The 72089-nt window shown below is 41.5% G+C and overlaps 3 protein-coding genes across 4 annotated transcripts in view; 1 reads left to right on the top strand and 2 right to left on the bottom strand.

The window, feature by feature from the left end:
- Positions 1-57450: 57450 nt before the first annotated feature.
- gtf2e2 (general transcription factor IIE, polypeptide 2, beta) lies at positions 57451-69532 on the top strand. 2 transcript variants are annotated; one of them, XM_020645558.3, is made up of 8 exons: positions 57451-57667; positions 59230-59378; positions 66179-66261; positions 66872-66979; positions 67703-67885; positions 68129-68222; positions 68463-68578; positions 68804-69532. In XM_020645558.3, exons 2-8 carry the CDS (start codon positions 59231-59233, stop codon positions 68921-68923), a joined length of 852 nt encoding a protein of 283 aa, XP_020501214.1. In that variant the 5' UTR covers positions 57451-57667; position 59230; the 3' UTR covers positions 68924-69532. The 2 variants fall into 2 exon arrangements, with proteins under 2 accessions (XP_020501214.1, XP_020501215.1); XM_020645559.3 differs by having other exon boundaries at positions 59226-59378.
- smim18 (small integral membrane protein 18) lies at positions 61075-65174 on the bottom strand. Its single transcript, XM_020645564.3, has 2 exons — positions 64981-65174; positions 61075-62231 (listed from the first exon to the last, which is right to left on the bottom strand). Exon 2 carries the CDS (start codon positions 62210-62212, stop codon positions 61892-61894), a length of 321 nt encoding a protein of 106 aa, XP_020501220.1. The 5' UTR covers positions 62213-62231; positions 64981-65174; the 3' UTR covers positions 61075-61891.
- A 1378-nt stretch (positions 69533-70910) lies between the features above and the next one.
- The window catches only part of LOC109977771 (dynactin subunit 6), a 3098-nt gene continuing 1919 nt past the window's right edge, over positions 70911-72089 (bottom strand). The window contains exon 7 of the mRNA XM_020627447.3: positions 70911-71236. Coding sequence (XP_020483103.1) covers positions 71144-71236 — 93 coding nt within the window. The 3' untranslated portion in view covers positions 70911-71143. The remainder of the gene's footprint in view (positions 71237-72089) is intronic.

Below are 72089 nucleotides of genomic sequence, written 5' to 3'. Positions count from 1 at the left end.
CCTTTCATGTATGATTATGACATAAGGTCCTGTCTCTAGGTGAAGGCATAAGAAAGCCCAAAAAACAAACCTTTGAAAAAGGATTACGGCCTAGACTGTACCTACATGGGCGAGGCATACGCCAAGTTAATAAGGAAGGAGGGCGAATGGATGAGAGGGAGGGTGGGTCGAAGGACACACAGGAGTGGAGTGAGGTGAACAGTAGACTTGTCAGGTAATTGAAGCTGTAGTTTAGGCTTGGTCCTGCTCCCAAAACCTAACTTAATACATTTACTTCATTTCTGCGGTCACACATCAGTTCACATTGTGAGTGCGCCCACTGAATGCCACGACCCTACCGCAACAGCAGCTTCCATCATTACCAGCTCTGGAAGGCGAGTTTCTTACTCTGTACCAACTCCACAAAAGAATCGGCTCGAAAAGTTTTAAGAGGGGAAAGAAACAAGACGGCGGCTCTACCATCAGTGAAGCTGCCAAATCCACACGTGGCGTTACTTAACTACTACTTGGAGGAATGGATGGGCTGAGAAATGATCGCTTCTGGGATTTGTAGGCCAATTATCGTTTCCACCTTCTGTCTTGTCCATGTTAAGGTTTTTTCTCCCTCAATGTTTCTAGGAGGCTGGCAAGGGACGTCTGATTCTGCTCAGAATTTTATACTGTCAATGCTGCAAATAATTTAGGTTGTTCTGGCGTTGATGGCTTTTATCCATTTTTGAGGCACATCCACAAGCTGCTGCAAGAGTGATGTCAGTGTGTATTACCTGTAAATAAAAAACATATCAGTGATCGATTTTCTAATTGGAGCTCATCGATCTCTATCACTGTTTAAGTCCAGGTCTTCCCACTGGACTACAGATTCCTGGACTCACTACAACTGTGGCCTATATCTGCCTCATTGAAATATGCTCCTCTTCCACTTAGCCTGTCCGTTCTATATTTACAGAGTACTACCTGCTTAATGTATTGTAGTGACACAGACCTCCTTTGTAGAGAAAGTGCTTAGTGTTCCCCAGCTGTAAACCTTAATGATTCCCCGGGTGGACCGTGCTAAATCCCTAATGAGGGACGCCTTGTTAGCTTTCCCTGTCACTTTTTTCCCTATGGAGGGCAGGACTGATATGCTACTAGCATGGGGATGTAGAGTGTTGCAAGACTTTGGCAGGGTCTGAATAATTAACGGTGAAAGCAGGTCTTCGGTGTGGAAGTATTCACAGGTCTAAAAATGTGTATGATTTGATCCCTGGCATTGTGCAGAACCCATTAAACATAAGCTTGGCATCCCACAGGGTACCTGTCATCAAGGTAAGGGTTGTAACGTTGCTGCAGAGAAGACGTGTAACTACATTTCATGTAGCAACATTGAATTTTCACGCTCCTTGATGTGAATGTTTTTGGGTAACACATGCACCCATGGTTGTTCAACTTCAACTTTATTATCATCCCAAAGGAATCGAGGTCAGTAGCGGGCATAAAGACTCAACAGAGACATCAAAGACAACAAATGAATGACAAATACAGATGAATAAAATTCTTCAGCTTGAAAGGAGGCGTCTTATCTGTATTATAAAACATTCATGTTGGACATCCATCCTAACCCTGTGCAAAATTACTAATCTGAGGTACACTTACATTATGTTGGTGTATTTCTTCTGATTTGGGTTAGGGTTAGGGTTAGGGTCTTTCCTGAGCAGCTTGAGTTTTGGGAAGGTCCATCGAGACTGGTCGGAACGTGACGTCAGTCTTCTTACACTGGTACGTCTTCTTTGGAGCACAGGAGAACAGCCTCTCCTCTGTCCAAACTCAAGGACCCCGTCCCCCCCAGAAAGATTCAAAATGACTAGAAATTGGTCATTCAGGAAGTGGGGCCTTGAAGAGACAGCAGCTTGTCAATGGAAACAAGGATAGAGAAAAGCTCTTGAACGCCTTATTTTTCAGCAGCCAGAGGGAAGGCGACCAAACTACAAAACATTGGGATGTCAGGACATTCAAAGATTTGTTGAGCCTTATTGATTACATACATGATATAGGTATCCTGCAGCTAGACTTGCTGCACCCCCATCACCCTTACATGCCACTTTGACGACTACAATTGAACAGATGATTTCTTCCAGCTGAGGCCGCTCAGCGATCCACTCTATCAAAATGACTCCATGTTAGATACATTCTTGCACAGTTAAATCACAGGCGGTTTGTCATAGGCCACTTAAACCTTGGGGGTCAGTTCTTCATATGTATTGGACTGTAAATATTAATGGACAAAGCCTGAGTGACGTCACTCATCTGTTCCTGCAGAAGGCTCATCAGCTCTCCATCCAGATGTTGTTTTTTTCTGATTCTTTTCTGATTCTTTTCTTATTGTCCTGTTTTATTTTGTTACCTACCCTTGTCTTTGTCTCCTATATCCTGCTCCTCATGTTTCCCGCCTCGTGTGTCAGCCCTGCCCTGATTGACCTCACATGTGTCTTGTTATCCCCTGATTGTCTGTGTATTTAATCCCTGGCCCTTTCTGAGTAGCCACAGTTCAGTAGGCAGTACGTACTTTTCAGTAGGGAGTTTCAGTATACTAAACTTTCGTGGTCAGTCAGTATGCATTTTGTGGGTCCACCTCAGTATACTGAACATTTCAGCATGGATACTAACTTCCGGGTTTCATTCAGTATGGATCGGATGCATCCTTTCAGGAAACAAATTGTATTTTACCACCCACAATGCTGTGCGAAATTAAACGTAAATCGCCAAGTCACGTCCAAACAAACAAACAAACAAGCATGGATTAATTTAATCAATTTTTAATCTAGAGTTAAAGTCCCGACTGAAATCGCTATTTTTAATTAACAACAGAAAACAAAACAAATATTTGCATTATTATAAAACCTTTCTCCCTGTATTTAAATAATAATTAAACTATTTAAATGTGTCTTTATTGGTTTATTTTATATTCTGTATATTACTGTCTTTCATTTGTACTTTCCTTTATGTACTGTATGTTATTTAGTTATTTAATCTGTCTTTTACTTGATTTACATTGTGATATTGTTTTTTGTGTACCCGACTGTATATGCGCATTACTCCTCTTGAATAAAGCTAAAAAAAAAGGGTGAATTCGGCCAGTTCGGGTAGTAGTACTGTTAGTAGGTACTAACAGTAAACAGCACGGATAGTAGGTACTGCCTACTGCCTACTGACAGATTGAGTAGGTACTTGGCAATTCGGATACAGCCCCTGTGTGTCCTCTGTCATGTCTTTGTGTATTCCTTTGTGTCACCTCGTCCTAGATGTTTTTTTCCAAGTAAGTTTCTGACTTTTCTGTGTTAGATGTTTTACCCTTCCTTATATCTGCTCTGGATTTGTTTGTTTGTGTTTTTGGACTGCCTGTGTATCAAACCGGATTGTTAATATAGCAGACTTTTTGTACTTTTCCCTGTGGAGTCATTCTTTTCTGAGTGTGTCTTTGTGTTAGTATCAAAGTTAAAAATCTGGTATCATGACAACCCTAACCTGCAGTCAAACATTTATAATACCCTTGTACCTTTACTTGATTTAGATGTATTGTAGCTTGTAACGGTTTGGGTCAAGCCTCTTGGTTAATGGGGTTTTGAAGAACGTTGGAGACAGTAAAGATTGCTAAAAGTGCACAACCACACGTTGTCTATTACACACTACACATCAACCATACAAAACCAGGTTGAACCGCTACTATTTTATCATACATGAGCAACATAGCGTCCACACGAACGTCCACGTCGCTGTTGAGTTAAGAGACAGAAAGGAAGAAGGAGATCGGGTTCAGAAGGCCGCTCAAACTAACTTCAAGGATAAAACATGACGCTGTCTAGTGACGTCGCTTCCCATAGTAACTTAGCAAAACAGTATGTCTTACAGGTATTCCACAATTTCAACTGTTATAAGTTCTAGATTCGATGCATAACAATTAATGTTCATTATTTTTCTGCACATAACACAATATCTGAGGGCGGCTGTGGCTCAGAGTCACTGCCTCTCAACCGGAAGGTCAAGGGTTCGATCTCCAGCTGAGCAACAGGTACGATGTGTCCTTGGGCAAGACACCCAACCCTGCATTGCTCCCGCTGCTTCGTGGCGGTGTATGAATGGATTAGTGTTGTACTTACTCTCTGATGTACGACGCTTTGGATAAAAGCGTCTGCTAAGTGAATTGTAGAATATCTGGGATCGTCCTTCGACTAATCTTCAGTATTTTTGTGAAAACAGAATGAAAAAAAATTAGTCAAAGGACAAGTATCAAAAGCTCAAAACAAACACAGTTTTTTAGTACAATCTCATCACTGTATATCTACAACATCAGGACTTTAAAACACAAAGTATCTGCTTTGATTCAGAAGATTCAGTTTCTGAAAAGAAGGGAATGAGAAATCTCAGCGTACGGAGAGTTGTGAATTAATAACCAAGAGCGTAGAGAGCGAGGACAAGGATGGAGAACAAAAATATTTTAGTGTGAGGGATGGAAAAAGAAGAAACAGAGAGAGTGCATTTTTTTTAAACCAGCTTAAGCCACCTCCCCATGTCCTTCCCTCTCTCTCTCTCTCTCTCGCTCTCTCTCTCTCTCTCTCTCTCTCTCTCTTCCTGCCACGCTGCCAGTAGCAGGCTGATTAAACGAGCACTGGTCTATGTGGGTCATATCTCTGCTGGAGTGCTCTGATCGGTTAGTGCTGCCTGCCTGTGTTATCTTCCCACTCTCTCTGTTTCCCTCCTTCAAGGGGAGGCATTCAGTGTGTCTTACAAGGTGACACGTCTCTCAGACTCGGCTCGCAAAACCCAACGCACGAGATTGCAAGGATGAACAGGAGTGTAGATGAAAGGGAATCAATCTGTTTATTGTGTATGATTAATTAATGATGGTGGCAGGGAGAGGGGATCTGAACGTGTGGCCTGAAACGCAGGGACTAAACAGAACAAGGAGTTCACAATGACTTCCTGGAAAGCCACTTAGAGCCTAAAATAGTACGTCTGTGAATTAGTACATGGTCATAAATGTGCAATCAAGTCGTCGCGCTTTGCTGCTATAGCAACAACACAATTCAAGAACAAATATCCACATTCTGCTCCTTAAAGTTTGAGGATCAGACCATCTACTTTAGCTTTGGAGCATTTGAGGATTATATCGTTGTTTTTACTTTGCAGAGTTGTGGGACCGCTCTTCAGCCCTCCACTGGGAATTTCCAGAGTTTCTCTTTCACTTTATGTCCCTCGCAGTGTGGGGGGTCGAAGAGGGTCACAGAATTCACAGTCATCATGTTGACATGTTGTTTAAAAAAAAGTTCCACCACCTCCTTTGCAGAAGCGCTCATGGTCACCAGGTTTCGAGAGTTAACTTCTGTTTCCTTGGTGATGACGGTGGGTGTGTTTCAGATAGCTCTGCATGCTGGAAATCGTACCCTCAAGAAAACAAGTTGGACTAGTGTCTCCTCAGCCACTGTTGTTGACAATTCTGATATCAGAAGTCCCGCCCCTTCTTGATTTTTATTGGCCTCTGAGGTAGAATTGAAATTGACGAGTGTGGAACTGTTTTAAACGTTGAATTTATTTTAAGTAACAGCAACAGGAGCGCAGAGTTTCTCTTTCAAAAAAAGTCTAAATATTGTGTTAGTTTGATTAAAACTGGACTCCTGTTGATAAAGTCAGTCTGACTCTGATTTTCAGATTGTAGGCGGAGCAACAGTTTGATGCTATGATGACAGTTTGTGCCCTTATATCAATGCTACATGTAATTGCGTTCACGTTATCAACACAAAGTTGGTAAAGAATATGCCGGCTACAGCAGAACAAAAGTATGAAGCGGCTTCATTTTGGCATGAGGTTGAACATATGATATAAATGTCATCACAACTGCCCTCTCGCTTGTGGTGATTGTTCCTGAATATTACCTGCTGCGTTCACACATCCCCTCTCTCTGACTTCTGCAGACTTTTTACGTAATAGTGGGCTGGCAGGTGAAGTCCAGAAGACGTCGGGGGTTCAAGATTGAGCTGTTTGGAGTCACACATACAGCCCACCGTGAAAACTTTGTGAACATTTTCAGGAGTGTAGTGCATGTGTAAAAGTGGCTTTTAATACAAAATGACACACGGAAAAGATGATTCATTATATATATCCATGATCAAAAAATCCTGTGGGTCCTGTCCTTTTGAGCAAAGATAATTAAAATGTTTTCAGTACATTGTTTTGATTTTACTTGAAGGTAAAATTACAGTACTGGAGATTGGTTTAAGCCAGCTTTTCACAAAATCCACTTGTGTAAACGAAATGTCCTTCAGAGGCCTTCAGAGAAGCTGAATCACTACTTTTATTTAATTTTGCCATCTTTGTTAAAAACAGTCACAGTGTCCTCTTGCCGCTTTCCCCTCTGTCCTTTTAACCACATCGCAGTCGTCAACAGATTTGCGTATTTCACTCAGATGTTTAAAATATAATCTTTAAGAAGCTGATGGGTGAGCTCTGTCCTCCCATATATCCGGACCCTTAAACACTTTGTGATGGATGCGACCTGGTATGCAAGTGAAATTCAGCATCAGGGCTGAATGTGAATGACTGGCACGGCAGCGCGGCGCCCCCGTCGAGAAACTGATACAACAATGCAGCCTCCGTTAATTAAGGCAACAATGACATTTGAAGCAGAGCTCGGCTTTGATTAAATGAGGAAAATCAGCCCGTCCATATACAGTGTGACATTTCAAGATTTCTTCTGCACTGTTGAGCATTAGAAAGCACGATAGGCGCATTTTCACAGCCATTCTCTCCTGGTATCCGGTCTGGACTCTGATGGAATGGAATGGAACAGGACGGAATGCATGACCTCACATTCTGTAATTCTCGGGCTGGATTAAGGAAATGCATGGAATTAAATCACAAAATTGTAATTGTATTGTCCGCAAATTCTATTCATCACTATGCAGCCATTCCTCCGGGCCTGTGTCCACAAAGAGCACGTTTTGTGCCGGCAGCGCCCACCACCTCCTTTGCAGAGCGCTTCTCACCAGCGCTCATTGACGCTAGGTTTTTTTGAAGTTAACTTCTGCTTCCTCTGTCGTGTCTATCTGGGTAGAGCAGCAGCGTACAGATCAACAACTTTTTTTTTTTATGATGGCAAGTGTGTTTTAGTATTTGCTTTAATCCAAGAAAATATCGCAAAGAAAACGATGTAAAGATGTCCTGGCATCAGCAACATCTCTAGACCTGGAAATTGTACCCTCAAGAAGACAAGTTGGACTAGTGTCTCCGCCGCCACTGATGTCGACAAATTTGATATCAGAAGTCCCGCCCCTTCTTGATTTTGATTGGCCTCTGAGAGAGAATTGAAATTGACAAGTGTGGAACTGTTTTTAACGTTGAAATTCTTTTAAGTAAGAGAACTGGGAGCGCAGCGACAAAAAACAGCTTACGCCCCGGGGCGATTTAGCGCTCATAAGCTCTTAACCATCAGAAACGTGTGACTTTGCTTATGAATTCCAGAAAGGTGGAAATCGGGCCCGAAATTGGCCCCTGTTATCTTGTAGTGTGTACCCCGCTTTACTCTCCACTCTCCAGGCTTTGACGCTTGCTGTGAAAAAAAAACAACCTCATTAGGCTTTCTCCAAACCACAGTATATTAGTTTATGGATGGCTGGCCTTGCCCTGACCTATGGAAACACATCAAAATTCACACTGGTTTCTCTGTTAAGCCGTGTGTGTGTGTTTGTGAATGCATAGCCATGTCTGTGCTCGCTCATCTGTTTGCACTGCAAAGCCTGGGTTTGCTGCTGCATAGACACTCCTTCTCATCATCTCCTTGCCTCAATTTTCCATGAGTGTGCTTATTGGTCAAAAATAACCCTCACTTGATTCGAACACACAGGCAACCTTGAATAATTCACTCTAATTGGCTGAAAAAAGGCCTTAGCAGAAGAGTGTCACAGATGAGGGAAAGAGTGGCCATCCATCCATCACACTCACTTTCTTTTTTTCTTTTTTTTTTTTTAGGTCAAACACACCCCCATGCATGTTTAATTGGCTTTGGGATGGCTTGGTGTTTCTGCTACCTCTGCTGTGAGTCAGAGGCACTGTCTCTTTATGAAGCGTGCCTTCTCAGCACGGAGTTACTATTTTAGGAACACATTAAGGAGCCCAGAAAAACAGTGACATTTAGACGGTGGCTGTGACGGCTGGGAGAGGCAGAAGGCCAGCCACTACTGTATATGACATATAGACACTCAGTGCTGCGGCTGTGCTTCTGTGGGGAGACAGTACAGTAGGTCAAACTCATGCCGAAGTACTGTCAGAAATGGATTAATTCATTTTTTTCAGTGTTCATTTAATTTCTTCTGCTAGCAGAAGAACTCATTGGATGTGCAAACACACATGGATCTAACAGGTTGGAAACATTTAAAACACTTTAATTATTTACCACGGCTACAACAGAAGGCAAAACAATGCAAATTAATCATTAGTAATTAGTAATCTAAATACTAATTTTCTCACATTACCTTAATGAATGAGTACTTGAGAATTAATATATATTTGTTGCCGTCAAAGTTGGCTGATTAACCAAATTATAAACAATACAATTTGTAGTTATTGGTCTTTCGGAAATCAGTTGACTTTTAGAAACGATCCAGAAAACCAAAGTCAACACAAGCCTTCTTTTTGATACTGTCCTGGAGGCGACTGTTTCATATGCTAAATTTAAAGGCCACCTATTATGCAAAATACACTATATCATGTTCCTCTAACTCTAATATGTGTCTCTAGTCTTTCTAAAAAACCCCAATGATGAGAAAAGTCCATCCTCTCCATCTTCTGCCTGCTCCACTTTTCAGAAAATGTGTGCTCAAACAGGCTGTTTGGAGATTTTCCCTTCATGACATCACAAAGGGCAGTAACTCCTCCCCCAGGTGTGTGACACTCCCACAGCTAGGTGTTTGTTCTGCCCTCTGAGTCTGCCTTCTCACCGTAAACAATAGGGCATGGAGCGAGAATGCCCGCGCAACATCCCCTTCCAGAGAGGGGGCGTGGTCAGACACAGCTCATTTACATTTAAAGGTACATACACAGAAACAGTCTGTTCTGGCTGGGGGGAAGTTAAAGACACAGTAGCTGAAATGAACCGTTCAGGCAAAGGCTGGAATGAAGGATTTTATGGATGCCAGTATGAGATAAATAAGATGTTTTTGAGCTACACATCTTGCAACACTACTCCACAGGTGTCCCAGACTGACATAATAAAAGGTGAGAGTGAGAATAACAGATCTCCTTTAAAGTAAAAGAAAAAGGGAATGTTTACAGTATTTCCTTTTGTTCAATCATGCTTGAGTCTCATTCTCTCCAGGGGAGCTGAGATTGATTACACCTGAAGTCAATGAGGCGCTGATTACAGTGCTCCTCTCTGATTGGCCCAAGAGGACAGGTGACAGAGTATAAAATGTGTGTGAGCACAACAGAGCGCTTGATGTGTGTCGTGTTTGAGTAGAAGACTGTGAGAAGAGCCTTTTTGTTTGTTTGCTCAGTTTCTCCTGATCGTGTTTGTAGAAGATGTTTGATAATGACATGAATTAAGTTTTGTCCTTTTCTTCTTTGTGTAGCCGGTGTGAACAAACTTTCACTTTAACCTTTAGAAGTCTGCTCTGGCTGTCCATCCTTTCCCACTCACACTGCCACTCATACACAAGTACAACAGACACAGAAAAAAAAGGAAGTGGAGGAAGATTAGCTTTCACATTTTAACACTTCTGTATTAAATGAGTGTTTCCGGCTTTTCCACCTTTCTCTTGATCTCCAAAAACCAGTCTGAAATTAAATAACACATAATGAGTATAATTGAATCGGATGTGTTGACATAAGTGTGAGGTCCGGTCTAAAGTTAATTTAATGGACCCGTAGTGGACAGAGAAGTAGCTCTCATTTTAACATGACAGCTTAATGGAACATGCTGTTTCCTCAGACTTATAATTATGAAAAGCTGTTTGTCTTGTGATAGATGGTGAAATATTGTTCCGTCCCTCTATTCTCCTTTTTATAGTGCGGAGAAACAGCATGAACAATCACCACGCACTGTTTACAAGATAACCTCTAATGTTAGCCTTTATCTTTCAAACTCTTCATTCATGGACGTCTTCAAACTGCTCTAAAGACCAGGATTGTTACTAAGACATTTCAGACTGCCGTCCCCCTTTTTAACTTTCCTTCATCTTGTATTTGTTAATATTGTTGTTACTTACTGTTGCTCCTCAGCATTTATTTCTAAACCCATTCATCAGTCGAACAGAGAAATCTGTGTACTTATTTTTATTTAACATTTATTTAACCAGGAGGGAAACAAGTTGAGTTAAAAAAACTCAGAATTTTAAGATAGTCCTGGACAAAACAAGCAGCGGATATCAGAGTTGTTGACAGATAATGATCAGATATACATACATGCATACATAAATACATATATAAGGTACATGGATACAATAAACGACATGAAATTACTAACAAAGCAGCATATATCTGATATTAGTCAAATTGACTACAATCATTAATAGATCATGCAGAACATCTGGAGCCAGATGAGTCTACCTCAAAGTCATTTAACATCCTGTTACAGCGTCCAATGAGAGCAGCTGGTTTGGTTTCAGGTATTTTTATGTTGCTTTTTTGATTAGTAGGATAAGCCCCTTGAGATGCACCATCTCGTTTTCAAGGGGTTTCCAAGTCTTTTTGTAATTCGTTCCAAATAAAGAAAGCAAAAAAAAATAAACGCCTTTTTTCTTCAGTTCATTTCTGACCTTTGGAACAGACGATAAGAAACGATCCTGAGACCAAAGATTGTGATTTCCTGTACTAAAAAGTGTCCATCCAAGGTTTCTTAGCTACACTTCCATCTTCCAACCATCCATTATCTAGACCGCTCTTCCTCTTTGGGATCGAGGGGGACTGGAGCCTATCCCAGCTGCCATTGGGTGAGAGGCGGGGTTACATCCTGGACTGTTGACCAGCCAATCACAGGGCTGACATATAGGCTGTTCTCGAAACCACATACTAAACTACTAGTACATACTGATTTGGCCAAAATGCAGTATGCAAACAACTGTGAGATCCGCAGTAGCCTATGCCAAAAACCAGGATGTCATACTAATACTGTTAAAATGTACAGTATGCATCGGACCAGTCTACCTCGTGTGCTGTTTCCCAGAATGCAAAGTGCCTGGTCAGAGATCAAAATGCCGGAGCGCAGCTGTTTGAACTCGTTGGTGGCGGTGACTGAATATCTTACCACATTATGAACCAATAACAAATATTTATAAGTCTTACCACCTCGGATTTTCCTGCTTTGTAGACTGTACAGTGCATGTGCCACAGCTGGACAAGCAGCTTCAATTACAGGGTCCTTGGCTTGCTCTATTACTACATAATATTCAAAGCTGATTAAAAGTTAAACCTGAATGTCTGAAAAGTATACTACAACTTTAATAGCATGCCAATAATATTTCAACCCAGGGCATTGTGTATAAATGACAGAATATATGAGAGATTGTAGACTTGTTTTATTTGAATTATGTCAATCACCTCCAGATGGGCTTTTTTTTACTTCCGCATTCCAGGACCGGAAACCAGTTTAACCATGCCAAGCGTACTGCAAAATAACCGACGTCTGGCAGTCATACTTCATACTACTGTTGAACGCAGAATGCAGAATGCAGTATATACTGCATACTGATTTAGATAGTAGTATGTAGTACGCATTTTCGAAGCCACACTCACATTCACACCTACGGTCAATTCTGAGTCACCAATTAACCTAACGAGCATGTCTTTGGACGGTGGGAGGAAGCCAGAGTACCCACACATGCACAAGGAAAACATGCAAACTCCACACAGAGAGGCTCATGTCTGACAAGAATTCAAACCAGGAACATCCTCGCTGCGAGGCAACAGCACTGCACCACAGTTCAGCCCACACCTCCATCTTTTGTCTGATGTTTCTCAGCTAAAACAGCTGTTTTGTGTCTGCAAAATACTCACAGTATTTATTTTGTTTAAAGGAATGCAGGTCCTGATTCACAAAAGGATTATGCAGCTTTTGCGTCTGCTACACCTGTGCAAACAAGAAAGGGAAAAGTCTAATTATCAAATCAAATTCAATGGATTAAATGCATTCCCTAATGCGCTACAAAGCAAATTTCATCTCTGTGTACCGGTGCTGTTTTTTGTATTTAAATGATCCGTAATGCATTAATTTCAGTGTTCACTTTTGGCAGAAAATTTTAGATTTCGTCTCGGTCTTCATACAAAAATCCTTATTAGTAGTCACATTGAAATCATTATACCCTTTATGGCTTAAGTTTTAGTCAACAACCAATCAAAACGAAGCTTGATCCAAAGGCAATAAAAATTGATTTTATTTTAGTTGTTACTTTAAGTCAAAACATTTGATATCAGTATCAGAAAGTTGACACACTTCACAAATGACCGTGCACACAGTCACATGCAGTTCAAATGAAAATGTTCCTGTCTGCTTAGAGTTTATGGTAACTTGGCTGCAGTTATTTTTAAAGCAGAAAAACGTCATGGGCATGTTTGCGCTTGAACATCACTCGAACAATATGCTTTGTGAAATGGACCTGGAGACATAGAAGATCGCTAAAACGCAAACTACCTTCAGTGAGTTATTTAGTCTCTGTTTCCTAATCCTGCTACCTGTTAAACACTGCACATGAAGAGCAGGCAGTCGTCTTTATACAGTAATATATACTCTGAACTGCTTGGAACGCCGCAAATGCCACCAATAAATCACAATACTTCTGTTTCAAACAGTAAATAAAATTCAACAAACCCCACATTCATTACTGATCAGACCTTTGAGACTGAGAAGAAATGAAGATTAATAAATGGAAATGTTTCTTGTTGACGGAGAGCCTCCTACACTTTCTTTATAACTTTAATCTGACCGTACAGAAACAGCTCAATCTGTTGCCAAGGATTCATATCATTTGTGTTTGAAAAATGTGGCCCAGCTGTTGCTCAATCTGTAGGGACCTGGGTTGGGAACCGTCAAGTCCCAGTACGGACGGAATTATGGAAGTTAGTCTGGTTGCTGAAAAGGTGCCGGGTCACTTCCCGAGTGCTGCCGATGTGCCCTTGAGCAAGACATTAAACCCCCAGCTTTTTAATGTGCAGCCCTTATCCCTGACATCTCCTCAATAATGCATGTCCACAGGTCCTGTTTGTGCATGTGTGTGAGAAGCATAAAAAAAAAAAACAGAATTTCCCCTGGCATCAATAAAGTGTGTAAAGTAATATAAAAAATGTAGAAACAAAGAATGAGAAGACAGGAAGCTAGCCACAAACGGAGCAACAAATCAAGTGAGGTGTAAACGATGTGTAGAGAGAGAGAGAGAGAGAGAGAGAGAGAGAGAGAGAGAGGACGAAGCATCCTCTCGGCTAAATCTCCACACAGCACCACAGTCCTAGCCAGTGTCTCCCAGGGGCCCCGTCTCCTTTCTTCTGATTGGTAATGAGGCACAGCTGCCCGTTAGTGGGCCCAGCATGCAGGGCTCTGATTGCGGCTGCTTACTTTAACAGGCAAAATGTGTCTCAAAGCTGACGGATTGCGGTGGATGTGCGAGGGTGGGGGGTGCAGGGACTTCTTGAAAAGGCATTCTCTAACTCGACTACATTCAGTTAACACAAAACAAAAGATTAACATCCAAACAAAAATGTTCAAACAGTGGACTCAAGCAGCTTTGATTGCTTGATGCTTTTAGACGGGTTGATGGTTTGTTTATCTAAAAACACATAATCATCTCCTCTTATTGTGGTGTTTTCACACACTCCTTAAAATTTCCTGAAATTTCCGGGTCGATCTGCATGTATGAACACAAACTGCCTAATTTTTCACTCCACCATCACCACCAAATCTTTCCTGTCAGCCCCCCGAGTAAAATTTGCACTCAAACTCATCAGGGGTGAGCTGATTTGTGAGAACACAGCAGGAAATTCAACTCAAGGTTGCATAGCCATTGACTGTATGTGCCTAGCTGGTGCGATCTCCGTGCATGTAGTTAAGCTACTTCTTCATGTTTTCTAAATGCTAGTGTGTTCTTCTCCCTTCTTTTGTTGATACTGTTAATGTGTTGGACTACATGTAGCACTGATATTTTTGGATATAAAGGCAAAAATAGTGATCATAGTGTTGGACTATTGCTTCGTCCGCCCTTTTTGGCTTTGTTCTTTTTACGTCATGTCTTGCCACCTGAGGTCTGCCGCCACCCGTCAGGAAGATTTCAAAACCAGCCTGTTGGAACTTTTCATGGAAATTGTCAAGAAAACACAAGGAGTGCATGTGTGAAAACACCTTTGGTAAGAATCCACAGGGGCCGATTCACCTGCAAGCTGCCAGTCATATACTTAATTCCCTCCTCGGCATAAGTTATTACTTTCTAAACACCAGCATGCCTCTGTGTCAGTATGAGTCGACATGAACGAGATCACAAAAAGTGATGTAGTTTGGATGCAGCACAAAGGAGGATGAATGTCTTTGTTTTTGTTTATTTGTTTTCTGCTTGGCCCCTCCCCCTCACAGCTGTCAGCCTGACTGTCTGGGGGTGGCATTTTACCTCTGCATATTTGGATTCTCAGGCTGTTGTTGTTGTTGTTGTTTGGATATGAATCATGAAACCTTCTCGCATTCCCCTTCAGGAGATGCTGGGTGCCAGTTGCTATGGCTACAGTACATGGCGGCACAGAGAAACACCTTGTGAGATGAATTTGACCAGTGAGACTTTTATTCTTTTTGTCTGGCCTATTTTGCTGATGCCGGCCTATAGCCTCTTTCACTCCTCTGCACCTTGTACACAAACCTTGTGTTAAGTTGAGAGGATTGAAGATTCAAGTGCAAGTTTGAGTTCATATACTCAAGGTTTTCCCTTTTCACTTCCTTTTCATCTTCTCTTGGGCCTAAGCTTTAAGTTATAGCTCATCTATCCCTATAGAAGAGTCAGTTTTGATGTGATCTTGGGACTCATTGGGTATCGTCTTATAGCGATATATGCCTCTGGGAACAATGGCCAACCTCTCAGTTATTCCGCTGAAGCCAGTGGTTAGCAAACAAACAACTTTCAGTCCAGACTTCCTCATGTGTTGTTTACATCCATCAATTTCAGAGGGACTGAAATTTGCCCCTCCAGATGAGTCTGCAAAAATAAACACTTTTTTGGTTCACTATATCCTACCACTAGTTGGGGTTGTAGCTCAGTCAGTGGCTACTGCTATCCGGGCTAATGCTGCACTATGACCCAATAGTAAACAACAGGACAGTGGGAGAATGGCATCCTGTAGTGTGATGCAGTTCTTAAAATTTTCATTTATAAAATGTGTATCGGCTGTGTCCCGTTAAAAATGACATATCGACCGGGGTGATGTGTAACCACAGTCCAAGGAGGACTGAAGGCTGGTGTTGTTAGCAATGCTAATGTTAGCCATGCTCGGCAAACCATTTTGACAGAGTTTATAGACGGCCAAATTCAACCCACAATGCACTGCTTTTTGGTTTGGTCTGGAATGCCTTCTCACCCACGGGGAACCAAAATCCCAGTTTTTAAAAGGCTTTATGTGATTTTTTGATCCAGCAGATGTCGCCCCTTGAGCACCAGCATGAAACTAAAACAACTCGCGCTGCATTGTTGTGTTAGCATGCTAATGCTAGCGATCTTTATTATGCTCGTATCTTCACACTGCATGTAAATTTACCCGAAATGAGCGTGATCTAGAAACACAGTTAAGCAGTGAGTACAGTATGTTATTCTTCTTTTCTCTAGTCCCTCAATTAAACAACTTTTATACGCGGGAGAGGAGCCGGGTGTTACACTCATTGTAGACAGTCATGACTCACAGTTCTTTTCAGAGGATATACTTGATTTCTATTACATTTAAGTGTGAAGAATCACATATAAAGCCTTTAAGCTTTGGTCCGCACCAGAGTTTGTTTAAGCATTCACACCACCCTGAGCCAAAGGAACTATCCAACAAAGCGTGATAGAGTTCATTTTTAAAGGTCCAAACAGCTCAGTTGTGAATGTACCTTTACTTGCAGTAGCACTGTCTTAATGTATACATGATTTTAAATATGCATTTGCATGTGCATGATTGCTGCACTGCTTTCCCAGCGTCTGTTTGTAGTATTGTCAGTGCACATCCTTATTAACTTTATACAGTATGCTCATAAATGGAAGGGGCAGTGTAATGGGAGAGGGGATGTGACAGGGTCAACACAGCAGCAGTGACAACAATGTCAGTAAGTGTCGATTGTGAGTTCTGCCCAACAGTCATCAATCGCCTGAGCTGACTGGGAAAATTGCCAGACATGGATCTCGCAATCAACATTTTAGTAACCTCCTCGAGTGTCACTGTGCCTGTTATTTACATCAAGTAGTTGCAGCTGGCCTGCAAGCTCTCTGGTGTGCCCTCTAGAGGTATCCTCCAGAAAAATAGTGCATAGCTACAGTTAGTATGTGCACAATGAAGTTAAGATCACGCAGCTAATAGTGTGCACAAATGTTGAAAAGCAAGTTTGTCTTTAGCCTTATGTCTGCCGAATAACAACATCATGATGCAGATTGATAACAAGTTAAGAATGGAAGCTTTGTCAGGTCTGGATCGGACTGACTGGATCGTCTGGATCAGACTCTGGATTTTAAATCAAGACCAGTCAAGACCTCCACTGATAGGCTTCATTGCTGTGATAAAAAAGGTGAGCAGCACACCTCATTTTTGTTAAATTGTTTTTTATTCAACATTTTTATTGGTTTTTAAACATGGAATCACAAAAAAAAATCAAATTTTCCATATCGTACATAGAATCTTGTACTTAACATCCAACGTGAGAGAAACTGACATAGACAAACAAAGCAGGTTAAATACATCTGTCCAATATTAAAATTAATCAAATTACTAAATTGACCTCTTGGGTTACAGCCACTGAAAGCCGAGCAAGATGATGATTTTTAATTGATATTTTTGGTCCTGGTCTTCTTTTGGTCATGCAGTACTCTGGTCTCAGTTAGTGCGGTCTCTAATTTTATTTTTATTTCATTTTTGGGCATTTTTTGTGCCTTTTAATGGAGAGATAGGATAATGGATAGAGCTGGAAATCAGGGAGAGAGTAGGGAATAACATGCGGGAAAGGAGCAACAGGTCGGATTTGAACCTGGGCCGCCCGCTTGAAGGACCACAGCCTCAATACATGGGGACTATCCCCAGTTAGTGCTGTCTTTACTACAACTCTACTGGCAGCTATTTTATTTACTCATCGCAAACAATTCAGACCTTGTTTTTTGCTTGTAATTTCTTGAAAAGCTATGTTTTTTCTGGACATGTCAGGTGAATGTTGCTTATATTAAGTAAAAATAAGATATTTTTGACTAGACATTGGACAAATACAGTTGTAAAAAGTTGAGTTTTTGCAGAATTCTTCAGCAAAAAACCTAGACATTCTTGTGTAGAATCTGTCAATAGAGATAAGTTAAGATGCAGCATGTTGGGTTTTTTATTTACTAATGCAATGATGTCTCTCATTTCTTTTTAATATATGCAGCACCATGGCTCTAAATCTCAAACTCCAGTCACGTTTCAGGACATTTATTTGAGTTATAGCTCATATAAATCAGTGAATACAAGAACGCTGAGCACCTACACTGAACTCCTGTAACAAAGTGTTTGGCTTTTGACTCGGCTGCTTATGAGGTATACGACTGGAAGAAGTGGTGCAAACATTACCAGGCTCGTAACTTAGCCCTGCATGTACCTGCATTATTTGACGAGATCATAGATATTTGATCAGAGTCAGAGGATGAACCTGTTCGGTACTATAACCGATGGGTGTTTTTGTGCGAGGAGGGGGCTGTGCAAATGTTCGGGAGTTTACAGAAGAAATTGCAGGCGCATCCTCAAACATTCGATTTGATTAAAAATTTCTGCTAGCGTGATTACTTACTATAATGGATGTGCCTGATTGAAAGACTGGTAATTAATTTCCACAGCCCAAAAACTTTGCGCAACACAACAACACACACAAACACAGAAACCCTTGAAAATGGGGCGCCAGATCATCAAACCCTGACATGGGTGTGGTGTTGAGAGATGAAGCGTCATGCATTTTCATTGGTCCTCCCTGAGCTGCCTCTGTAAAATCTACCCCCCCCCCCCCCCTCCGACCGGGACAACACATTTGTCAGCTAAGTGAAACAGCTCATCTAAATTTAAAATGTAATTTAAGAACCATTCAAATGTATAAGCTGCAATGCACCTCACAATATTAACAATTTACCAACACGCTCCCAGCATGAGTGCTGCTCACCTGGGAAGCTGCGTCTGTGTGTCTGTGTGCGTGTGTTTGTGTATGTGGGTTATAGTGTACTTATCTCGATCTGTGTTTTGATGAACTGCAACCACCTTTTTTTTTCTCCACTTTGTTCAAACATCCTCCCTATAGGATTCTGGCCCACGTTCCCACCCTGACGCCTTTTTATTTGAAGCTGGATATTCAGCCTTCATAGACGGGGATCAGGATTAAGAAAACTGGCTGTGCTCTTCATTATGTATCTATCTGCTGCCTCTTTTTCAAATCACTGATGCAAGAAGTGTGCTCTTATAGTGACAGAGGAAACGAGAGGGAGAGAGAAAGAGAGAGAGCATACATGTGTGTTGTATGCAGGAATGAAGATCCTTGTACTGTTATGTTCAAACAAAGGTTTCCACAGCAACCACAAGCACCATTAGTCCCCTTATCAGAACTCAGGGATGAAGCTCCTCAATTACCCCTTACTCACATGCATGCATGCAGACACACACACAGACACACACACACAATCGTAACCCTCAGATCTGGAAGGATATCTCGACCTTTGATTGAGGATCGCTTTGTACAATTGGTACCTCTGTACGTCGAGGGACGATGTGAAGGGGCTTTTTGATGTTTTGCCCGTTTGACTGAACAAGAGGCTCTCAAGGACGAGCAGCCAGGAGGTGGATTTATTAGAAAACAAGGTTTCAAGAAAATAAAAAGAGACTTCTCATGTGAACGGACAAGCAGAGTGCATTTCCAAACAAGCTTCACCCTTACCTCATTGATATGATTAGAGTCTACTTTAGATGTATTATAGCAGTGGGGACCAAGGCTGGGGTTAAACTTTAAATAGTTGTGACTAACAAATCAGTGATGAAAAGTCAGGGTGTGCAGTGCCTTCCCAGGCTCCTTTTTTAAATCACTTTAACTAAAACTTCCTAAATAAACCAGCATTCATTATGTCACTGAAAATTCATCCGGAGGAGGAGGTGGTTTCACACTAGGGCCTCTGTGTGCTAAGATTAGCATGCTAACACAACAATGCAGGACACAGGTGATTACAGCTCGAGCAAAGGAAGAAAAAAAATTCCGTCCGCTTGCGCTTAATGGTGATTAATTACGGTGCGCTCTCATTGATAACTCCTTCGTGTGAACGAGAGTGGAGAGCGGTTGGAGGTGTGTCGCTGGAGGAGAGCGGAGGCTTCAGAATAGCGGCGGAGATGTCGCAACAACGTCGGTTTGTTTTGGTTTAACGCTGGTTGCGCAAGGGCGACATCTTCTGGATCAAAAAGTCACACATTGTGCCGTTCAATCTCTGTTGTGATTCAAAGTCAGCCTTTTCTATTTTATTCTTTTTTTTTTATTGATTTCATTTCCACCACATGTCGAGGCTTTCTCTGGAAAAATATGAGAATAAATGAAAACAGACAAAAAAAAAAGAGGAGAAGAAGAAACGACGTGGAAATACAGAGTCAAAGCTTTTATTCGCAGGTCATAAACATTGAAGCACACACACACACACACACACACACACACACACACACACACACACACACACACACACACACACACACACAGTCCCTCTTCCATGCCTGCTGTTCCAATCATAGGACCTGGCAGTGGATGACAAACTGGGGATCGCACTCTGTCATCAAAACAAATCTAACCAAAGGATCCGTGCTCTCATCCAGACAGACAGCCGCCTCCACTCATCAGGTCAGGGACCAGAGGGCCGAACGCTTGCGAAATAGAAATGCAAGATAATGAATAACATCTCCTCACATGGAAACATAAAATACATACAATGTGAAAAATATAAGACCAAATCAAATACGTGCCTTTAGGAGTGATGTTTCATATTCATGATTTGTGAAGTGTGCGGTCAGCAGGTGCAGGAGTTATCTGTGCTCGATCACCGCTCATGCACGCCAGTAAAGGACCACAGACTGGTTTTTATGTGTGCACGGGAAGGGACGTCGGTAATGAGGTCTGAGCACTTTTAATACACACTTGAAGCCGGGGTCGTCTACTGCTGCATATGAGCACATGGCTGATACTTAGAAAGTATCTCTTTGACCCGCTCTGCTCTCACATCCAGAGGCTTCTTAAAAACAGCGTGGATAAGTTGTTGGATACCTGTTTCCTTTTGCTTTTTTTGGGGGAGGGGGGTTGTTGCCCATGATCTTTAGATTACATGTATCTGTACAGCCCATCAAGTCCTTCTTTTGGATACATCTAGTATAGTTTATGTAGGTAACCTCTTATAATAAATGTAAATTTTTTTGTTATGTAAAGTTTGTTCAATCATTAAAAAACCATAACTTAAGTCTAGGTGTTGTTTCCATGTCCCTGTTATCTGTTTCATGGCCGTCACTTGCAAAATATTAAAAAGAGAAATATCAGCAGCTTTTATTACCGCCGGTGAATTGATGCCCAAATAATTTTCTACCTCTCGATGTGTATTTAACTCAAAAATGAACAGGACTTATCTTCAAGTGAAATAAGTATGAAAAGTTACTGTTGGCAATGAAAGTGAGACACCTGGCTTGAGTAGGTGTGTAAAGCCCTTTAAAGGTAATATAATGATAGGCTTAATTAATGAACCTGACTGTTTATGATTTTTTTTTGAGATGGGTTAAATATTATAGCAATAAAAAAACATGTAAAAAATATGTGTATAGTGCAGAAACCCACATTTCTTGCTCATGTCTGAGGCTCTTGTAAGTGGACAATAGCCTCAAGAGAGAAGCTCACAGAAAACAGCAAACACAGCACAGTTATCGAGCGGCGTGACCCGGTGGCCTATAATGACCTTGTTGACCTTCCTCTCAACATCTGCAATTCCATTAAAGTGGCCTTTTTCACATAAGGATCCATGAGATGGTATAACAACACAAAGGCTGTCAGACCTCGCTGTGCTGTTCCATTTCCAGCTTCAAGTGAGTAAAGGACACAACGACTGAACGATGAAAAATGTGGGTCGATTTGAAAGGCACACCATTAGTTTTCACGTTGTGTTTTCACAATTAAAACCCCTCAAAATATCCAAACATTTTGGGGTGAGCTCGGTATGGGCTGATGTATGAACGAAGCAGATAAAAGTCAGGAAAATTCAAGCGAGCACGCAGGAGAGGGTGACTATGTTTATATCACACGACTGGTGTGAACGTTGTGCACGGTTTAAAGCAGCTTCATACTTGTTTCTGCTCACCAGTGTGTTCTTCTGCAGTCTGTAGTTGAAATCTTGGCTTTGTTGCAGCACTGATACAAAAAGATGAAAGAATAATAATTTATCACGTTGGACTGTGCTTCTCCTGCCACCTTGGATATTTTGTGAACATCATGACATTCTTTTCAGGAGGGAAAAGTTACAGATAACCTTCAAAAACACACACGCACGCACACACGCACACAAACACACACACACTGGTATCAACATGGAAGCTACAGATTGATTGATGGCTTACAGCTTTGCTGTGCTAAGCTTCAAATATTTATTATATACCCTTGTGGTCTCTCATCTGCTGCCACATGTTCATCGACCCAGTGCCCCTACTGTCATTCGTGTGTGTGTGTGTGTGTGTGTGTGTGTGTGTGTGTGTGTGTCAGCTTTTGTTATAAAAATCAGAGTTGCTGCCTTGCTGCCTAATGTTCCATTGAAATGCTGTTGTTAAGAATCACTTAGCATTGTGGTTTTTTTGTGAAAATGTGAGTCACTGATTCAGATGCAAGACACAAATAAAAGTACCCATCACGATCGAGATGAAAACCAAACAGCAACTTCAACACTAGCTTCATTTCTTAACATTGACTACTCAACTACACAAATTGCAGTTCCTCGAGTGTCCACTTGAGGCTGGCTGCAAAAGCCAAAGAATTCCAATAAGGTGGCATGTTGAAATGCCTGTTTTTACAGCAGAAATAAATATGTTAACACCGTTGTTATAAAAAAGGAATATGGTTAATATAGCTCTTTTCTTTATTACACAGTACAAGCTGCTTTTTTTTTTCATGTGATCTAATAAGTCCGTTAATAAGTTTGTTACAGAGTTGACAGACGTGTTGTCACTGATTGGATTAGAACCTCGACTTTGCCTGTTTCTAGATCGATCAAAAGTTATGTTGAGACAGCATTTCCAATATGGTGTCCGCCATTGTTAGGCCTCTTCTAAAACCAATGGGTGATGTCACTGAGACTACATCCTTGTTTTATACAGTCTATGATGAAATCCTGATTATGCCCTTTTGGATTGTCTGAAAAAAAATGTCCAGATTTTTTTTTGTTTTAATCATTTGATTGCTGGAGGACAGGGGAGGCCTATAGCGGAGTTTGTTTTGGTTTCATGCTGGTGCTCAGGAAGGGAAATCTACTGGATCAAAAATGTGCAGATTCTTCTTTTAAAAATAGGCGGACAAATTAATAAACGTACCTCTGACCTGTCACAACCTGTCTCTTAATGAAATGGGTCGGGAGTTTTTGACACTGCTGCTATCGCTTCCCCCGAAGCCATGACCTTGTTATTCTTTACAGTTGGATAAAAATGGCTCATTGCTCTGGTGTGTATGTCCATGCGTGTGTAAGTGTGTGTGACTGTACTGTATTCATGTATTTGGATGCATCATGCTGACAGAGGCCTGTGGGGCCAACATCTGCTCACTGCTGGTAGGAGGTACCCAAAAAAACAAAAACCTTCAATCTCCAGCCCACGTCTCTCATCTGTCATCCACTCTTCTTCTATTTTCATCCCAAAATCTTCTCTTCCTCGCCTTATCATACACTTTCCCCTTCCCTTCTTCATCCCTTCTCTGGCTTCCCGAACTGCACCGAGACATATTATTTCTAATGACTCCCTGGAGGAAAAGAGATTGGAACGTGGCATGAAAAGGTTTTAAAGAATTACGGAGAGCAGGTGACCTAACAAATTGACGTAATAAGAAGCCCTGGATTGGCTTTAATGGCTCTAAATTCTCTATGAATATTAAAAGGGGGTTCAAAGTGTGCATTTAAAGAGGTGTTTCATTGTAAATGCTTCCAAAGTAGTTTCTAGCACTGTTCTGGATATTCAGTGGATGCTCATCTTACATGAAAAACCTGATTATTATTGACAAAGATGCAACACTGAGATCAGTAAATACTGCAAGTGCATCTTCTCTTTGAGAATAATGTGAAAAATGAAAGTTTAGACTTTAACCTTCCTTACATCAATGTTCATTTCTACCTTTTTTACGTTTCCTGCCTGAGCACTTAGAAAAGACATTTAAACGTTTTCTGTTTGTTCTGAATGCACTTCGTAATGTTTAAAGTCAGCACAGCAAAGTATGAAAGCAAAAGGGAACAGCTGATATGAAAAAGCACTGAGTGAAGAAATGAGGTTTGAGATCCTCTTCATATATCCCCCTGTTTTAAATGACACACATCATCTTTGGAAAGCCATTTGAAAATCTATTAGCTGGTTGGAAACGTCAATGAATTTGGGCTCTAGCTCTTAGCCAATCACAGCGGTTACTGATACGTGGACTCTGGTCAGTCAGCTCAGTCTTTCGGTCGTTATATATTTGAAGTAAAAACTTGACACATCACATCGTCTATGTTTTCTTATTTTACCTGTAATGGTTTTTCTGTTTTTACCGAGCGGCAACATCCGCTGTTTAAAAATGAAGCCGATGTGCAAATGCAAAAGACTGCAGTTCCTCGAGTGTCCACTTGAGGCTGATTGCCAAAGTCCAGGAATCCCAAAATTAAGACCCATGATAAAATGCCCTTACAGCAGAAATGAACATGTTTACAGCCCTGTACCAAAAAAAACGATTTTGGACTAAATTTCTTAACTAATTAACTGTGTATGGGGTTTTATTTTTTAAAGTTATTTTTAAAATACTTTTGAATATATATCGATCGTGATTAGAGTTATGCCTAAATTTGCATAATTTGCAGTGTGGTAGACCTGACTGACAGGAAGCTGAAGGCCTAAGGCTTTTTCTCAAACTGCTCCCTCGACACTCGCAGAGCAAACTTTGTCTCAAATGAACTCCCATCAGTCCTACAGAAACAGAACTTTATATAACCATGATTTTTATGTCACTGAAATAATTGGTCCACATAAATGCTGTTAGGCAGACTCATTAAAAGCACTCCACAATATGAGAAAAATAACTCTATATTTGGTGAAGTCGAAGCTTGATCCAAAGGCAATGGGACCGGTTGAAGATCTTAAAGACGTTTCACCTCTCCTCCGAAAAGCTTCTTCAGTTCCAAACTTTCTCCTGGATGGAGATAGAAATTTCCTCTCTTGCTTTCTACACATCCAATAGATAAATGCTGGGTTTTAGAAAGGTGACTGTCCTACACTTTGGAAAACTAGATCCAATCAAATGTGGGACATCGTCTCAATTTTTAGGACATTTGATAAAAATGCTGTGAAGTCCTACACAAAGCAGGGATACACCTCGAGGAGGCTTTGGACAGCACTCAATGTGCACCCTGTATCACCGATGGGTGACATCATTCAGACTACATCCTTTTTTTTTTTTTAATCTTCTCTACCATGGCTGCAATGACCTCCTCCTACTCCATATTTTGGCACTTCCTCTTAAATGATACGACCTTGAATGGCAGAGCCTTCCTACCGAAGAAACATGCCAAGCTAAATTTGGCCAGCTTGATTTGTCGCTGGCACTTCATGCCTGAAGTGATATTTTTCTAAAATAACCGCTGTGATCTGACCACTTAGTCAGACTTGCTGTCTTGTGCCATGAACATTTCTATCAGTGACCTCCAGAAGGGATCATGGAAATATTGGAGAAATGTGTATTTGTAGATCCTGCTTAAAACTTATAATTTAATTTAGTCTTTGCACACCTTTGATGAACTCAAACTTTCTATCTTTTCTTGTAGATATTATAGTGGATGATAAAGCAGACTACATTTAGGTGGGATCGCCCTTGATTAGCGTGCATAAAGCTTATATCTGTGTTTTTACCAAATAAAACACAAGTATGCTAACAGTCCAGGTGGCAGTAAAATGTACAAGGCGTTTGAATTCAGAGGTTTTTTTGGCCACTTCCAGACACTTTTTTTTTTTCTGCCCACATATTCATTGTATGTCGCACTTTAAGTTGGACAGTACACCAACACAAATAAAACAACACATAAGGCCTGAGAGAGTCACGCCTACAGACACCACGGATCACAGCAGGCAAAAATAAAAGTCAAGTCTTACTTCTATACATAGAGAAAGGATTAATGTGAGATCCTCCACATGCAGCCACCTGCTGCTCCCCGCAGAAACAGAAGAGATATGTTTGTTAAAATGGAAAAATGGTGAGTTGAACCTACTTCACAGAAGATTGTGATCTGAAGCCAAGGAGGCAGTGTTTACACCAAAGGCGGCTACACACTAGACAGTTTTCAAATCGTAACCGATTTTTTTAAATGTCGGTGACCGCAGATGAGGATAGTTTCAACCGATTTATTTTTTAAGTTGTTATAATCCTTCGCACGCACACGAGGCGGTTTGGCCCGACCGGGCGATCAAATGAAAGAAGAGTGAAGATAACACGCACCACTGCTGCCTCCACTCGTCTGTATTGAGTAAGGAAGCAGAGAGCGATCTCCAACTACTGGAGCCCCAAGGCATTACCAACAGATCGCAGAGGCAATCAACTCACTCTTACGAGCATCTAAATCAACTGTTTTCCTTTCTTATTTAGCTGATCGAGTGACCTTAATAACAAATACTTGTGCACATTAACATCTCAGAATGAAGCAACTTCTGATAAAAAGGTAAAACTATATTTACTGCAACCAGGGAGAATGAAATGAAATGATTAGTCATGTCTGACACATACAACCTGTCACATAGCAATGATTTCACAGACAAATGATCTCAGAAATTTGGGCGATCTGACTTAAGAAGAAAAACAAATATGGAGGAGGAAAATAATTCACACACACACTCTCACACACACAAATGTAACCTGCATATCTGTGCACACCACTCTCTCTCTCTCTCTCTCTCTCTCTCTCTCTGTACCTCTCATTTGCTCTAGCTCCATCTTTTCTATCCATCCCTCCAAAAACACCCACGTAGTATCACACTCTGCAAAACCCGGAGTTATCTGTACTACACCAAATAAATGTACTGCACAAAGAGAGAAGGACGGAGGATTGAACATGCAGAGAGAGAAAGGGAGAGAGAGGGAGGGAGGGAGAGAGAGAGAGTGATTGCAGGTATAAAGAAATGAACGCCCACATCACATGTAAACATAAAGGCACCAGCACAGGCTGAGATATTGACACCCACATCCCATCTGTCATATGAGAACCTTGCACCGATAATGACATTTTCCTTTGGATATGACACTTTTCAAAATCCTTTGTGAGGAAAGTTTTTTGTTACACAGAACCAGTGAAACACAAACACACACACACACACATATAGACACAAATAACACGCTCAATAATGAAAGCCTCCACAGTCACTTCTATTGTCAGCACGGTAAATCAAAAATCTATCACTCTGTCTGTCTGCCTGTCTGTTAGATAGTGATAAAGTGTTTAAAGTCAAATATTTGTATTTCTCTAACTTTAAATCAACATGGGTTACATCAAAGTCAGGCTCATCCTTACATTTTTAAATCCAGTGACTTGAATCTTCTCTTCTGACAAACACAAGAGAAGTTAGCCGACGTGGTCTGAATCTGAACGGCGACTTTATCACCTAAAAAAAACACACTGAAACAGACAGAAGATGTAACAACACATGCAACTCACGATCCGTGTCGTGACACTTTCATGAGTTCATGCTCAAGATTTCTGCCTCTTGAAGGAAGTTTTTTCTTTCCTCTCTGACTCTGCTAAACGCAGTGCTCATGATGGATTAAAGGTGGGTCTGTGCAATAAAACAATGAGTGAGGTCTTTTTCCTGCTCTTTTGTAAAGTGTCTTGAGTTAACATTCATTGTGAATTGGCTCTATACAAATAAAGATTAATGTTTTGATTTTTTTTTTTTTTTTTACAATTTTCTAATTCAACAATTACAAGGTAAGTAAATTTTTTTGAAGTTTTAAGGCTACTAATGAAACACTACATATTTTTTTTCTTTATATAAAGTGATCCTGATAATGTCTTGTGTTAGCATGCTAATGCTAGCGATCTTTATTATGCTCGTATCTTCACACTGCATGTAAATTTACCTGAAATGAGCGTGATCTAGAAACACAGTTAAGCAGTGAGTACAGTATGTTATTCTTCTTTTCTCTAGTCCCTCAATTAAACAACTTTTATACACGAGGGGAGGAGTCAGCCGGCCGTCCTGACGATGTAAACAAAGTGAAGATAGGACTCTGAAAACTCTGAAAACATCACAGACAGTGGGACTCGGGTGTTACACCCATTGTAGACAGTCATGACTCACAGAGTTATTTTCAGAGGATATACTTGCTTTATATTATATTTAAGTGTGAAAAATCACATATAAAGCCTTTAAAGGAACAATAAGTAAATTATCTACTGAATGAAATCCTAAAATGACCTCACTGTATGATCAGACATTAAGGAAACATGTTATGTTGAAGTGCTGGCTTCTCTGACAACAAAGCAGCAGCCAGTATGTCCTCCTTCTAACTTCAGATTCTGGTCCTGAATGCTCTGGATTTGTTTGGACCAGAGAAGAAACACCACTTGATATGTTTAAAGGTGCCATAAATAAAAATTCCTTTAGGTGGACTCTTCGTCTCACTGCCCTTCATTGCCTTCCCTCATGTTAATTATTGATGCCAATGAGCTCCAGCCCTCCTCACTTAGAAGCACTGATAAAGACTTGAACTATTCAGGCAGAAATCATTTTTTGTTTCAGTCTATAAACACCTTTACTTCTGCAGTCAAAATGGACATTATTAGCATGGGTGTGTATGTGATTTCTGGAGCTTTTAGCGTTCAGCCTCAAGTGGACACTTGAGGAACTGCAGATTTTTGATGGCTTCAGTGCTGCTTGTTTACTCAGCAGTCCAAATCCTTAAAACTACCAATACACGTATATGTTCTGTGGCTCTTTCACTCATTAAGGCAAGAAGCGGTTCAAATCTGTTCACCAGCATTTCTTATTCATATGTTTTGGGTTTCTCATGATTCTAAAAACATGGCGCCGCTTTACGTGCTGCATCATGCTGGATGTGCTGTTTGTTTGGTATTACAAAAGCTTTGTGTTCTCACTCATTTTCTCTGCAAGGATGTAAAACTGTGTTGTGCAATTTTGTGACCATACAGTTGATTTCTGCATTACCCAAAAAGCCTCTTCTGTCTCTCTCTGGTTTTGTGTGTTCATCATCGCTGGATATATTCTCGTGGCGAGGTACAAACGCCTCCAGAATCACAGAAGAGCACGGTGAACATGGACTGAATCCCAGCGAGTGTTAAAAGCAGGAAGCAGACGGGGTGAAGTGACTAATAAAAAGAAAACACAGGTAGCTGACAGAGAATGTGCTAATCTGCCTTTTTTGGAGCAACCAATTAACACTGAAATAGCACTCTCCTAAATATGTTCAGGACAAAGATATTGCAAAAACTACAAATAGCCACCTTAGAGCTGCCTACATTAGAAAGTGCATACTGTAAGCTTACATTTTTTTTTTCGATTACTTTGACAATTGTTTCAATTCTTTTAACAATTTTCCGAGACTCTTAACACACCAACACACACAACTGGCAAAACAATTAATTTCATGCTCAAAACCACCCATTGTAAACTGAACTCTAACACTCATTTTCAAAATAGAATATTACACAAACACATAACACCATGTCCACCAAAACACTGTAATGTGTCAGGTCTGCCTTTATACAATAGACAGTATATCTTATTGATCACAGATTGTGTTTAGCGTTGCATTTTCCTTTGAAGCCTCTCTACATTTCTGTCATCTTGGGTGTAGTAAATGCATGCATTTTGTTTCATATGCTGCAGAAATTCAAAACAAAAATGACCCATCTCAGAGTAGCTTTTTAGAATGTACGGTTTATGAAAAAAAGAACTGCTGCAGTAAAGGTTTTATTTAATTGGCATGTTGATAATGGCAAGTTCCTGTTCTTCATGCAGGTGCTTTCCTCTGCGACCTGAGGGAGGTAGACATTGAATCAAAATACAGTTACATATTAGAAACCAGAGGCATACAGTAACTAACACAAGGTAACAATTATTTACACTATGCAGTAGGATAAGCCATTATACAATATCCTATCTATTGAAAAATCCGGACAATGGATGCCACTGTGTCCCGTCTAAGATTTGGCTGTACTCGTTCACCAGCCATTCTATATGATAACCTGTGGTGTATGACAGGGTCTATGATAGTAGCTCATCAGTTACCTTAGCTCTGGTCCTTCTTTGAGCGCAACCACACATTCTACTCCTCTCCCTCTACCTTATCCTCGTCCAGGTATTCCTCTCCCTTGCCGTTGTCCCCCTCCTCTCCCATGTCCCTGGACACTTTACACGCTGACACTTTAGTCATTACACTGTTTGCATTGTCTACATTTTGAATATTTACACTTTTCTTTTTATATTATCTTATCCTACAGTATATTTCTACATTTACCGTATGTGTATTACTGTAGTAATTTTTGAGTGTTTATTGTATGGCATTGCGTAACAGTCTAACTGCACATCTGTTGAGCATGTGACAAATCTTGAATCTTCCTCTCCCTCGTGCAGGTATTGTATTTACTTTCTTTGTGTTGCTCTATATTGTTCCTTTTGCACACAAAATCAGCCCTTTTACTATATAACATATGGTCATGCAATTGAAAGAACCTCAACACCTGAGTGTGTTCCGGTGGGAATCAGCTGGGATTTCTCTTTTTGCATAACTTCAATCAGCTGTTTCTCAATAGCAGTGGAAAAAAATACAGGGGATATATTTGTGTTTCAATCTACAATATGAACAGCTATTAACTTAGACTATAGCCTATGAGTTAGGGTTAGAACATGATGTTATCTGTTCTGGCGTACAGTGTGAAATGATTGGTAAATTTGGCAGTAAAAGTCCATTGTTCAAGTCTTGGTTGAGCTTGTGTGTAAAAGAAGTTCAAGCAATTTAAATTTGTGTTAAACGTATGCAGTTTGTGTCAAAGCAACAAGAAATGTGTTAATTACATAGCCTTCAGAGACAGATGGAGTTTAGGAAAATTTGTTAAAAGTATTGAAAAAATTGTCATAGCAATCATAAAAAACTGTAATAAACATCCACATTTAATACAAAATGTTTTCTGAAAGTCCTGGACATTTTGAGGCAGTTTATTACAACTCAATAATAAACTGGCCACATTTTCGGGGGAAACACGCTTTGTGAATACCCCCTGTGGAAAGTGGATACAGTTGTTTGCAACGGGGTGTTTTCAGGAGGAAAAACAAAACCCGGTGGGAGTAGAGAAAGAGAGGAGAGGAGAGAAAATGAGACGCTGCACCCACGCTGTACCTCATTAAAGTTCAAAAAAAGAGAAGACTCAAAAAGAAAACCAAAATCTTCTTCTTCTTTTTTTTTTGCAACAAACTGTCGATGTGCACAAGAGCAAATGTGTTATATTCTACATGGTACCGTTATTGTTCTGAGTCGCTGGAGCTCATTCTGGCTGCTTTCTGGAGCTCCGGTCCTTCCATGACAGCGCTGCTGAATAATATAGTTGACTCACTTGTGCTCAGGTTATTGCATTTGAATAGGATTTGCATAATGTAACACACACACACACATTGTTCCCTGTTCATCAAACTCAACACTGAGCCGTCATAATGTTATACAATTCGTCTCCTTGTGTACAGAGTGAACAGAAGTTGTCGTCCAAGGGAACAACAGCGACCGTTCACAAAAAGGCCGACGCTCAAAAACGCTTCAGAAATCTGTTTGTTTGTCTGGAGAGCCCCCTCCCCAACCTCAAACCAAAAGACAATTTGGAGTATGTTTGCAGCTGAGTGCATACTTGAATTAACAAAAAATCAACATAATCCAGTGTGTGTGTGTGTGTGTGTGTGTGTGTGTGTGTCTGTGTGTCTGTGTGTGTATTCACTTGCACATTAAGTGGGAATCACGTTGTGTTGTTTCCGCTGACAAATCCCCCAGGTTGACAGTTTTATTACCCTCCCCCTCCTTGGACTTGACACAGAAACACACACACACACACACACACACACACACACACACACACACACACACACACACACACACACACACACACACACACACACACACAGAGACACACGCGCACGAACACACACATATGCTCGTGCACTAAAAAAACACACTGCATGGCGATAGTTGACTCACTGATCTTCCCTGCTCTTTTGTTCCTGATACACCTGCTCAATTTACCACCTCCTACACAGACACACACACACACACACACACACACACACACACACACACACACCGACAGACAGCCACGTACAACAAACTGGTAAACACTCCCAGCACCTCCAAACAGCTCAGGCAACTTCAAACTTAGTTCCCATGAGAGCAGCTGTGGGGAGAGAAATAGAGAGAGAGAGAGAGATTGAATGAAAGTGAGGAAAAACAAGGAAAAAAAAAACTATATGACATGCTTCTGCCGCACTGCTTCTCTCTTTTTGTTTTTCCCCCCCTTTCTTCGTTCCTCTTCTCTGTATTTCCTTCCTCGTCTCTTCTCCTTTCCTCCTCCCTATTTCCGTCGATACCTGCTGCTCTCATACCTCGTCTTCTGTACACCTGAACATCCTATTTTCAGCTCCTCCTCATTGTCCCCTCCCCCCCCCCTCCCCCTCCATCTACATTTTTCTTGCTCATCTTCCACACATTGCGTCTGCAGGTAACTCATTCTTCCATGGCAGGAGATATTGTTTGCCAGCGGAATCTTGAGAAGTCATGCTATATTCAGCCACTTCTCCCCTCCGTTTCTAAAGCCAAACATGTGGAGAAGCTCACTGCAGGACGATGTTTTATATCCGACACTGTGGTCTGATACTTCATTATTCATACAAGCTAAGCGAATCCACATCATATGCTAGCCAGCACGTTCTCTTCACTGCCTGCCAAATACTTAGAATTTCTCCCTGAGCACCGACATTTCCCCCCCCCGTCAGAACTGTTTGTCCCAGTTTCCCACTCAGGTGCTCTTTTTGTTTGGGAGATGTGCGTTGGCATGCACAGGCATTTTGATGTCTATATATCTGTGGATGGATATACACTGAGATATATACCTGTGTTTTTCTCCCCCTGTGTGTATGATGTCAGGTCTTAAGTCCCGGGAGGATGAGGCTGCTTCACTTTTTCTTTAGGTAAAATGAGCCAGACTCTCAGAAGCGCACACGACATTAGCGCCGCTCGCTGTGTTTAGTTCGAGGGCTGTCTGCAAGGCGTGTAATTATGATAGGCTTCAGCCCATATGAAATCCTCGTTCCCACATCTACCCTAACGCCTCTCTCCGCCTCACATTATCTCGCAGATATGATCCCCAACACACCGTCCCAAACTCGCCCCGAGCTTAACTCATTACAGGCCTGATTCAGTGTTTCGTCAGGCAGACAGGAAGGGAAATGGCAACACCTCCAAACCAGTGATGGATGTAAATGTTAACGTGTAACTTTTTTTCTCCTCAGTAGCACAGCAGTTTTTCAACTTGCGGTTTCCCCAGGATCTCTGTGCACGGCGTTCCATCCGCCGTGCGCAAACCTACCCCACCGAGTCCACTTCTAAAGTGTGAGCGCAGACACACTTTAGGCGGGAATGAGGAGGTTGTGTTGATTAAGTGATGGGATATATACGATCCAGAGTCGTTTTATTTTGAAATTGACCAGACGCTCTGAGCGTTCCCTTGACTGACTTCCTGTCCTGGTTGATCTACTCTGTTCAGCTGGTTTCCTACTTGCATGCGGCTCTGTTGAATAAAGACAGGAGGTATTTGGAGCAAGGTGGAGTGGCATTCTTGGCCGCCGAGGCTGCGCAGTGGAAACACGAGCATTGACCCTTAGGACCTCCTCAGGAGTGTTGACTAAAGAGTGCAGCGTAGACAGATCATGTGGAAACTGCAAGTTAAGGCATGGCAGATATAGCTCATGTAAATGAGCTTAAATTGAAATTAGGTCAATAAAGAAGTTTCAATTTGTGGTAAAAAGACTGTTTTGGCAATGTTCACTTAATCGGCTCTTCTGACTCTGATCGGGTAGCAGCATTAAAGTAACTTTATAGATAAACTTAGTCTTCTTGCTGACATTCTTGTTGGCTTTTGTTGACATATGGAGACATCAGTATTGATTTCAGTCTGATTAATAACCAGTTAAAACACCTCTCAGGAGCTTGAGATATGAACATTACTATTTAATGTAAGCTGAATCTGGTGAAGAGCTGTCTGGTGGGTCCAGTCTTTAAAATGCTCATCGTTAAATTGCAACATCCCCCCCCCCTCTCTATCTCTCTTTTCCCCTGACTTTCTATCTCCTCTCTTCTTTCAGGATCAAAAATAAATGCCAGTCCTCCTGTTAAGAATCGTCTTTCCAGTGAAGCAAAACTCAGCCAGCAAGCTGCTGAAGCACCTCATCAGAAAACAGGTCCATGCCAAAGAGCCTGGCCCTGTAAGGGATAACAGTGATGCTTCCTCCGCTCCTACCAAACAGCCTGAGATCAGTTTTTGACAGGCAGAGAAGCACTAACACAGAGAGAAAATGATGCCTGGTGTCAGGCTGGGCTGGAGGGAAATGCTGACCACGTCTACATCTTCTGTCAGATCCTGAACAAGATGCCAATGACTGGTGATTGGTACGACTATTAGACGTGAGATACTACCATATGAAGAACAGAGTGAGATACTACCATATGAAGAACAGAGTGAGATACTACCATATGAAGAACAGAGTGAGATACTACCATACGAAGAACAGAGTGAGATACTACCATACGAAGAACAGAGTGAGATACTACCATACGAAGAACAGAGTGAGATACTACCATATGAAGAACAGAGTGAGATACTACCATATGAAGAACAGAGTGAGATACTACCATACGAAGAACAGAGTGAGATACTACCATACGAAGAACAGAGTGAGATACTACCATACGAAGAACAGAGTGAGATACTACCATACGAAGAACAGAGTGAGATACTACCATACGAAGAACAGAGTGAGATACTACCATATGAAGAACAGAGTATTGAGCTTATTAAAATGTTGGAAATAAAAACTTTTTGTAGAATTAACTCCAACAACAGAGCTCGTGAAGTCCGGACAAATGTTAATGGACCAATATGAACCAGAGATGCACCAATTGCCATTATTATATTATATCTGATATTGTCAAGGTTTGACCTGCCGACACTAATTTTCTTTCTTTTGAGAACAATTTTTTTTGGCAACCACAAATTAATTATTTACTTGAAATCGCAATTTTTCGGGGCACTGGTGGCACAGTGGTTAGTGTGCTCGCCCCATGTATGGAGGCTATGGTCCTCCAAGAGGGCGGCCCAGGTTCAAATCCCACTTGTGGCTCCTTTCCCACATGTCATTCCCTTCTCTCTCTCTCGCCCTCATTTCCAACTCTATCCACTGTCCTGTCTCTACATTAAAGGTACAAAAAAGCCCAAAAAATAAATCTTTAAAAAAGCAATTTTTCGAAATTGCGGCAGGTTTTGTATGGCATGCAGTTTCTTACCCGACTGTCTACCTACCTCAGTGAACGGTGTTTGCAGCAGAGTTTTTATCATGTCAAATAATTTTCAATTTTTCAGCTTTTGATGTGTGAAGCACTTTGAATTGCCTTGTTGTTGAAATGTGCTACATAAATAAGATTGCCCTGCCTTGCTTTAACGCTCAACAACTGTCCCACAGTAACCAATTATGTCACAGGAATATTTCTCAACTCAAAGTGTGACATGTTAAAAAGGAATGCACTTACAGTTAAGAATAAAACACAGAGTTCATGATCTGTTCCAGGGTTAAGTAATTGATTGTGGATAAAAACATTGCATAGTCACAAGAAGTTATATAGAGAGTGATTAAAAAGTATAAATAAGTTAAAGATGCTGAAATATTTAAAAGACATGATTTAGTTCATTCTTTATTGTTAAAAGTAAGATTTGTTGATGTGTATCTGTGATCTACTGACTTGTCTGAGTTAGATTATCTGGGAGCGATTGCTTTTGTCTCCGCCCACATACCAGGAGAAATCGCGGTGTTTTCCTCATTACACTAAACGCTCTTGATGAGGAAACACAACTGAATCACTCTGGTGATTATTTCTCTCCTTATTCAGAGGTGTAACAAAAGCACTTTTACACCTCGTGTCACACCTACCCATTCACACCAATTCATATTCACACCCATTGACGCCAGAGGTTGCTATGGAGACCATCAGAAGTAACTAACCCCATTCATATGCATTTACACACCACACCAACGAAGCAGCAGGAGCAATGTGGGGTTTAGTGTCTTGCCCAAGTACACATGTAGCTGCAGGAGCTGGGGATCGAACCCCCGACCTTCTGGTTGAGAGACAGCCGACTCTACTAACTGAAACACATCCGCCCCACCATCTCACAGGGTAGAGATTTACTTTCAGACAAGAGGAGCGAGTGCGAGGAAACACTCTCAGTTTATCCTTCAATTTGTCAAAGGTTGCCATTTTGTGGACACTGAAGCTTCAGTGTTTATCCAGATGTAGCTTCAGTGTTTATCCAGCTCTGAATCGCTCTTGAAACCTTTCTGTGTTCTAACCTCTCTCCACCTTTAAAAGCATCGCCGATATTTAACCTAGTTCTACCACGTTTCTGGGCATGGAGCTTATTAGAAGAATGCCGAGGCTTTGCAGGTCAGGGAGAAATCAATTATCTGAACCAGACGGCTTGCCCGTATCCATGGCTGCAACACCTGTTGGTTTGCTGTGATAATTGGTCTCATATCTGGTAAACCCACAGGGGCTTCAAATCATGCCTTAAAACCGTCTGCCTTCTGTAGTCAAAACAAAAACAGACTGCACCAGAATCTAAAGTTAGATTGAGGACATACTGGCTGCTGCGTTGTTGTCAGAGAAGCCAGCACTTCAACACAGCATGTCTCCTTTATGCATTATATAAAATTCAGTAGATATCTTTCATGTTGCCGCTCTAACAAAAGTTACAACAACAACAAAAAAAAAAAATCTCAAGACTCCATCGTTTGTCCTTCAGAGAGAAAAGAAAAAAGTAGTTCTGATTTACAGATGCAGGTACCACCGAAAAAAAAGATTCATTAAAGCTCATCCCACACAAGGACATCAATAAGACAAAGAGTTTCCTCTCCTTTAGTTTTGTGATATAACACTGAAGCTGTGTGTTTGAAATGGTTGGAAAATGAGACGATGAAAATGTCACGGACACACAAAATACACACTATTGTACACACACACACACACACACACACACACACACACACACACACACACACACACACACACACACACACACATGATAAAAGTCAATACACTGATCCTGTTATTAGGCCGGCTTTTTGTGCGTCTCTCAGTCATATATATCTACCTTTCGGATCCATCCTCACTTAAAGGAAACCGAACCACCTTGTGAGTGTCTGAGTATGTCGCCATGGAGATGAACTTGACTGACCTCATCAAAAGAAGCCTTAACTTTAGTCAGCTAAAGCCAGCCGACGAGAGAATAACAATAACAGCAGCAGCTCGAATACCCATCCTCAACCTGAGTGACCCATACACTCAAACACTGATGCCCTCTAAATTACATACTGATAAATAAGGGGGAGAGAAAGTGCTGTGTGTTTATTCATCCCCCATACTGCTGCATAAAGAATTCACTCCCCCCCCCCCCCCCCCCCCCCCCCCCGCACCTGACCTTCAGTGTTATTAAGGAGCCTGCTTTATTCCTGACACTCTCACAGCCCCCCCCCCCCCCCCCCCGAAGAAAGAAATTCATCCATTTTCCAATAACTTACCACCCAAGGCAATTACGTCTGTTTTTCTGCCACCTTCTCTGCTTCTCAATAAAGTGCTCATAAATGGGGAGGGCAGAGATGTGAATCAAGGAAGTGATTTTGAAAAGATTTGCCGGGTGAGGAAATGAGACGCTGAGAGAGAGAGAGAGAGAGAGAGTGTGAGTGTGTGTGAGCGACCGAGTGAGAGAGATGGTTGTGTTAAAGAGATCCGCGCAGATAGCGAGAAAAGTGAAAGTGATATTAAAAAGCAGGAGTTAAAAGGAGAGTGGGAGTGGAGGTTGGGTGGCAGATGTTGTGAATTTGACATGTCTGAAGCACAGAGGCTGTATTCAGCTCAGCTGGGTGCAGACTTTGCTTTAGCAGTGCATGCAGTCACCGGAAAATTAAAGCCAAAGCTTCATAACAACTCCCACATGGATCCGGCTTAACATGATGACAGATCACATATTTCTTTAGTTTTGGTGCAAGAAGTATTTAGAACTGAAGTTACGTTAACTTGTAACTTTTTAAAAAAAAGTATATTTCGGAGCTTTTTTTAAATACTTTTATTTAGAGACAGGACAGTGGATAGAGCCACAAACTGGGTAGAGAGAGAGAGTGGAGAACGACATGCAGGAAAGGAGCTACAGGTTGGTTTTGGAACCCAGGTTGCCCGTTTAGAGGACTAGAGCCTCTGTACATGCGGCACACACACTAACCACTAGGCTACTGCCGCCGTGACTTTTATAACATTTTCATAAATACAATGTTACTGTTTTAAAGTAACTGGGCAAATCGGGCGCCAGTAGCCTTGCTGTTAGGGCGGCTGTGGCACAGTTGGTAGATAGATAGATACTTTATTCATCCCCTGGGGGAAATTCAGGAGTGTCCCATAGCTCATAAGTTAGAAAAATAGAGTTGGTTGTCTCTCAAGCGGAGGTTTGAGGGTTCAATCCCAGCAGCATGTCCCGTTTACATCCTGCAACTGGTGCACGACCACAGACTGCGTGAGCCCATCCGGTGCATGTAATGAAACATCATGTTTTCTGATCGCCAGGGTGTTCTCCTACGCTGTCAATTCACTTTATCTGCTAACTTTGTGCACACATAAAACATAGACTAAGCAGGAATATACAGCAATAACCTAAATGCTGGTTTATTGTGGTGAAAAGTAAAAGAGCTAAAGTCTTAGAATATGTGATGTAGAGGGGACTGCCTACCCTGACAGCTTGTCACTGTGTTTCTACCCACAGACTGTGGTTCTTCCTCCTTCTCTGACATTGGGTTGACTTGTTTTCAGGTGGCGCTCCCAACAGAGACTAATGATTCCTGCAACTGAAGTATTCCTGCTACCCACCATGCACCACACATCAGGGTTCACACAAGGAGAGCGAGATGGGGAAAGCAAGACAGAGGGAGGGATGATTGGATTTGTGGTGTCAACTTGGCAACGGGAGAGGAGGAAGTAGGAGAGTGAGACTGACACCATGAATGGTGTTAGTTGACATCACTCACTTTAATTTGAGATCTATAGTATGTGACAAAATTATTGAAGGGGTGCGGTCTTAATGAAAAGATATAAAGCAAAACACATGGTTTACCAAAACAATGATTACTAACTTAATGTTTCCCATGTGTAACCTAGTACATGTGTGTGTGTTTGTGTCTGTCTGTGTGTGCATCTGTTTCCACAGTGAAGTGTTTGTGTGTGGATTCTCGCTCGCACGCTTACACACACACACCGAGCAAATATACACAGCGGTGAATGAGCTCCGTCGCAGACTCTTCTGAAGGATCTGCGGCTTGCATGTGCTCGACGTGCTGCGGAAGCTCCAGTGAAGAGGGATGAAGAGGAGTGTGGGAAGAGGGAGGAACGCTGGACCGAGGAAATCAGCTCCTCGTTATGAATATATTACATCTTAACCAAAATGGAAAAAGAGCTTCATCCACCACATTTAGCCTCAGGGGCCAGAGTGTCAGCTTCTGATGACTGTCTTCATTATGCAACAACATGCACATCCTTTTCCTCTGACCGGTCTATGAACAGGGATTTTGCAATTGGTTTGTAAGGATCGGTCCGTCCACTGCTTTGATTCAGACTAACATCATTGTGATGTTGTTGTTATTTTCGCAAAAATTAAGACGATTCAATCACAAAAAAATCGCTTTCGTTTTCAGGCTCATGTAGATGAAGAGAAGCCAGAGTGAAGCCCATATGTGATTATTAACTACTGCTCAACTGAGACTCATGAGCAAACAGAAAAACAGGCTCTAGTCTGGGGCATGTGATGAACCAAGTTATTACGCTGCAGATCTAAACGCTGCACAGAAGAGAAAGTCTCGGCTGGAGGCCGTTAAAGACTTTATGTGATTTTTTGATCCAGCAGATGTCGCCCTTGAGCACCAGCATGAAACAAAAACAACTCGCGCTGCATTGTTGTGTTAGCATGCTAATGCTAGCGATCTTTATTATGCTCGTATCTTCACACTGCATGTAAATTTACCTGAAATGAGCGTGATCTAGAAACACAGTTAAGCAGTGAGTACAGTATGTTATTCTTCTTTTCTCTAGTCCCTCAATTAAACAACTTTTATATGTGAGGGGAGGAGTCAGCCGCCGTCCGGGCGATGTAAACAAACTGAAGATAGGACTCTGAAAACTCTGAAAACATCACAGACAGTGGGACTGTCACCCATTGTAGACAGTCATGACTCACAGAGTTATTTTCAGAGGATATACTTGATTTCTATTATCTATTATCGCATATAAAGCCTTTTAAATGCTAACTGCTGGCTTCACTGATATTACAGACAAATTGGCATCCCTATTGCCGAAGTATTCAGAGGTTGGGGAACTGGTATAACATTGGCTAGCATTGCTTGTGGCTGTTTTAAAAAGATTGAGCTGCCATAAGGCCTCTAAACGATGGCTCAGATGCCGAATTGGCTAATATTAAAGACTAAAGTTCGAGTGAAAAATGTGCAGATAATTATCTCCTAAATTTGTATTTTTCTTTAAAAAATAGGGAGTTTTTATGTGTTCTCATTTGAGCTGTTTTTCAATGTGCTCTTGAAAGTTTCCAGCAGCTGAAGGCTTTTATAACAGCTCTGCATACGACCTGCTGCACCAAATCAAACCAACCAAAGGCAATCTGAATCTGTTGATTGTAGGAGCAGATCCAAACCAAGCTGACAAAATATTTTTTCTCTTAGTTGTTGGAGAGAACTACTCAAAGCAGGGTAAATATTGAACTTTTAATCAGGCGGGAAGAGGAACGGCCCCAATTGATTGAATGAATGAATAAAGCATGATTCCGGCTGAATGCTAATGTTGCTAGCATGCCATCAACGAGTAATTTGTTTACTAAACTAAAATTTGTATAACTAAAGGATATGACAACAAGCAAGGTGACAGTGGGTAACACAAGCAGAGGCCTAACAAGAGCCTGAAAACTCCTCTACTCAATGTCGTTCCACTCATTATTCTGCTTCTGCCACCTCCTCTCACTCACCTATGTACACAGCCGCTCCTGATCAGTAATCAAGCCAGTATATAAGCCTCTCCTGCTCACTCACTCATTGCCAGGTTGTTCTTTGTCGTCGTATGCAAGACGCTCCAGCACTGTCACTTGGACTGATTTCATGTTGCAGATCTTGTTTGCCTGCGACAAGCCAGCCTTGTTGTAGTCTCAGAAATTGCCCTAGCCTTCTGTGTTCTGTCTGAGCGTCCCTCATTCCTGTCGGCCTCTCCCCCCGGTGGTGTTGCCTTACTACAGCGTTTCAGAGTGAGTGTCCCTGTTTGTGATCTGTGGACTCTCACAGTGTTGCTACAGCCTTTTTTTTTTTTTTTAACACTTATCTGCTGGCTCCTGAAAACCTCCACATTGCCCATCTTGTTTCCTGATATACCCTTTCCAAAGTGGTGTGCTGCACTTGAGTTTGTACCTCATCCGTTACAGGGCCCGTCTAAATGTTACCATGAATTTGATTGTTACTTAAAAAAAAAAAGATACTGGAAGCAACACGTCATTATTTTTACCAGGTCAGGTCCGAATCCTTTTAATGGGACAGAGAAAAATGAGAGAGTCTGGGAAAGTCCTGCAAAAAAAACAAAAAAACACAAACATACAAACACCCACACAAAGATAGAAAGATTGACCCTTACAGTTCTCATGACATCTGTTACCACTGTGTCCATTTGGTTGCGTAGGAAAGCCACAAAGATCCAGAGAACTGAAAAAAAAACCCATAGCTGTATGAGAACAGAAATAGATGTATCAGAGTCTCCTTTTTTTTCTTTGACCAGAAAGAAACACAACAAACGATGTGTTAAGACTGTCTCTGTATCTGCCACCCGCTCTGTTTGTGACACTTAACTCAAAGCGCACTCAATACTGCTACCGACCCTGATGTGTGTTGAAAGCACTGGACTCTGAAACTAGTGACCAGAGTTCCTTAGTAAAGGCTAGAAAAAACATTGTAGCTCCAGTTAAATGTTCATAGACAACATTATGTCTTATTTCCACGACATGGTGGATCTTTGAGTGATGAAATGAGGCTGTCTCTGGGAGTCGGTAAATACCCATTAGGCCCCATATTGAAATATATTTCCAGCAGAATCAAAACTGTTTACAGCCTGGCACTCAAAACAACTTATTTAAATTCCTCAATGTTCTCCCAACAGAGAAAAAAGGCTGGCCAGCGACAAGTATCCACTAGCTCTACTAGCTTCTTGGAGTCTTGCTGGGGAAGAAGGATAGTTAACTTAGCTTATTTGCCGGCTAATGAATTAGCCACGGGCACAAGGAATGGGTGGTGTTAACCAACTCTTAACGCCAATCTCTTGTCCAAAAATATTGCATTCTGGTTCCAGAAAAAAAATATAGACTGAAGATGTACTTGCTTTTAATAACATGTACATGTGGGCATGATGGCTGCCTCGTGTCCCTTGTGGCTGTTTGGAGCGTTGGCTGTGCTTTCTCCCAAAATGAAGCGATGCACTGCCACAATATGCAGGAAGCAGTGTGGAGGCAGAGCAGGAGGTGAAACGTTGATGGGTTCTTGTGTGGTTTGGGTTCTAATGATTGACTTCCTGGGTTTTTACCCTGTTTGGGTTGTTCATGTTGGTTGTGTAAGTTAGCATGGGTTCTTTTACTGCATGTTTTATATTTGAGATTGAGTTTTGTACCCCAGCAGACAGGGAGCAAAGACTATGTGGGTACAGGACACGATCCGTAGGCGGCAAAAAATTACGAGGGAATATCACACATTTGGAAAAAGAGCTCCGGTGACGTCAACAGCCCCTTTTCTGAAAAGTTGAAAGATTTTCAATGAGAGCTGTCGGAGCGGCCGCACCAAAAAGGCAGAGAGACGCTGGGCGCTGCGCTTTTTCTCCAGGCGGCCGCTTTCTGCTGCAAAAGCTCTCTGCTCATTGAAAACAACTGAAAAAAGATGCTGGCTGGCGCTCAGAAAAAAGGTGAGCTCTATTCTCCATGACTGTTTCAGCTTCTCTGCTCCGGCTGTTGGGTTGTTGCTCCTAAAGGGAGAACAAAACACTACAGAAGCACTCTTGTACCTGTAGCGTTAGCACTACTTGTGCTAGTACAATATGATGCATGCCAGGATATGTCAAACTTTTGGGTGGGTGTCTGCATAAGGACTTATGCCATGACCTGATGTGATGTTTGTATTCAGTTTGGTCTTGAATTTGTGTTGTATGCATCTTCGGAACACTGAGACTCCTGTCTGCACAACAAATTCAACTTTCTAGATCTCAATAAAGAAACCTGAACCTTGAAAACAAATTACTTTTCAAAAAGTGAACATGTTGCTGATATGGGTACCATCAATAGTCACAGAAAGCTCCTTTTGAGGAGTTTTGAGCTGGTTATGAAACAAATTAAAATGATTATTGACGCCTCTTTTATGACCTACAAAAGCAAAGCAGCCCATCAATGTCAACTTGATCAATCTGACTATTGTAAATGCTTATAAGCGATGAATAGAGGTACAGCGCGCTGCGGAAGTAGCCTGTTGGCATTTTCCATCCAGCCATTATCTATACCTCTTTATCCGTTCGGGGTCGTCGTGGGGGCTGGAGCTGATCCCAGCTGTCAGTGGACCGGTTGCCTGTCACTCACAGGGCTGACATATAGAGACAAGACAACCAGCCACACTCACATTCACACCTACAATGTAGAGTCACCAATTAACCTAACGAGCATGTCTTTGGACTGAGGGAGGAAGCCGGAGATTCACGAGGAGGACTTGCAAACTCCACACAGACAGGGACTCGAACCAGCAACCTTCTCGCTGTGCGGCACCACCGTCCAGCCCTCTGTTTGCAAAGACACGATAGCAGGATGAGATTTTTCATCATCAAAAAAACACCAAGTACAGGACAAAATCAGCAAAAAGTAAAAACATATCGCTCTGTCCAACAAAAGTGATCTTAACCCAAATCCCCCTCACAGCAACATTTTATAATGTGCTTTTTAATATTTTTTGCAACACGCCAGGCCCCCTTTTTGACAGCAGCTATTTTGATTTGTGGTGTAGGAAATGCACAGGTGTTTCTAATAACAATAATGGCCTTTTTTGTATTCATTTGTCTCACTGAGCCGTGACAGGGTGACAGCAGGCCGGCGTGCACAATACCAGGAGCCTGGAACAGAAGCAGCTAAATTGAATTCAGCCATCATTCATTTTTATTATTTATACCAGTGCCTTTCCAATGTGACATGTCAGAAAGTCCGCAGTGGAAAAAAAACCCATGGAGGTCTATGGCACAAAGGAATAAAATGCATCTTATTAAGCTTTGTTTACATATGATACTTTTTAGAGGAAGATGTTGCTTTCCAGTTTTTATGTTGATTTGTTGCCATTGACAACCGACGTTTTACCGTCCTTAAACGTTAAGCAAAACAAGTTAGAGAGATGAAACGGTTTTTTTTGTTTGTGTTTTCACTTTGAACAGTGACATGAAACCTGCCTCCGTCCTCTGATCATGTACGATCACTAAAGTATTTTCTTGGTAAACCTCAAAGTTGTGGTGCCTTTATTAGCGCCGGCGGTTGCACTGTGTGGGGAGTTTTTGTTGCATTAATGATGACAGTGTCTTGCTGTTTGTGAGAAATTCAGACGGCAATCATTACGGGGTTCTGCCTATGAGTCAACAAACCCGTCGTGTTATGGTTTCCATAGAAACCGTTGGCTTTATTTTGTGATACCTCCTTGCCATCAGTACCACCACCGTCTCCAGCCACCTGCTGAGTTAGACTTAAAACACTTTTTTTTATCAGGATCGACTAATGTTGTATAGAAGCTCTGGGCTCGTTTAAATAGGTGCTCATGCTGTTTTTAAAAATAAAAACAGATAAACAACAGCTCAGGTGCTACTAAATACGAAGCATGTGGTTTGATCTGCTGTCGACTAAAATGCGTCCATTATCCTGGCTGAAGTCGGTTCTTTATTGTGCCAGGTAGAATGAAAAATCAATGCTGTACTATCACTGTAATTCTGGACAGCTCAATCAGCGTTTCAAACACAAACAAAGCTCTTTCAAAAGTGTAATCCAAAAAAAAAAAAAAGCAAGAGAAGAAAGAGAAAACGAGGTACAAGCGGTGAACGAGCAGAAGAGGAACACATCAAACACTGGCTGTTTGCAGTTACTCATTGTCTCTTGTTTTGCACACTCCCAGCTGGCAACATAAAAATGATGTGCCGCTGAACAGTCTCCATGAAAAAAACAAACAAACATTAGCATCATAAAGCAATGGTTGTCACATACATTTCCTGTCTCTCTTTGGCACTGGCGGTCAACAATTCTCTGACAAACACAGTGGCTCTGCTAATTGTTTTTTTTTTTTTTTTTCCTAATGCCGTAAGGAATTGAGGAAGGACCGGCTGTTGACAGACTGTAGGCGGACACTGCTAGCTGGGCTCCAGCACCGTGGAGCTCTCGTGTTTTGTCTTCACCCACATTAGTCACATTGGTGAGGAATAAATGTGTGTGAAACACAAATGGGGATTGTGCTTGTGGGATTGTTCATGTTGGATTTTTTGCTATGTTTTACACTCAATATTTCCCAGTAGCGCTCCATGTACGTAGGCTTTGAGCGGATGACCCAGGTTCAAGTCTGCCATTCCCCACTATCTCACTGATTTCCCACTCTGCATAACCCCCCCCCCCCCCCCATGGTTCCACCTTTACAACAATCCTGACACAAGTCCAGATTCATTGAAGTTTATTTTGGGGATTTTATACCTTTTTTATTTAGAGATTAAAAAAAAAAAAAAAAAGTGGATAGAGTCAGACATCAGGAAAAGAGAGCCGCAGGTCGGATTCAAACCCGAAACGTCCGCTTGCTTGGATGACAGCCTCTGTACATGGGTGGCGCAGACTTACCACTAGCCTACCAGTGCCCCCAAATCCAGATTTATTTTTTAAGATTGTCTTGCCAGATAGTGTCCTGTGGTGTGAGGTGTGTTAGAGTGATCTGATCTTCTGAGACGATCGTCAAGGCTGCCCCTTTTTCAAATTGTAGATAAGATTAAGATTTACTTTTATTGATCCCCGCAAGGGCAAATTTCTGTTTTTACACTCTGTAGGTCGTGCAACACACACATAGATATATATATATATGTACGTGTACACACATGCACACAAACAGGATCCTATGGACATGCAATGATGGAGAGACGTCAGAGTGACGGAGCTGCCCACAGCGGGCGCTCCTGAGCTGGTGGTGGGGAGGGGGTTTGGTGCCTTGCTCAAGGGCACCTCGACAGTGCTCAGGAAGTGATCTGGCACCTCTCCAGCTACCAGACCAACTTCCATATTTGGTCCGCACCAGGACTTGAACCGGCGACCCCCCGGTTCCCAACCCAAGTCCCTACAGACTGAGCTACTACTATTAAACTTGTTTGAAACTGATCACATTAGCAAGAAATTTTTTAATAGTTTTCGAGAGTAACCTGAAACCTGATAAACACATTAGCTCAGTCATCAAAGCTGTTTATTTCAGCTCAGGATCACATCTAAGGTCATCTTTATAACATAAAGTCATCCATGGCTTGATATTCTCCAGACTCGACTACAGAGATTCACTTTATTCTGGCATTATGCAGGCCTCTATACACCCTTTACTACTTGTTTAAAATGCCACAGCCAGACTTCTTTGCAGAGGCAGAAAAAGCAATCACATCACACCTCTACAAGCATCCTTGCACTGGCTGCCTCTTCAATACAGAATACCGAACAAAATGCTCTTGATTTTGTTCAAAGCCCTTCATGGCCTTTCTCCAATATATATATCACTGAACTATTATCACCATACAGTACAGCCGCTCAGATCACCAGATCAAGGACTTCTTACCGTCCCACCTTCTAATGGAAACGTTTTTTAAGAGACAGGGCCGTCTCTGTAGCCACACCAAAGACTGTGGAACAAACTGCTGTTACAGATCAACAGATTCTCTGGGCTGCTTTAAAAAACACCTGAAGGCTCATTTTTATTCCCTTAGCTTCTCTTAGAGTTGATTCCTTATCTGGTTAGCATCCTACCCTGTTTTTTGAAAGTGTTTGTGTGTGTGTGTGTGTGTGTTTTCATTGCTGTCGCTGCATGCTTTCTTACTGAGATAGTTGAGGTTCACTTCTCAGCTATGGCTGTGCGGTCTGTGTGCAAGTGATTGTGCCTGACACTTAATATTCTTGCCATGTGATGATCTTTCAACTGGTGTTGTATTTTGATGTTCTTAATTTCTGTATAGCACTTTGGTACAAACCCTATGTTTTTTTTTAAGCACTATATATATAATGTTGACCTTGATCTTGACCTTGACCTTGACCTTGACCTCCTGTTGAAACAAAACGAAAGCCAATTGGAAAGCTGTTGAAAGCTAACTGAAATAGTGTGACAACTGCAGCAAATCACATTTTTCTCACCTCCGTACACCTTGCGTATTGTAACCAAGCAGCAACCTCGGGTGTTGAAAATTGAAGCCAGTAGGGAAATGCAAAATCCTGCAGTTCATCAAGTGTCCACTAGAGGCTGGCTCCAAGAACACCGGAAGTCACACACACACACACACACAACAGGCAAAAAAGCAGTTTTGACAGCATAAATAAACATGTTTACAGCCTGGTACAACAAACAAAATAGGTCTTGTTAGTTATTGTCGTTCACTGGCACACACTGTACGGGGGTTGGATTTAGTTAAACGGCTCCTTTTTCATTTTATGAACGATACGTGTTATCCATATTTAGGCGCGTAGCTGACATGATTGACAGGTGGGCGTGATGTAATGATTCATCAAACCCGCCTCAGCTCCAGCTCTCAGCCTGTCGTTGAGTTGTCTGAAAGTTAGGGTGAGACAGGATTTCCAACATGGCAGCTGCTGCCGATGAGCCTCTGGCGCCCCCTGCAGGAACAGATGGGTGACGTCACTCAGGCTTCATCCATTAATGTTTACATTCAGTGGTTGTAACATGTACGGTACAGCCAATATTCACACCTTATCCACGGTGTCTCCTTGTAAAATTAACCCACAGTTAAACTTGTTGCTCCGTGAATTTAACTAAGTCCAAAAACTAATCAATTCTTCCAGACTTTGTCCACCATGTTTTTTAACTCAAAAGTCTCGTTTGGCCGAGAGGGATTCTGCAAAATGTTCCAGTTTTGAGAGTCGGGACTCTGGTTGTTGTTGAGTGGATTCTGTGGTGCTGTTTTGATCATCTTGTTGTTCTCCACTCACCACAGGAACAAAGCTGTTAAATATTTCAGTATTTTCCCATCATGTGTCTTTTATTCTCAGAAACTGTGAGGTTCTTAAAACTCTTTTAGACTAGGTTTAAGTGGGGGAAAAAACGGTCTTCAATTCACCTTTGACAGGACAGATTGGTGCCTTCATTTTATTATTTCTAACTTTAAGAGAGATGTTCGAGAACACAAATCGAGACCCACTTGGAGAAAATATATGAAAATTGATTTTTTTTAGACATTTTTCAGTAAGCAGATGTTGTTTTGAAGACTTTGTTTGTGAGCTGTACAGTTCTGTGGACGCCGATTATTAAAGATGCAATAAGAGAATGGAGAATGGGACAGAGAAGAAAGAGTCACAAAAACAGAGTGTGCACACACTCAACCCACACACACACACAGACACACAAAAACATCAGTCGAAATGATACGTTTGAAGGGCTTAATGGCGGCGATTATCGCAACAAGCGTGAAAAACAAAACGCACACACATCAGCGTTACGGGCCAGATCCTCAGGAGTTGGCCCTTTGGTGACATTTGGAAAGGGCAAGAGGAGCATCACTCACACACACACACACACAGACACACACACACACACACACACACACACACACACACACACACACACACACACACACACACACACACACACACACAAGCTTTGACCTCTGCACCATCAGGTGTCAGCATGCCCCCCCCCACCCCCCCTACAGAAGCTCAATACTCAGATTAACATCAGGAACCCGGATTAGTTTGCCCCTGCAGGGTTTGGACAGCACTCACTCGTTTCACCTGGAGGTCCTGTGGCGGGTGGGTGCCACCCCCACACCCAAACTCCACACCAGCACATACACACATCCGGCAGCAGCACACAAAGATGTATGCGCACACATAGGGATTCTTTGCATTAGTGAATAAACAGAATTAGCATATAATCATTAAAGATATTTAAAAAATAAAGATGTTGTGTGTTTCTGGAGGAAGAGCCCTTTAACCCCTTTGCTGTAAATTCATGAAAAATCCTGTTTCTCCAGTTACATAAAGAGCCGTAATAATGCATTCGCTCTCTTCATCATCTCACATTCATAAGGCTACAACACTCATTCTGGGGAATTATTTCTGCTTCAAAGTACAGAATAGTTGAAAAACTGCCTCTGCAACAAAACTCTCTCCCCATCCTTGAGTGTCTGCGATGCCTTACATAACGATGCCTCACCAGCCACCTCACAGCGAGAGATCTTGTTCAAAAAATCCTTAAGAGGCGCCTCGTCCTCCTTTTAAATTGTCAGATTTAGAAAAAGGATTGCCCGGCTTGACCAGAGCACTTTACAAACCAGTGAGTCAAAATCGGATCATCGATTTCTTTCGGTGCAAGGTTTGAGGAAAGGGCACGCTAGAAAAAAGGGGTCTGAACAAAGCCACAGACTGGTGGGCTGGTTTAGAGCATGACAGCCTGTCAGACTTCAATATGTGGAGGTGCTACGTCCCATGATCTTCTCTGTTTATACCTTAACCAGGAAATCTTGACGCTTGTGCAGCCACAGTGTGTTTTTTCTCTTTCTAGAAAGGTTAGCGGCTGAGCTGCAGCCCAGAGACTCGGGGTCAATACAGCAGGTTTTGGTTGTTTTTATCTTCTCAGTCTGTCTGAGAGGATGCAGCTCCAACGGGTTGGATGAGTCACGCAGCAGGCTGCAGCACAAAATACCCGCTGTGCTACTGCCACCTCGTGGCTACTGTGATAAAAGAGTTGAATTTCTAAATCCTGCCTCCTCTCCAACCTCATTACAGAACACAAGCATTTGGCACTTGAACTCTTTTCAAATCGATTGCAATGTAAAATAAGCTGTTGAATATTATGCATAAATATATGAATATTAAAGCTCCTGTTAGGAGTTTTTTAGCTAATCGTGAAACAAACAAGAAGTCTCTTTATGACCTACAAAAGCAAAGGAGACAGTTACAGATGAAATGATATTTCTATTTTGTTCGAATTCATGCCTGAATCTGCTGCCTCAAGGTAGGCAACGCATTAATGCAAGTTTATTTATAGAGCGCCGTTCATAGAGCAAGTCAAAGTGCTTTATACAGTTAATAACAACAAAGCGTTAATTCCATCATCATGCAAAATTTGAAATACATGTTGAACATTTTATAATTTCATCACCTTTAAATCATTGAATTCAAATCATCACTCCTGCTTAGGCCGGAGTCCTTTCCTCCTAAGGTCCCTTTCTTACACACAAAATATAAGAAACACCTTTTTAAATCAAACCCTTTATGCTGTATGTAGAAAGACCTTTTATCAAGTCGATTAACACAACACACAAGTCAGTAGGTGCAAACAAACAGCTTGTCCGATTGGAAACACAGTTTCTGACAGGCCGTGCACAGAGGCAGAGAACTTTTTTATTTTTCATAATTAAAGTTAATAAATCATCAATATCATTAAAGTGTGTATAGGGTCTTTAGCTTTTTTACTTAAAGGTGCAAAGAGACTCTGCAGATCGATTTGTGTTTGGTACTTCATTCCATCACCGAGGAGATAGTTAAAGACTTGTGGCCCCATGTTGTGAAGCTCAGATCAGACGTAGTGGATGGGAGGGAGTGTGGACCTGGATGAGAGAGTTTAGGTAAGGAGGAATCGTTTTTATCGCTGCTTTTTTAAGCTGGAGCAGGATTTTAAATTTGATCAGAGCAGTGACTGGGAGCCAGTGGACGGAGGTGAACAGCGGAGTGACATGTGCTCTCTCAGGTGGGTTGAAGACCAGTCACGCTGCTGCGTTTTGACTCTGTTGTTTGTTTGTTTTCAAGGAGTGAAAGCACCACAAAACTTCACTGCTTGATAAGTACTGCAAATTTTAACATTCAATAGAAAAATAAACGGCTCCGACTCAGTGTGTAAGGTGTCTGTGCGTAATGTTTTTTTCTTGGATTAATGATCCAAAAAACACGGTTTGCAAAGGCCTTCAAGCTGGTTCGGCAGCATGCATTTAATCACTTTGTCCGGCACCTACCATAAGGTATCAGTATCAGACATAAAAAGTCCTTATGGGAGCTTTAAACTGATCTGCCTATTGAAAAGAAACACACTGGGACATACACTCGACCTTTTTCCTCTTTTGGTCTGGGGCTGAGCAAAAGTTTCAGTGAAGGAGCTACTTAATACTACAGCCCAGGAGGATATTTTTCAACTGCTCATACACATTTGTGAGAACAGTTTGAGTGAAGGTCCATTTTTTTTGTTTCAACACATCAATGCCCCTCCAGCACACAGCTATACAACCATGAAGGGTTTGATTTCCAGAAAGAACTTTACAGCCCTTGCAAAGCCCTGACCGCCTTGACCCCCACGCACCACCGTTGTGGGGAAGTAGAACGCCTACTGTGAGCCAGGCTTTATAACCCACCATACCAGCCTGACCTCAGTACTGTCATGGCTGAACGGGAGCAAAATCTCTGCAGCCAGGTCCTTAGCCGTGTGCAAAGCTGTTAAAAGTTAAGTCACTTTTGTTCACTCGTAGGCTTCGTTTTCCCTTAAGCATAGGCTGAAAAAACAAAAAAAACCAATCTATATCCATGACATACCCTCAAAACACTCATGGGCACGGAGCACATACACCTACACACCGTGCACAGCAGTACACTGAGTTCCAGTGTGCTGCCGTGTCTGCCTCCTCTGCCTTTGGTTTTAGGTCCAACAGCAGAAACCAGACACCTGAGAATACAGCACGGACAAATGTGAGACACAGGAAGAAGAAGAAAACAAGAGAGAAACTGTGTGTGTGTGTGTGTGTGTGTGTGAGAGAGAGAGAGAGGTTTCACTTGTGTGTACATGAGCTACTTTCAATTCAGAAGCTGTGACATCGAACTGTCAGTGAAGCCCCGAAGTGCTGACAGGTAGTATCCACACACACACAGGATGTAGACACTCACACTCACACACACACACGCCTCCTCACACTGTTGTAATTGAAAGCTGTCACTTTGATCTGCACAGGTTGGCTGCAGCTCCAGGACTTCACTCGCCTCTTCTCTCTGATATTACTCCTCACCTTTTGGATTAGAGTGCTGTCTTCTTCTTCTTCTCTCTGTCTTTCTGTTACTGCACTAACTCCGTCTCATCTTTCTCCTGTAGGCCTGCAAAAACACAAAAAAACGAAAAACTACCTCAGAATTTTGGCCTGGCGTTGTTTTTTTCCGGATATTTCTGAGGTGTTGTGGCTTGAAAATGACTGAGTGGTGTCCCTTTATCACTTCATAAGTCTCAAATCTTCTCCACTTTTGGTCCATTTCCTCCATCAACAGTGTACTTCATTCATAATGGATTAGGGCCCTAAATTAGGTTAGCACATATTGAATCATTCATGTGTGCTCACTTCTTTGACTGGCCTCCTGAATATTTAATTCTAAGTTTGGAGATGCTAATTTGTCCTATGATCTGCATCAGCATCTTCAGAGTTGGGGAGGTAAAGGGGATGCCTGTTTTTTTAAGTTCTTGCACCTGCTAAAGGTTGACACACTTTTGCTATTTTCCAATGCTAAGTGTTTTACAAGGACAAAAACTCTCTTTATTTTCACGATCAATAGTTATTAAGAACACCAGCTTAAAAAAAAAAAAAAACAGACTTCAGATCTTCAGTCACATTTTTAACCTGCCAGGAGCAGAGGAGAGAAAACATGTCTCTTTGTGAGAAATCAACAGTCTGCAGGAGTTTGCCTTCAATTCAAAAAGCAAGAACTTGTTTTGTTGTATTGTTGTTGCCATGGTAACAGCAATCAATACTGTTTAATTTTCCCCAGAATCGTATCAAAATTTTAAAATCCTGGTATCGTGATAACCCTTGTACCTGCACATCAGAGGCTGATGCATATTTCTTGAAGAAAGAGCTTTTGAGTTTTTATTTTTAAATATAGCAAAACCAAGGACTAACTCACCCACACACACAAATGAACCGAGGGCCATTCTGTACTTTTATTTTTACATCAACATCTCAGACTTTTGACATGAAGGTATACAGCAACAGATGAAAAATATGAGATTGATGATTTAAGACAGGAAACTAATATGCATCGAAATATGACAACTCTCTTATCTCAGTTAATAGCTGATGAGACTGTTTAAAGGAGATCTATAATACTCACTTTCACCATTAATTCTGTCAGTCTGGGACACCTGTTGGGTAGCATTGTGAGATAAGTCGCTCAAAAACCCCCCCTTTAAATCTGATACTGACGTCAGTAAAATCCCAAATTTCAACCTCTGCCTGAAACGGTTCATTTCAGCTGCTGTCTCTTTAAGACCCCTCCTTCCCACGTGTCCATTCCTCTGATTGGCCGGCAGCAAAATAGCAAAAAGCTCCTGATATCCCTCAAACCACCGGCATCTCAAAGAAAGGATTGGTGCGCCATCTTTGGACAAATTATTGCCTTTTATCGCTTTAATTTTCTCCTGTAAAGTTGCAAGCAGTGGGTTTTTTGCTGCTTTCTTTAAAAGATAAAAAGTGTCACAAGGAAATTAGAATAAAAAGTCTGTTCAAGCAGCGCACACTTAATCACTTTGTCTGACACCTTCCCCCCCACCATTATTGGTTTCAGGCCTAATAAATAACTATATAGAAAATAAGTCTGAACACTAATGGCCTTGTTCCCTTTTGTAGGTTGTAAAAAATCATCAATATTCATTTCAGTCTGATTTATAACCAGCTAGTAAGTCCCCACAGCAGATTTAAAGGTGGATTTGATTTATGTTTTTAGATGTAATCTGTAGTCAGAGTCATCTCTGCTCATACAAAACCTGCAGCTTGTTCAACAACTGGAAAGTTCCATATCATGTCATAATCTTGACCTTTATTGTTCAATGGCTGATCAATAGATGTCCTTCAGAAATCTTTGGAGGCCCAAACATTTATTTTCTCAGTCAGCTTTCTACTGTAAGCAACAAAGTCCTTCATGAACTTTTTTCTGCAGGAGTTACAACACTAAAGGTTATTGAACAAGGACTTCTTTTCACAGTTTTTCTCGCGGTCACAACATGGTCCGGGCTAAATTGGAAACAACAAGGACAGACAAACATTAAATCAAAAACCCAGATGGCTTAAATATAGTAAGTTTTTGTGTGCTGTCAATCAAATCAGATCAGGCCACACCCCCTAAACAGAAACCAAACTTAAAGCTCCTGTGAGGAGTTTTTAACTGGTTGTGAAACAGACTGAAATTAATAGTGATGCCTTTTAATGACAAACAAAACGAACCATTAGGACGAAGACTGAATATGTTTTTTATAATGAATTGAAATGTCTGTTTCTGTCATAGGGTAGCTGTCAGATGACACAACTCTCAGCTCACGGTACAAAAAGCCTTTTGTCCAGCACTTTCCAGAGAACAAGTTTATAACCAGTGTTACATTTAGCTTTTAATTGACAGCAGGATTGTTTTTTTTCATCTACAACCACTTTATTTGTTGGGCTTACAACCGAACCATGTTGTTGAGAGTAATTGCTTTCTTTACAAGTTATTGAACCGACAGAATGTCACTGAGTTGAATTTCAGTTTAAGAAAGACAAATAAGAACAGTCAGATACAATCACGGTGAAATTATGAAAGGGGAAATATAATGTCTAAAATGAAGTTTCTTACTGTTTTCAGTTTTATTCAAGCACAGCAGCATTTCTCTTCTATGCGAGCAGATGTTCAGAGCTGTCACAGAGTTTCTTTCCAAGCAGCAACCCAGGGTGTGCAAAAAATTAACCCTTTGAGGAGGCTGCTGTTCCTCATGGGACAGCTAGAGGCAAGGCTCTGAAAGACAGTGTCCCATACACACCCCATTTTAAAATGTTGATTTTTACAGCAGAAATTAGCATGTTTACAGCCTGGTAAAATAAAAAAACAATTTGGTCTTATTAGTAAATGTCTCACCTGACTGCAACTGTCTCGAGGCTTAAGGCCGCTTCAGCTCCAGATCTTTTCCTCTAGTTAGGTGGACAGAAAGTTTGAAAGAGTCAGCAATTCCAACATGGCAACCACCATAGATAGTCTTCTTCAACAGTCCTCCAGATACCGATGGGTGACTTCACTTATTATTTACAAAACATCTTCAGCTGAGGTTTGTACGGCGGCCAGGTGGGAACCATTCCAATACAGTTGATGAAACCAACAGGAGGCGACAAAGTAACAAATTTATGACAGTCACATCAACTTTGCAGAAATTCAACATAGAGGTTAATTCTAACTCTGTTACACTTCATCACCAGGGGGCGCCAAAAACAACACAACCTAAAAGTTCCTCATAGGAGTTTTAATAAAATGTGTAACTACTCAGGATTTTAAAGCCACATTTTGACTACATACATACCAGACTATCCACTCTGACATACTATAAAAACAAAAGGGTTTGATGCGCTTCACCTCCCAAAGCAATTTAATTTTAGGAAGAAAACACTTTAACAATATGTTCTGGTCATTCATGCACAAAATGAAAGCTGTAAGATAAGTCTTTATGTTAATATCCAGGGAGCGTTTGGGCTAAAACAAGTTAGCGCATAATTCTTGAATCCTGTGCCAATTAATCCATGCATGAAAGCTTAAGCATGTGCGGGAATTGAGAAACTAATTTGTTGGGGAGAAAAAAGCCCTTTATTCCCCCTCTTACAGTTTCAGCTGAACGCCGTGGTTCAGCTCTAATCTGCACCTTACACTCTGCTGCTCCTGAGTGCTTAGCTCTCTATTTGCTGCGGTGACTCGGTTAAACTGCCGCTTTATCTCTCTGCTTCTCTCACCTGATTACCCAGTGCTGGTGTTACCTTCCCCCCTTCAGTCAGCAAAGCCCGGCTTCAGTTTAATGAAATGATGTACTCGGTTTCATAACAACAGTCTGCAGCAGCAGCAGCAGCCTCCAGTGGTGTAACTGGTTGGTTTATGCTTTGTGTTGGTTGTTGGTTGTTGGTGGAGACGCTATTTTCTGTTCATAGGATGATAATAATAAACCTCCTTGTTGATACTGCCCTCTCCACCTCTTCTCAGGATCAGATTACTTTAGGTGGATTTGTTTTTGCAGCTAGGCCTGCCTGCAGGAACAACTGGGCCCCTGAAAAGCCAAGTGTATGGGCCCTCCAAGTATATGATTTGAATCAATGTATACATATCATTAGCTCCCTCTGCCTGGCTCCTATTGGCCTTTAGGAGCTGACTGAAAGAAAAGTTGGTGAACAAGTTTTTGTTGGGGTCAAATGCCCGAGCCAGCTCCTTCCTTTTCTTCTTCTTTCTATTCCGACATCCTAACTTTGTGCAGGACTTGGAGTTGTTATACTGATTGTGACATAACTGGTGTAACGGCTGTCTGTAACATTATGTCTCATATCATTTTCAGAAGAAGGATGGGTTTACATTTTAAAACGTTTTACTGAAGAAACAATAAATAAAATGTGTGATTTTGTTGCTTTAAGAGGTAATGGTGCGTATTTATGTGTAATATACAATTTGGTCATTGTTGCTTACCTTCATGAGCCTTCCCCATGTGACTGGCTCCCCAGAAATCTTTCCCCTTCATCCCCCCCTCATGGCCGGTCCTATATGCAGCCATCGTGACACTTAAATTACATGTAAAAAAAAACATGTAACAACTACCTGGCCGCCTTTCTGTAACAGGGGTATTGCATTCTTAAAAAGGGCAACTGTGATACATATCAACCACGGCCGCCAAAAGGATCTACATAGGAACCCCCCCCCCCCCCCCCCCCCCAACATATAATAGAGGAATAAAGAAAAGAAAAAAAATGAGTTTTTTTTTTACACATTTGTTCAAATCTCAGAACCATTCAGCAATCTTTCTCATCACAGATCACATAGGCTACTGACCAGGCAGCATGAGAACAGTAAGCTGTTGGTAGACACAGTAAAACAATTATTTACTGTTTTCATTAAATCTTACCAAATATTTAACCAGACGGGACTTGAAAATGCTCAATATCCCAATATCCAGGAAATTACAAATGACTTGAAATAAAAGGCAGTAGCAAAATCAAACCACTAAAGGGTGCTCTTGTGCAATTTTACAGCCTTGCATTTATATTTAACAACTAGGTACATCTGAGTGGTTTGTTGTTGTGAAAAGTTAGAACAATCATGAGAAATGATTCAGGTGCAAATAAATAAACAACAAATAAAAAGAAAAAAAGGCAAAGCTGTTAACAGATCGTCAATAAACCACATCAAAATGATAAAATTCATTCAAAATTCATCTTCAAAGACATCTTGAATCAGGTTTACAGTTTGTATAGTTCCCTTCTTGTTAATTAGATTTAAAGTTGTAACATAATGTCAACATTCAGTGAATTACAGTGACGCGGGGGAGAGATTTGACGGGCCGAACGTCGCAGCCAACGTGATGACGTCGTCCACGCGTTAGCTGTCGATGTCAGACGAATCGAACAAGAACAGGAAATGCAGCATGAGAGAAAAAGAGAGATGTGTTGTGTTTGAAGTTAGGTGGCTAACGTGAACTTAAATTGTCTTTTAAAAAAAAGGAAAAAAAAAAAGAACAATTTAATATGTTGTCTTGCTGAAGGAAGCGTTTACTTCCTGTTATATATCATCCGGAAGACTAAACCCGCCTCTGAACAAACAGTCAGGTAACGTTCACCATGACAACGCTAAGCTAATCGACGAGCTAATGCTAATGCTAAGCAAAAGTGTAAACCGCAGCTGTTTCTGGGGTTTCTTTTAAACATTTCAGAACAATGTCGACTAAATAGCTAGTTTTTTATCTGCTGTTTAACAATTAATGTAAACGTTAGAAACTGTAGCTGTTATATTCTGCGTGTTTTGTCAGTTTTCACTTTGTGCATCTGTGCTGATAATTAATGTTTAATGAATGTTGACCTGTCAGCCCAGAGTGTTAGCTGCTGTTTGGTGATATCTGTTAGAACTGTTGTGGAGTGGCACTAAATTAGATTATTAAACAGGCAATGCAGGAGCCCCTGACTGACCTCCACTAGGACCCCCCAAAAAAATGTATCTCGTAATGTAGGTCACTGCAAAACATGCTTTACTTCATGCTGAGATTACATTTGCTTAACAGGATGTCTCCTAAATGAAGTAAACAAAATCTGACATATAAAGGTGTCAGGTGTCACACCAAGCTTCACAGGTGGATCCCTGACTTTATGCCAAAATAAGCTTACAAGTTTAGTCTGCTGCTTGCTCTGCAGGTCAATGCAACAGAGACATACATGTACTGTGTTGTGATACCATAGAAGCAAAAGGAGAAGTCCTAAAGCGCTTTCGAACCGCAGGAACTTTTTCATAGTTCTAGGGACTGTTGCAGCCCTCCCCCTTTTTTTATTATTCGTTTTCCCACCGCAGGAACTTTTTCATAGTTCTAGGGACTGTTGCAGCCCTCCCCCGTTTTTATTTGCCGTTTTCCCATCGCAGGAACTTTTTCATAGTTCTAGGGACTGTTGGAGCGCTGTTAACGATGTTAAGAGGAACCTTTTTAGCTCCTGCTTCAGAGTAGGTACCATAGCGGTGCGAATGTAGACAGAAAAAAAGTTCCCATAATGCGTAGTTCTCAGAGAACTACCTAGTGGATAGTTCCTCTTTTAAAAAAAAGTCCCCAGAACTGTTTGGTCTGAAAACACCAATTGATTCCTCGTCGCAGGAACTAAGAACTATTTTAGTTCCTAGATGGATTACTTAAAAGGCAAAGGAGGAAAACTTACCTAGAGCCTGTGAAATATGGATGGTATCACCTCCTCTGCTCCTTTATTATAATTATTTATAATAATAATATTATTAATAATATTAATAATTTATAATTTAGTTGAGAGGATGGAGTAAAAAGATCCTTCACAGAAAGAGAACAAAACACCTTTTACATGAGAGTAAATTGTGGCAACAACTATCAGGTATACTTGTGTTTTCTCCTCAGTTTGAGGTCAGCACATCAACATACCTTTGTAGCAGTAGATCACAGTGGGTGTGATTAGCCTTGTTAAAGACACGATCACGGACTGTCATACCAGCTCGATCATCGCTGAAAATGTCCTGGAAAAATCATGGAAAATGATCTCTGGAAAAGAGTGGGAACCCTGTTTAAGGTGTCAGGAGCGCACAGTTCCCCTAGAATAGTTTTTTTTTTTTTTTTTAAATTGACTATTTCAATTTTTGATGTATTTCCTCTCTGGCCAGACAGGATGGATCCAGCTCTACTCAGGGAGCGGGAGCTGTTCAAGAAGAGAGCTCTGTCCACTCCAGCAGTAGAGAAGAGACAGGCTCCTTCAGACTCACACAAGAGGAAGAAGCCCAAACTTGACAAGGAGAGCTCCTCAGGGTCCAAACAGGGTAAGTGAAGGATCATTTTACAGCTGCTATGTTTTTTTGGTGATCAGGTTGGCTATGTAGGGATAGAAGTCCTAGTATCACTGACATATGTTCTCATTTTATTACCTGATTTTGTTGAGCATGATCACAAGCACTATTATCTGTTTTTTATGACATAGCCTCGTTCAGTCGTTAGGGTCGTCAGGACCCACCACCACCTCCTTAAATGGAAATTGGTCCCACATTTCTGAAATGTTTTAACTCCTCAGATTTATTTAAAGAAAAGCAGCACAGTGTTGGCCGACCTCAGTCCAAAGAAAATGTGACAAAAAAAAGCTAATCTTAGATTTTTTGCAATGCATTTTTTTCAAGGCTCATGTTTGCCACCAAATAAAAACGGGTCTGCGACCCACTTCTGGATCCCACCAGTTGAGAGCCACTGGCCTAGTTGACAGTTGATTCTAAGAAGGTCAGTTTAGGTTCGTCACTGCTATGAAGATAAGTCTGTTGATACACACAGACGGGTTCCACTTCAGACCTCCAAACCTCAGGCCTGTGTCCTATGTCACAACAATATTTGTTGTTTCAGCAAAGTTTTAATGACCATCCATATTTACTCTGTCTCTTTATGTCTTTATGAGGATTCAAACAGAAATGACAGGAAATATGGACACAATATTATTAATTTTTGTGTGGAACAAAACAGCTTCTACAGGCAAAAGTCTAAACTTAGATCGAGATCAAATGCAAAAAAAAAAAGACCATTCCCAATCATAAAACCATTCCCAATCAGGTGATTTCCAGAAGGAATGGCATGAATTACAATAATAAAAAAAACAAATCTCATGGTGGCCTAAGACTTTTGTACAGGACTTTGTCCGTCTATTCATGTGGATCTGTAGAAGGAAGTCAAGTACTTTTAACCTCAATTCAAAGTTATACGTCTCTGAATATGTTGACTCTGAGGCAAAAAATAAAATAAAATAAAAACTGTGGAGCTTAACATCATAATAAATCAACACTATTAAATAAATGTAGGAAATAAACTCTACAAACCTGAACAAACCTGGGCTCCTACAGGTGATCCAGGTCTCAATGTCGCTCAGTAGAAATGTTCATTTTGATCTGATGTTTAAAATATACGAAGGTTCATTGTCCAGCTCCTGTGAGAGTAGTTTTTAGCTGCTTATGAAACACGCTTAAATTATAATTGTTGCTTCTATATGAGCTAAAAACGCAAGTCAGACCACCAGGAGGAAGATTGATCATTTCTATAGAGTGATTTTTAATGCCTCGAAACACTGCCACAGGGTAGGTGTCAGACAAAGCCATTAACAGCTTTTTTTTAATACATTTCTTTTGGCATGGGTTCACATTTATTGATTTGTTTGACTGTCAAAGGAAAGCAGGGCGAGTTTTTGTGTCAGAAATCACTACTTAGTGCTTACATTTATGAGACACAGCTTTGTCCACTGGGTCAGGAGCTTTAAAAAGAGGAAAATAAAAATATATTTTTAAAGCAGTGAAGTCATTTAAAAACTATATTTCCTGCTCAATTCTGCAGAAAGTTTGTCGTTTTAACAGAAAGAAACTGCTTTAAGTTAAGGCAGGACCCCCACCCATCTTTTATCACCTTGTTAATGTGAGTTTCTTCCCACTACATCACCCAGCAAGCACTGCATTTATCCCGCTAACCAGCCAAAAAAAAACCCTCCGGTGCATTTGCAGTGACATTTTATTAGGCATTTTGTGGTAAAGGCAAATGAAATCATACACTGTGCTTAATATGACAGGATAAATGACATCACTGTTCAGCAATCAACCATCACTTGACTTGTCATGAGATTATGTTGAAAATGCTAAACATGTTTACGACACTGGCACACAGTCTACTAAAGAACGGAGACACACTGGCTTTAACTTGAATGATGATGTCCGGCTAAGCTTGATCACTTGAGTTGTTGTTGAACCAGGTCCCATGGGGGACCGAGGGAACTCCATCCATTAGATGTAGAGGGCATGTCATGGCCGTATACAACAATTTAGTTTGTTGTTATTAACTATTGTTTTGTGTCAGAGAAGCTTATATGCTTCCAACAGGTTTCATGTGTGTGCCGACTCATGGAGGCAGCATTCTCCTGTTATGGCTAATTAGTGTTTTTATATTTTCCAGCACAAATACCAGCACCATCTCTTGTTCTGTTATCAGGCCCCTTGTCCACCTAGTGTTTTTCTTGCAACCCGGTGCAGGTGTGAATGTTGGCCTTGAGGGTCTGCCTTGTGTGTTTAGTGGAAGTCAGTGTAAATGTGTGAAGGTTTCCTCCTAACTCAAAAGAAGCGCTAAACTCCGATCCAGAGAAAAACTCCCTTCCGTTCATTCATACATTCGTACATATCTCACCTCTGTGTCCATCTAAACGTTTAAGCACTTGCACCACCACTTACAGAAGTTCTTTTCTCAGGATATCATGGTCTTTGTTTTGATATTACACCTAGTCCAACAATGAAAATCCCACTCTTCTTCACCTTGCACACTATACCACCTCAGAGTGGGATTCGGGCTCCTTGCATATGCCGGTCATAAGCTGGCTGCAGCCTCCCGGCCCCTCCTCCTGCAGCTGCCGCTGTGTCTTCCCCTTGGCACAGCAGCCGCAGTCCAGTAGCTCGTAGAGCACGGCCAAGGCCGCCAGAGACAGGACGGTGAGGATGAAGAGCAGGAGGATGATGAAGCAGGCCACGTTCCAGCCGTCGTGAAAAGGGTAGACCTCCTGGACCTGCAGAGACACGTGGGAGAGTGGGGCCGCCTCTGGGTGCCATGGGAGATCACTTGGTTGTATGGCGGTGGTGTTGGCCATGGTTTCTGGTTTGAAGACACTAAAACAGAGAGGGCTGATTATCAAGAGTTTGACTGGAAAAAAAGGTGTTGACGGCAGTTGTCATGATTCATCACTATAATCAAAATCAAACAATGAATTTATTCACAGGTCTTAATGATGATGGATTCTATTAACACTTTCTCACAGCTGATATCCTGATTGACAAGCCTAATGCCTCTCTAGAGGCAGCAGACATCAGCCAGTGTGTCTCCTTACACTCTTCTCTTCCTGGTAGGCAGTGCTCTGTAATGTCCTCAGTCATTTCATATACTGTAAAACTGCAGTGTCAGTGCGTACACACGTTAAACCCCCGCCTTCTGAAGGCACTCTAAAAAGAAACAAGAGGACAGTTTGTTAGTAGAGCAAAAAGGTAAACCCCACTGAGTCCATCTGTTCACGACAAAAACAGTTTAAAAAAAAAAAAAAAAAAGTCTGCTAGAGAAGAGAGCGACACAGTGAAACATGGCAACTACACTTTACTCTTCTGCCTTCAAAATATTGTAGTTATCGAATTTTGTGTTCACTGAAAGCCCATTTGCCTCCCCTCAGCTCTTACACATTTCCAGCCAACCATTTTAAATCCTCAGGGAACAGTGAGCCAGAATCTCTTCACAGACACGTGCACACACACACACACATTTGTGGTCATATACATGCACACACACACACAGACACAATCCCAGCCACTTTTTTCACTGAGGATGAGGAAGCTGACCCAGATTATTTGAGTGATCCACAAAATGTGAGTTGAGGCAGTGGGGCATGAGTGCTCATCTTTACTTGAGCCTCGTCTGCTGAGCGTTTTTCATGGTTGTGTTTGTGTGTGTGTTCCCTCCCTATTGTAACAGCACTTATTGAGACTATATTTTACGTTTAGTAGAAATGGATGGATGCTCACTGTGTGACAGTAGCTTAATTTTCAGTTTTATTTGAAACTGTAAGAGGAAAATAAGCCTTGTTGCAGTGCCGTCATACATCTCAAGAGATTACGATACCGTTATCTCAGGACTAAAGAACCTAAAGAACCTTAACTGCTGTGCTCAGTCTACAAAGAGCAATTATAACAACACTGTGCGAGAGATACCATCCTGAAAAATGCATGGTGCTGCACAGTCTATTTCTGTGGACTTTTCTCTTAAAAGAAGCCGTTATAGGGCTTTTATGTTGAAGTAGGGTTGCAACGATAGCAGAATTTTAAACTTCAATACAAGAGTAGTAAAAATCCAACAATATCCATACCTGTTTCAATAACACAACAGTACAAATAAAAGTCCTAGGCTCCCAATATTTGTTAATATCTTGTTTTGAATAACAGAAAAATAAGAGAGAACTCTGGCACACGGTCTAAATTGTCTAGATTGCACAAATACTTAACCTTCGGTTCTGACATGTGGCCAATGTTTTGGTGCAGCTTAGACAGTGCTCTGTCTTAATTCTTTTGTGGCAGTTTTGGGTTTAAAAATATTACTATAAATCAATAGTATTTGTTGCTTTTTGATACAATCGTTAAAATGGACATGGACCAGATTGGAAATTAGAGACGTGGAATTGCAAAAAGGTCAAAGTGTTGGAAAGTTTGACAACCTCATTTTGAAGTAAAAATGCAAATTTTTAACATATTTCATTTAAAAGCTTTGGTTTTGATCCTAAAGAAAAAAGCCTTCTTTACGTATTTAAAGAGGAGACGTTCCTACATGGTGAGACGCTAAGACAGTGTTATTTATGTCAGGCTAAGTCGGCAGGAGAATAATGACTATTTCAATATTTATTTCACTCTAAAGTGATCACACACAGTTAACTATGTTAGTGTGAGCTGGTAATTGGTTTATGGGAGCAGACTGAACCACATCATCGTTTACAGTGTGCACAGAATGTCCCCTCTTTTACATCCTCAATATGCCCCACACTGGGGTCACATTATCAACTTCACTGGGAATCATCGCCATGACAACAACCTTTTTTTTTTGTAAGAGCAGTCACGCATATAAAGACAGATTCAGGCTCCCTGCAGCATCTGTTGTCTTACCCTAAATGAGCCCCACCCCATCCAGGTTCTTTAAGGTGCTGTAGGAAAAAATATATTGCTCTCTGGCTATACAGCAGCTGCCACTCTCAACACACACACACACACACACACACACACACACACACACACACACACACACACACACACACACACACACACACACACACACTAGACACACTTATACACTCGTAATGCCCCTGGCTGGCTCCTCACAGATGTCCGTTCCTCATTGATTTGTCCTGAGAGCAGCAGTTTAGAAAGATAGACACACACACACACACACATAGAGTTTCTGAGGCCTCCTGTAGGAGTGTAGGAGTGCAGGCAGACAGATCCATGTTTTTTTTAATCCACTGCGCTTTCAGTTTTGGCCTACTTATTTCCTTTTCCTCCTACAGGTCTAAGCTCAGAGTGAGGATATAAATACAGAGTGTGTTTTCAATACATAGTTGGATGATAGGTGGATGATAGGCTGGTCATGTCTGTGTGTTCATTTGTGTTGAGTGTTTCTAAGGCAGAAAGAAACTGGCTTTGGAAAATAATCTACTGCTATTAAAAATGTATGATTGACCCTGTGAATGCTGGATTATTCATACAATGGTAATGTGTAACGGTGGCTACAAACAGTTTTCAGCCTGTAGTTTAAATCATGACCGTGGATTGTTATGATCTGTCAAACACAAACACATTATTCTGATGATGCTGAAACATGCAGACTCACCTGTGTGTGTGTTTGTGTGTGTGTGCGCCTCAGTCTGTCAAAGATGCAAGGCAACAGATGCACTCTCTCCTCTCTGTGGTGCTCCACCTTAATGCTCCGTCTCCCACTCTCTCCCTCCTCCGCGTTCACTCCTCGTCGACCTGTTTTCCTCCTCAGCACTCCTCATGCGCCTTCAACCCTCAGTCGTGCACTCGCTCTGCTCCGCTCCGCCACTCCTTGCAGTGCTTCATGGCTCCGACGAACATCGGGGGGGGGGGCTCCTCTCCATCATTGGCTCGTTTCTTTTAGCCCTGCCTCTGCACCATTCGCTCACCGGCCTGTCACATTTCCACCGTCCCGCCCCCTGCTGCTGCTCACAGCAACAGAAGCTCCCTCCCACACCATGAATCATTCATGAATCAGTGTCTGTTGTCAGCTTTGATTGGCGAGTGCCGAGGCCAGACCTCAGACGGTCTCCACGGGGGGAAACATATTGGACTCCCAGCAGTGACTCGGACCAGCTGCCTCAATTCAAAACACTCTCCTCACATTACTCTTATAATATATCGTCAACAAAACAAAACCGACCATCCAACAAGCTTTGGCTGTGTTTCTATTTATTCCTTCTAGACCTCCATAGTTACTCCAAATCATTACACATATGCTTCACGATTTCATGTTAGTGGAGTGGGCAAAATTTTATGAACACCTTCAACATCTCAGTGCACCTCTTTCTCTTTTGCTCTGAGTGGCTTTTGGCTTTTGATCTGAAGATTTTTTTTAAAGGTTTATTTCGAGTTAGGACAGTCAATAGAATTTAGAGAGAGAGGGAGAGAGTGAGTGGGAAATGTCATGTGGGAAAGGATCCACAGGTCGGATTTGAACCTAAGCCGTCCTCTTGAAGGACAAAAGCCTCCGTACATGGGGCGCGCTCTAACCCTCTATGCTAGCGGCGCCCCCGATATGAAGTTTTTTAAAGCGTTGGTACTTTTCTATTCTATCAATAAATAAAAAGACGAAGCTGTTATTGTTTGAAAATGTAAAAAGAATTAAAGCGTCAAAAACTCTGACAACCTTAGAATCACATCCGTTGATTTAAACAGTGAAATCAACATAACATCTACAGCTCCCATAAAGTGTCAAATGGTGTCAGCCTTAGAAAATGAACTCTGCAGAACTCATTAATTTAGCTTTAACTCTTGTTTCTCTTCTTCTCCAGAGTCCAGTAATGGAAACATCAACATCAAGACGAGCTCTGGGTACAAGTTTGGCTGCCTTGCAAAGATAGTCAACTACATGAAGGTAAGCTTCCAGAGACTTTGTCCTTGAAATGTAGAGCGGACGGCGTCACTCTTTGAGGTTGTGCCACTATGCAGAAAAGCTCTGTTTGAGACCAGTGTGTGTGTGTTAGTCTCATGGACGCTGCTCCTCCACAAATTGATTTAAGCTGTCACAACAGCGTCGACTTAATTGCTCGATTTTTTAATCTTGCCCTCATCCCCATCAAAGCTCTTTAAAAGATTGACTTGTTGTGTGTGTTGAGTCAGTGCAGTGAGCAGGTTGAGTCCGCTGCACAACATTTGCTCCTCAGTCTTTTGCTTTTGGTGTGTTAACAGCTTGATCATCATGCTGTGGCTCTGCAGAGAGGCGGCCAGGCGCTCTCACACTGAGCTCTATGACTCATGCCTCCCTGCAGAGCTCACACTCAAGTGTTCATTTTTGATGTGCCACCTGTTGACAACACCGTGTCTTAACCATGAAACATACACTGACAGGATGAATGCAAACCCCTGAGGGTCTAAGAAACACTTTTAAATAAGAGCTGTGGGTTGCATATATAAATAGAAGTTGTCTCTTTGGTTTGAAATAAAAAATGTAAATCCACATGCTTCTTTCTCCTGAACTCTTTCAGACGAGGCATCAAAATGGTGACACACATTTCCTGACCCTGGATGAGATTCTGGATGAGACCAAACTTCTTGACATCAGCATGAAGCAGAAACAGTGGCTCATGACAGAGGTATGTTTATGTTTTTTGGCTGTGTTTGACTTCTATCTGTGACCTAAAAAGTAATTAAATCACCGACCCACCGACCAGTTTTACAGCTGAAATCCCCCAAACTCCTTATTTCCCATCAAATATATATATATATATATATGCTGCTGTGAGCAAATCTTGAATAAGAACATTGTTTATCATGCACACACTTTTTTAGACTTGGTGTCCCAGGCTGCAGCACGGCACAGCGGGAGCTCCACATACACACATACACACACACACACACAGTCAGACATGCACGCACACACGCACACACAGCACTGCGCTCCCCTGCTGGTTCTGCTGATACCGTCTCGCTTCTGTTACCCTCAGAAGATGCTGCACATGCCCACTGTGAAATACAGACTGAATGTGAAACATCACAGGGGTGTAAATATCACAGTCTGAATAGAGCTACAGTTATCCACTGAGTAGAAGCTGCTATTAAACATCATACAACATTCACGACTTCTAAACCGACATGGCCTGAAAATAAAATTGGAGCTACTGTTACTTTAAAAATCTAAGTTTTATTCAAAGAGATGAAAATCAAAAAGAGAGAATGAAATGTATTGCAAATGTTTTTTTTCAAAGTTATACCACAGTCCTAATAATAACTACATTTGCTCTTGAAGCTGGAGAGCTACTTCAGGTCTAGCATGACATGACGTTATCTGTGTTCCTTTTCCTTTCGGACTATCTCAGGCCTTGGTCAGCAACCCCAAAATCGAGGTCCGGGATGCGACGTATGGCTTCAAGCCGAAGTACAACCTGAAGGACAAGAAAGCCTTACTGAGGCTGCTGGACAAACACGACCAGCTGGGCCTGGGAGGAGTGCTGCTGGACGACGTGGAGGAGGGACTGCCCAACTCAGCCAAGGCCATAAAGGTAACTCACAGAGTCCAGAAATGAACATCTACCAAGTATTAAATGTGGGGGAAGATTTTCAGTTTGGAGGGTCAATCTTAGAGAGCTGTCTGCAACATGGCGGGTAAATATCAGGACCAGAATAGTCATGCAAACTAAAAACAATAAATACAACTGAGTTTTAAGAGCGTCTGTGACAGTTTGATGAGTGAAACCTGTGGTGACCGAAACAGATGAGAGACATAATCTGTGGTGTGTTCACAGGCTCTGGGAGATCAGATCATCTTTGTGACAAGACCAGATAAGAAGAAGATCCTCTTCTACAATGACAAGCACTGCCAGTTTGTCGTCGACGAAGGTGAGCATGATCAGACGGTGATAAGGCTCGCTCTTTTGGAAAATCAGACTCATGAAGTACAAGCAATCTGCCCAAACCGCACCGGGTAACACTGCTCTCCATTAAGGACAGTCAGTGTTTACATGATATCCTAATATATGAGTGAATAAATACCTTTTAATTCAAGTACTTGATTTGTTTGTCCAGCTGTTTATTCGATGTGTTTTTTCCGCTCAAGTAACGTTTCTGTAAATTTTTCAGAATTCCAGAAACTGTGGAGGAGCGTTCCGATCGATTCCATGGACGAGGAGAAGATCGAGGAGTACCTGAAGAGACAAGGCATCTCCTCTATGCAGGAGACGGGACCAAAGAAAGTGGTGAGTGTCCCCTGAACTCTCAGATACTCGATTCTCATTTTGAATTCTTACAACCCTGATTCCCTAAAAGGTTTGGGGCATTGAGTTCAGTGTGATGGGATGATTTGTAAAACACAGAATTCCTTCTATTTGATCGGAAACAACTTCAGATATATTAGATTTCACTGATTTATAGCAGTCGTGTTTTGCTAATCGATGTTGGTCGTGTTCCCGTGCTCTCTGCAGTTACCAGTCCATAAGAGGAAGAAGCAAGGTGGGCAGAGGAAGAGACACTTCAAGACCCACAACAACCATCTGGCAGGGGTCCTGGAGGACTATTCAGAGGGTGTTCCTGTGAAGAAATGAAAGTCTCTCCCCCCTCACTGCGTTACGACGTAAAGGGAGAGATGTCGAGTCTGTAAATCAGAAAAAGGTTCTCAAAAGGACACACTGCAACACGAGTGTTTATGTCAAACCAACTAGCTTCTTCTCCTTTCTTTGAGCTCCTCTCAGTGATCAGTGTATTACATGGAGTGAACTGTGTTGTGGAATCCTTTTTTATTTTTCTTTCATTTATTGATCAGTGATAACTGAAGGACACGGGAGCAGGAACCTTTTAAAGACACTAAATAGCCTTACAACAAGCATCCTGAAGGGGGGGCACTGCGACTTTAAGTAAAAAAAAAAAAAGTGTGTAAATACTTTTGTCATTTTGTTCAGTATTTTGCAAACAGGTGTGTGAGGAAGGTTTGATGTAACGGCTGCCTTCAGGAGCTGCAGGCGACAGGATTGTGTTGTTCAGTGCATCACATGTGGGGTCACTTCATCCAGCAGGAAACAACGTGGACTTTTTACTACGAGTGGAATGAAAACAATGTGATTCCTCTGACTTGTAGCAACATTGCAGAGTTGTTGAAAATGCGAAAAAAAAAAAAAACTTTTTTGAACTTATTTTAATAAATGACAGTTACAGGATGCTGCCTCATTGATTTACATGAAGCTGTCAGTCAGGTTTATTTGTTCAGCAGGTTTAAAAGATGACTGAAGTGCTTTACAGAAAAAAATTAAAGCCTTGAATACAAAAACATAAAAACACATTTTTGATCAAATATTCAATTTGTTGTTGCTCATTTTAAAGGCCGGTTTTGAGCAGGTTTTTTAATTAATTTAACGATTTAGCGCCTCTGATGAGGGGAGGCAATCGATTCCACCAGTGGCAATTACAGTCTGTTGGGGCCCTAGGCAGAAATCAATTGGGGGGGGGGGGGGGGTCCTCCAACCAGCGTTCATCACCATCATATCTGCCGGTGTCCCGACGTTTACTCCTCTTCCTTGCTGTTTTTTTTTTTTTTCTTTCCTATTGATGGATTTTGTTTGCTGACTTTCACTGACAAACTTTCACTTTGCATGCAACCTTCAGCAGGGCAACCAGAGTGAGTGCTGTCAGATAGGGGCCCCTTAAGGGAGGTTTCCTACTGTCGTTGCAAATAACAAAAAAAAAAAGCACATTTTGGGCCACTGCTTTGGTTTAAGTTTGTGGGCACCTCAGGGGCTCCCCCTACTGGTTTTGGGGCTAAAAGCAGTTGCCTGCCTTGCACCGCTGGATCCCACAGTCCGGGGATCCCTTCAACTTAAAAGGCACGGTCGCCCCTGAGTTTCCGCTAAGCTCGAGGGACGACGATAAGAGACTCTCAGAGGACCTGAGTGATCGTATCGGGGTTTAGAGGATTTAAAGTTCTGATTAAAAAAAGCTAAGGACCCAGCTGTTTCATGAACACTTCCACACTTAATGATAGTAATGGTGATGATAATGATGATTTTAGGATGTTTTTGATGCTGATTAAAACTCAAGAACAGCTGTCGACGTTGTTCTTGGCCTGTCAGCACCTGTGTGTCCAATCAGACTTGAAGCTGTTAGTTACTGACAGTTTCCTCCTCTCTAGTCTTGAACTGTGATGTACATCACTTTGGATCAAGGCTTCTGATAAATTAATTATAGAAGTGTAAGGGGTCACCCTAAAATCATGGAGTGACTTGAAAACAAGTTGTACAATTTGGAAAATGAATTCTAAAACCCAACAGGGAGCCAGTGAAGGGAGGCGGGTGAAGGTCTCGTGGTCCTGTTTTCATGTATTTGTTCATAAAATCTTGAAGCAGCATTTTGCACACTCTGCGTACATGAGAGGGAGGACTGACCGACTCAAAAAAACTGTTTTACTTTGGCTGAAGTTTTTAGTTGGAAGTGATTACAGATTTTAGATTTATCAGGGACCGTTTTCAAGACACACATTTACTGGACAGCATCATGGTAGAATCACTGCTAACACTGATAATAAAGGAGTCCACACTCAGAGTTTTTCAGGTTATTTAATGAATCATAGAAAACAGTATCAGCAAAGCGAGAAACAGATGAAACGCTTTATCAGCTGTTGAGGTTAGAGTAGAAAATATAGATCAGGGAGTAAGAGAGAGAGAGAGTACTGAGAGGCTGGGTAATACTACCAATACTTATATACATTCAAGAAAGATCCATTTAAATAAGGTTTAGCTTAGCATTTACAATTCTACTAAAAACATCCAGAAAGTTTAGCTGGCGTTGTGGCCGGCTTTAACCGTCTTCTTCAGGTGATGATAGTTTGGCAGAATCTTCATCAGAAAGTCGAGCTGAAGAGTCTGGGGCTGGAAAGACGACAAACACAAACATGCTGATAAGCCGAGGACACACAAAGGACGTGTTTGAAAATCCTTCACATCGACCTGACTACAACCACAGAAGAGTTCTCAGACATTAAAAATAGATGTTGACTAAAGAGGACGACCTTAATGTTGATCTGTGATTAAAAAACACGACCAAACTGAACATTTCCAAGCACAGTTTAACCAACATGTGCCTTTTTTTCAGTCATATTTAACATGACGTATAAAGGGACGTCACAGAGGCGGCAGATGAAGCCACAGCGTCCAGATATTCTACAATTCACTTAGCAGATGCTTTTATCCAAAGCGACGTACATCAGAGAGTAAGAACAACAGAAACAAGGATCTAGAAAAAAGGGAACAATGTCAGTAAGAGCAAACGATCAGCTCTGAGTCTGATTGGACACACAGGTGCTGACAGGAAGTGACCAGAGGCAAAGCTCAACATTGAGGGCAGTTCTTGAGAGCTCTAATCAGTATAGAAACCATCTTATAAGTCGTCGTTATCAAACTAAAACCATCGTCATTACCATCATCATCATCAATAATATGGAGACCATCATCATTAAGTTAGTAGGTATTCATGAAAGAGCTGGGTCTTTAGCTTTTTCAAAAAGGTGCAGAGGGACTCTGCAGATCGAATGGATGATATGTATGAGATATGTTTGTAGATTTGTTAAACAAAAGAGTGAAAGACCAAAATCTTTTGATAATTAAGAGGAGAACGATGACGGTCAACAGAAAATATTCAATCAAACCCACTCACACTCTTTGTCTAGCCTCCCGCCTCACAAATGCACAGGCAAAAAAAAAAAAAAAAGGTAAAACAGCTTCC

Source organism: Labrus bergylta, chromosome 1 (genome assembly GCF_963930695.1).
Source record: "Labrus bergylta chromosome 1, fLabBer1.1, whole genome shotgun sequence".
Taxonomy (NCBI): Eukaryota; Metazoa; Chordata; class Actinopteri; order Labriformes; family Labridae; genus Labrus; species Labrus bergylta.
This window is presented reverse-complemented; position numbering and strand designations above follow the sequence as displayed.

Coding starts and splice junctions, on each gene's coding strand:
- gtf2e2 (XM_020645558.3), top strand. CDS start 59,231: ATGGATCCAGCTCTACTCAGGGAGCGGGAGCTGTTCAAGAAGAGAGCT. Junction 59,379..66,178: donor CTCCTCAGGGTCCAAACAGG/GTAAGTGAAGGA, acceptor CTTCTTCTCCAG/AGTCCAGTAATGGAAACATC. Junction 67,886..68,128: donor ACTCAGCCAAGGCCATAAAG/GTAACTCACAGA, acceptor GTGTGTTCACAG/GCTCTGGGAGATCAGATCAT.
- smim18 (XM_020645564.3), bottom strand. CDS start 62,212: ATGGCCAACACCACCGCCATACAACCAAGTGATCTCCCATGGCACCCA.